This window comes from Silurus meridionalis, chromosome 23 (genome assembly GCF_014805685.1).
Source record: "Silurus meridionalis isolate SWU-2019-XX chromosome 23, ASM1480568v1, whole genome shotgun sequence".
Lineage (NCBI taxonomy): Eukaryota > Metazoa > Chordata > Actinopteri > Siluriformes > Siluridae > Silurus > Silurus meridionalis.
Window position 1 is genome coordinate 18,522,144 of NC_060906.1, and position 63,897 is coordinate 18,586,040.

A 63,897-nucleotide genomic window follows, 5' to 3' on the forward strand; every position below is an offset into this window, starting at 1 on the left:
GATAAATATTGTATATAAAAAAGTCTTATATTGCTGAGGGTTAAAGATACCCTTTAAAATAGCATGACTGACTCTAAAATGTTGTCTTTTTGTTACTCTAACTGATAGAGGTATGTTCCAATATTGAGCATATCCTCCATCATCTCACTGTGTCTGTACAGCAATTTCAAAAACCAAATCCCTTTTATGGAAAAAGCTAGAAAGAACACAGATGATTCAAATCAACCCAGTGCTGAAAAGCCTTTTAGCCTTTAGCCAATAAGTTTAATCAGGCTAACCGACAGAGGGTGGATTAAAGCTAATTAAAAGGTGATAAAAGAACAAGTAATGGATCTTAATCTGTTACTACAATGTGAACTTTCAGCCTTGCCTGAGGTAAAATACCATAAAAAAGAGGGTTAATGCAGTTAAAGTAACACGGCTACACTTTAGGAGCAACTTTTGTTTGAAAAATTTGCTCAAGGTCAAAACGGCAGCGCTTACGAAGCGTGAACTTGGAGCCTTTGTGCAAAAGCACATTTTCCATGAGGATCTGTCCGTATTAACATAATTACAAACTTGATTGCTTCTCTGGCCATGAGAATCCAACAATCTTCTTTTTTGTAATATAACCAATAAAATTTATTTAAAAAATGACAGAAATTTGAACTGAACTTAGTGAACTTTGAATTGACCAAAGGGTAAATCACACGAAGATTCATGAATTCTAGCCCTACCATTTGTGTGACTCAGCAGAAATCAAGATTTGGTTTTTTATTCCTCGCTGACTGAACCCGATATAGTCGTCTGCTGTTGTAACCCATCTGCTTAAGAGTTAAGCGTGTTGTGCATTCCGAGATTCCTTTTTTTGCTCACCACAATTGTTCAGAGTGGGTACTTATTAATTACTGTAGACCAGAGATGGGAAGTAATGAACTACAAATACTTTGTTACTGTACATAAGTAAATTTTTCTGGTATCAGTACTGTACTTCTATTTAATTTTTAGACAACTTTTTACTTCCACTCATTACATTTTTCACACAAATATCTACACTACTCCATTTTCAAAACAGGCTTGTTTCTTTACTTTTAATCTCTATGGTGACATGATATATTGACAATATTTTGAACTTCATATTTTCTTCAGTGTGCTGCTTTTTCAATCGTGTATCATTTCCTGGCTCTCACACACCATAGACGTAGGCTAGTTTATGAAGATAACATTGAGCAGGTAGAAGGCAACAAGAAGTTTGGGGTAAACGTGGATGAGACAGAGGGAGTCAGTGATGTAATTCACATTCCTGATCACCTGATCATCATCATCTTTTCTCTGCTTATGTTCTATATAGTGGTTGTTCAGCCTGAATACATTCATCAGATAACAAATTTAATTATTTTGTATTAATATATGTTGTGAGGTCCAGATACCAGTATGAGACTAAAGCAGATAGTAGTAAATGCTTTTTACTTACTTTGCATGTCAGAACCTATTTTTCTTTATATTAACTTGACTGAAAAACTGTAGTCAATACTTCAACTTTTACCAGAGTCTTTTAAATCATGGATATTTGTACTTCTACTTAAGTGGAGGATGTGTACTTTTGCCATCTCTGCTGTACACTTTCTGTCAGCTCAGACAAATCTGGAGACTCTACGTTGACCTCTTTCAGTTCTGCAGAACTGCCACTCACTGGATGTTCTTTTTTTTTTTTTTTTCACCATTCTGAATAAACTCTATATTCAAATACTCAAACCACCTTGAACCAACAAACATGGCACAACCTATGTGACTCAATGTTAAATGCACTTTCATAATGACTAAAGCTTCATATACTTGTGGTCTTGACCCGCAGTATTTGAGCAAACTTTTTCTAGATTTTGATTCACAACGCCTATTTAGATTAAAAGTGCAGGCTATTTGTTGGACCTAAAATAATGAAGACTACAGCAAGGCAGAGCTTTCTCTTACAAAGCCCCACAGATATGGAACAGCCTTATTATCTGTGTAAAGCTGCTTTTAGACGATGTACAAATAAAATTGAATTACATTTATTTTGGACTCCGTCTGTAACACTTATTAAAGTTTAAATTAAGTTTAAAGTGTACATTTTTTATCTGTCAATATTCTATTTGTTTTATTTTATTCTGCCTCCAAACTCTGGGGTGATGCCACATTGTCTAAAGGAAAATATTTAGATTTAGTTATCTTCCTGATTAAATTACAGTACAAATATAATATCTTGGTTAATTTAGAATATATATTTTTTATAATTTAAGATTAATGTCAAGGCTAATATAAAGCATTATGCACATGTAATGGATTGTAGAACTATGAAGTGTTGAATTAACACAGTTTGGTCTTTGGGTAATTAATACAAGGTCATGTTTCCACTATGTAAGTGATCAGCTTCTTCAGATCAGTTCTCATTAATCTATACATTGCGACAAATGCACTTTTTGGACCACTTCCAAACACCATTCCTCAAGTTTAACACAGGATTTTTGCTTCTTATACATTAATCTTGCAGTGTCCATGTCCTCCACCTGTAAGATCACAGAAGCAAATCAAGCCCAGAATAATACTGAATATAAACAAAAGAAAATGTTTGCACATGGGAGTACAAGGCGGGCGTCAGTGTGTGGCTCCGACTGCCAGGACAGCGATTTAAAAAATGTTTCCTCCAAGGAGAAATAGATCAGTCGCTGCCAAGGATAATAATAAATGGCTTTGCTGGGAGGGCATCATAGTGCATTACCATCCTATCATTTTGTCCCCAAAATATTTATTGGTCTTCAGGAAGGAAGAACACGGCATGACTTTTAATTTACCGTCAGTGCTGTATGTATTTTAAAAGTGCAGGCGCAAATTAGGAAAATGCTAATTTTTATTATAGAGCTTACACCTCAGTCTGCTTTGAACACTCAAATTTACTGTTTTATTGCCGCTACAAAATAAATACATTTTTAAAACTTAAGTTGTTTGGTTAATCAATAGAATTAATAGTTTTTTATTTGTACAAGAAACAAACCTTGTGGAGCAAAAAGTCTTCAGATCAGCATATCCAATGATAGAGGGATTCTTATTATCTCTATAGTTTCTTCTAGCAATAAAAAAATTACATTTAAAAGTTGATGTTTGCTCAAAGGGTCAATCAAGGGTTATTCAAGTTTCAAGGGAAGTACGGTAGTGCGTTTTCTTATATGTACGATTAAGTAATTGTAAAGAAGTGCTTTAAACATAAGTAAAAATAAGTGGATAAAAACTAATCTAAATGTATAAAATATTTTTGCATACCAAATTCTCAGGTGCAATTTATTTATTCATACTTATTTATATTTCTTTCTATAGTTAAGCATTTGTAATGTAATATAACTTTAAGAATACACTTACGGCTCATTCTTATTTGCCTAGAGATTTTCCTTTTTAGACTCTCTCTTAGAATATTACAGACAATTTGATCTAGGATGTTAGAAGCAACTGAGCAACTTTTTGTCAGCAGTCTGTCATGCTGAGAATAAAGATCTCATCAAGCACTTTCTGGTAATTAAGCCTGAGGACAAAAGACAGAAGACACGTGTGTGCATGTTGTTAAAGGCTTTGGGCTCATCAGAGAGCAGGACAGCTCAGCCGCAAGGCCATGAGATACGAGTCTTGCCTTTTACCTTCGTGGCTTGAGGTGAAGCTCTTTTGGAAAACTCAATCAGTCTAACCCAAACAAAGCCACTGAATATTAAGGACACATGGTAATGATGTCACATCCTTTGCAAATGCGAGGCTCTTGGGGTATTTCAATAATGGCCATCAATAAAGCCCATCATACTCTGACCACAATTTCTAACATTTTTGCACATTTAGGGTTAATGCTGAGCAAAGCAAATGTACAGTCATGAGAAAGTACAACCACTTGATTAGCAATGTGAAGTGATCCTACTACAGTTTAAACTGCACAAATGTGGCAGAAATTACATTAGAATAAAACCACTGGTTAGTAATGCACAGGAAATATGAACACACCACACAAGTGAGCTGGTTAATCATTTGAGACTGTATGATGTATTTCATAAAAGCTGCTTACAGCAGTACAGTGACAGCAGAAATTAGACAAAATTATCAGGAATGTGAACATTTCCATTAGATTTATTGTTAATTACATGAAAAAGAATGCATTCTTTTAGAAATTGCTGTAATTGCAGTGTCAATTACAAACCAATCTCACCTCACCTGCCATATTTGAACTATTAAGGTGATGACATGAAACAGCAAAGCCATCATTCTGTGCAGCCTACAGCACCAGTAAATACTGTAACTAAACAATATGAGTGCACCATGCTCTGTTTTGGGATGAAAATTGTCCCTTAATCCTTTATTCAAAATACATAGTAATAGTCTAGACTAGGGTTTTATGCAAAGCAGATCAATGAACATGTTTAAAGGGTGTTAAGTAATGAACGTCTTATACACTTTTTACAGTACCCAAACATAAGGTACAGTGTAGCAGAACATTTAGAGTATAATTTACATTTGCAGCATTTGGCAGACGCCCTAATCCAGAGCGACGTACAACTGAGCAGGGAGGGTTTTAGGGCTTTTGCTCAAGGGCCCAGCAGTGGCAGCTTGGTGGTGGTGGGATTTGAACCTGTGATCTTCTGATCCAAAGCCCAAAGCCTTAACCACTGAGCTACCACCTCCTAAATAATTAAATCATTCTGCTTATTTATCTGCTGATATTTCAAAAAATACAATACATTTCTTTTTAAACACATTTACAGTTTAAATAATAGTAATAATAATAATTATTAATAATAATAAATAGAAGATTAGAAGATTGTAAGCCTTTTAAAAGGACAATATGTAGTAAGTTTAAATATCTTTATTTCAAGACCCAATCTGAAAAGAGCAAACTTCCCACTGAAAGTCTCCACCTCAGGCACTAAATGCTTAGTCAGCAGAAGCAATGTCTAAAAGAGTAGAGATAGAATAGCCTGTTTTATCAGCTCTATTCACTTTTCAAAGCTATAAATCCAAAAGCCGTAATCACACAATCTAGTCCATGGGTGTTGTGGCAAGTTAGAGTTTCTTCCATCATTTATTCCTCTCAAAATGTTCTGCTTGCTGTTGGACTGACACTAAACTGTAGGTTGGTGTTAAGTAGATACACCAAGCGCCAATGGTGGTTTTAGCTTGAATTAATCCACATTGATTAGTTTGAGCTTTGAAAAGCTCATTTTTGTTTTAGGTATCGCCAGTCGATGAAAAAATATACTCAGAACAATCCACAAATTTGGAGACATTTCTGAGAGCTTCCTTTCATATATAAATATCAACCTAAATGCAGTTATTACACAATTAAATACACGTCATTGTGCACAATTTATCAAAATCTCAGAACCCAGAACCAAACAACTCCTTGGCTAATTGTAGCCATAAGATACATACAACATCTATATCCTTATAATATATGTCTTTTAAAATAGTCTTTTAAGCTGCACTGGAGATTCCCCCTTACTGACCTCAGTGCAGGACCTTTTCAGTACAATCACAGAAGCAGCTCAATTAAAGGTAACCAAACCAATAAGTGCTGTTTAACTACAATCACACTAGACTAGTGAGGCTGGAATTGTTTTGTTGCTACACACATTTTGATAAGCTACATACTATAAATTATAATGTTATTCAGCTAAAAGAAATATTGTTCCTATATGCATAAAAGCATAGGAGGAAACACATCATAACCTAAATTATATACAGTTTTTTGCCAATTTCATTAAATGCATTAGCTCATACTATCCTCATAATGAGACGAGTGATCGAGCTGCGTACACACCTTTATCTTTTGCACGTTTCCCACCATACTTATTTCCTCTTTTTATTCTGTATTGGGCTCCTGAGGATGACACGTTTTTTGTCATCGATAATTTTCATTTCGATTCAGCTCGCCTTACTGATCTACCGGCCTCTTCTTTTTGAGTGTATGATTAAAGGGAATTCTCCAGGTGGTGGGCGCACACTCTGATTCCTGAACAGGTTCATTGATCGTGATATCATCGTGACCGTGCAAATGAACAATGATCGATTTTTTCGAAAAATCAAAACAAGTTTAAAAGAGCGCGTGCTCTACCCTGATTGGTGGCTTATTGTGTGTTTTACTAGTTGATTTTTTATCCGCTCATAAATAAAGAAGTAACGACTGATTTTACGAAATGTAGAGTAAAAAGTGAGATATTTGACCTAGAAATGTAGAAGTTAAACTAAAAGTCTCCTCAAACGGAAATACTTGAGTAAAGTACAGATATGCGAAAAAAAACTACTTAAGTACAATAAAGAATTACATTTCATTTGTTACTGTCCATCACTGATTAACACACCAGTGTCTCTGCTAGAAATACTTAATGGACATGAGCGTAACCTTTGCCACCTGACTAATGTGGGATGAGTTGTCTTATCAAATAATTAGCAAAGAGTGCCACCTGCTGGTCAAATCTAACTTTGTTGTTTGCCGTCAAATATACTGTAGCTTCAGATAAACTCTGTGGCCCACTAATTATTAATTAATCATTAAGAAGATTGTTAAATTGTAAATTCTGTAAATTACATATACACACTTTTATTAAACCACTAATGCTAGATTATTAGAAATGTATCTTGTCTTTTCCTTTTTATTGAAGCATCACTTTCTGATCGTCCTGATTTTTACATTGTTTTATTTTGTTGTGCCACAATTTAGTCATTTATATAAATATTTGTTAGTTTTTTTTAGTGTGTGTGTGTGTTGTGAAAAAAAATGGGGTTATGAGATTTGCAATTTGTATGTATATATATAAATACAAATTGCAAATCTCATAACCCTATTTTTATTCACAACACACACAAAAAAAAAAAAAAATATTTGTATTAATGTAAATGTAAACAATTTAAGGGAAAACATGAGGTCATTTTGAATTTGATGACTGGAACAGGTTTTAAAAATGTTATGACAGGGCCATGTTTACCACTATGTAGCATCACGTCTTTTGTCTGCATACATCTGGGTATCTGGGTTGTCCCAAATGTGTCTGACACAGGATTCTAGCTGCTCACCCTTTCTGGGTGTCCTTTGATGTGCTTTTTGTTATATGATGTGGCAAAGTTTTCAAATGGTAAAAGGTCTAGACTGCAGGCAGGCCAGTTCAGCACCTGGAGTCTTCTACTACAAAGTCATGCTATACTAAGAGATACAGTATGCAGTTAGTATCTTCCCTGAAAAAGATATTTTCTGAACGGAAGCATTTCTGCCTGAAAACTTGTATATACCGTTCAGCATTGATGGAGCCTTTCCAGATGTGCAAGCTGCCCATTCCACAGGCACTAATGCACTTCCATACCATTAGAGATGCGGCTTTTTGAACCGAGCACTTATAACAAGCCAGATGGTCCTCTGCTCTTTAGTCTGTGAGAATTGTTGTCTATTGTTTCCAAAAAGAAATAAAAATTTTGGTCAATCCGACCACAGAACAGTTCTCCACTTTGCCTCAGTACATTTAAATGTTTTTTAGGTGACAGCGTTTCTGATATAGAAATGATAGAGATTTAACCTGCCTTTGTGGATGACCTGGCAAGTTGTGTTTACAGACAAAGATTTCTGGAGGTGTTAATAAGCCGATGCAGTGATTTCCATTACAGAATAATGAATGCAGTGCAGCCTGAGGGCTCGAAGATCACGGGCATCAAATATTAATTTGATTGACTTACTTCTTCCAGACTGTTGTTGACCTGTCCGAACTTTTTTCAGATAAGCTGCAGCCATCAAATTCAAAATTACTTTATTTTTTCCTTAAAATGCTACATTTCCTCATTTTAAACATTTGATGTTTTCTGTGTTCTATTGTGAATAATAAAATATGGGTTCATGAGATTTGCAAATCATTGAATTCTGTTTTTATGTACATTTTACACAGCGTCAAATGTTTTGGAAATTGAGTTGTAGCAGTTGTCCAAATACTACATCGTTTTACAAGAAATGCCATGCTTGAATATTGAATCCTCATTGGCTTTTAGATTTTATGATGCAATAACTTCTGCTTGTTACATATTCAATAATAACTCAATGCTTTCAATTTCTGTAAACAGCAGTAAAAAAAGCCAAAAATAATGAATTATCACAGGCATCATCAAGACTTCAGGCATCCACTTGGGGGAATACTGGTCAGGTGGTCACACAAAACATATAGCATTGCTTTTCATTACTAATTAGTTAATGAAGATAATATTGATACAGTATATAGTACATATAGAGTATATATTGCCTTATACAACAGCACAACTGAACTTTTGTTACTTGTCAGAGAGATACCATTATTTAATAGCAGCTCTGAGAGTAGTTCTGCCAGATAATGGATAATCACAATGTTCATGTTAATGCTCTCAGTCTAATCTGTTATCATTTCTATGGTAACAGCTGTGGATGCTAAACTGTTTTAAAAAATTGTGTTGATAGAGATTTTTATTTTAAATTGAAAGGCATCTCAGAGGTAAAACTGTAATATCAACAGAAGTGATAAAATGTTTTGTTATTATGCATATGGTCCTTAACAGTAAACTATAAATAACATTTGTGTTGTAACAGCACCTGCTTTGTGTTAGTCACATCACACCCTCTCACATTTGTTTTACTGATGAGCCAATTCTCAAATCAAGCACCAAAATCCGCCATGATTCTTCTTCTTCTTTACTGGCGGTTTGCATTCCACCTTATATCAGAGACTTCATCTCCCAGACCAAAATAATGGTGCACATATCTGGCAATTAAAACTGTCTGTGTGGAAACAAAGCAAAGTTCTGTTTTAGAGGCCTGATGATTTACATATATATATATACACACACACACAAAAAAAAAAAAATAATGAATTATCACAGGCATCATCAAGACTTCAGGCATCCACTTGGGGGAATACTGGTCAGGTGGTCACACAAAACATATAGCATTGCTTTTCATTACTAATTAGTTAATGAAGATAATATTGATACAGTATATAGTACATATAGAGTATATATTGCCTTATACAACAGCACAACTGAACTTTTGTTACTTGTCAGAGAGATACCATTATTTAATAGCAGCTCTGAGAGTAGTTCTGCCAGATAATGGATAATCACAATGTTCATGTTAATGCTCTCAGTCTAATCTGTTATCATTTCTATGGTAACAGCTGTGGATGCTAAACTGTTTTAAAAAATTGTGTTGATAGAGATTTTTATTTTAAATTGAAAGGCATCTCAGAGGTAAAACTGTAATATCAACAGAAGTGATAAAATGTTTTGTTATTATGCATATGGTCCTTAACAGTAAACTATAAATAACATTTGTGTTGTAACAGCACCTGCTTTGTGTTAGTCTACATCACACCCTCTCACATTTGTTTTACTGATGAGCCAATTCTCAAATCAAGCACCAAAATCCGCCATGATTCTTCTTCTTCTTTACTGGCGGTTTGCATTCCACCTTATATCAGAGACTTCATCTCCCAGACCAAAATAAACGCTATGGTGCACATATCTGGCAATTAAAACTGTCTGTGTGGAAACAAAGCAAAAGTTCTGTTTTAGAGGCCTGATGATTTACGCATATATATATATATATACACACACACACACACACACACACACACACAGTATCTCACAAAAGTGAGTACACCACTCACATTTTAGGAACCATTTACAATACATAGTATATATTGGATATATGTTAGAGTAGTCAGTGTGCAGCTTGTATAACAGTATAGATTTACTGTCCAAAAGATGGCCTAGGATAGAAGATCGGTAACACCCTGAAACCGAGTTACAGTACAGTGGCCAGGGTCACACAGAGGTTTTCCAATACGGGTTCCACTCGAAACAGGCGTTGCAAGGGTCGATCAAAGAGGCTAAGTCCTCATGCTGTGCATCAGATTGTAGAAGCAGAAGATCTGCTCCTCAGTGCTCAGACCGTACGCCGCATACTGCAACAAGTCGGTTTGCATGGCCGTCGTCCCATAAGGAAGCCTTTTCTAAAGCTGGCTCATAAAAAGGACACAAACAGTTTGCTAAAGACTACCTGTCCAAGAGCACAGCATGTATTGCACCACCCTGGTGAGGAAGAAAATTGTGTCTTGCCTACAGTCAAGCATGGTGGTAGAATCATAAACATCAGCTTCAGAAACATGAAAATTACCACAAACACACCGCAAAATGACAACTTCCTTGTTGAAAGTGAAGGTGATTGAGTGGCCAAGTATGTCTCCAGACCTGAACCCTTTTGAACACCTGTGGGGCATTTTCAAGCAGAAGGTGGAGAAGCACCATGTGTCTAACACCCACCAGCTCTCTGACATCAATATGAAGGAGGATCCCTGCAACAACCTATGCAGCTCTGGTGAATTCCATAATCAGGAGGATTGAGGCAGTGCTGGATAACAATGATGCAACAATTCTATAGTATTGTCCCTTAAGAAGATATACTAAAATAGTTGCTGAACTATAAGGAACACAGCCATTAGGGTTGCACAAGCCAGTGCACCGGTCCCGACCCCGGATAAATGGGGAGGGTTGCGTTAGGAAGGGCATCCAGCGTAAAACATGTGCCAAATCAAATATGCGGATCACAAAATATCGGTTTGGTCGAGGCAAGGGTTACCAATGACCGCCACAGGTATTGTTAGCCAACAGGGTTACAACTACTTCTCCTTCTACTGTTGGCCAAAGGGGAAGAAGGAGAGGATGAAGACATCTACAGAGGCAACAGGGGAAGGAGAAGTAGAGGAAACTGGAGGTTAGTGTTGGTATATTAAATGTTGGTACTATGACTAAAGGGAGAGAGGTAGCTGATATGATTGAGAGGAGAAAGGTAGATATGTTGAGTGTTCAGGAGACCCAGTGGAAAGGGAGTAAGGCCAGGAACACTGGAGGTGGGTTTAAACTGTTCTATCATGGTGTGGATGGAAAGATAAATGGTGTAGGGGTGATTCTAAAGGAAGAGTACAGTAAAAGTGTAGTGGAGGTGAAGAGAGTTTCTGATAGAGTGATGAATGTGTAGCTGGAAGATAAAAGGGTTATGATAAATGTCATAAGTGCCTATGCTGAGTTTGTTAGATGGAGTGGAAGATGGTGTACCTAGAAATAAACGATTAGTGATTGGGGCAGACTTTAATGGGCATGTAGGTGATGGGAACAGAGGTGATGAGGTGATGGGTAGGTATGGTCTTAAGGAGAGGAATGTGGAAGGGCAGATGGTGGTAGATTTTGCTAAAAGGATGGCAGTGGTGAACACTTATTTTAAGAAGAAGGAGGATCATAGTGTGATGTATAAGAGTGGAGGAAGGTGCACACAGGTGGACTATGTGCTATGCATGAGATGCAACCCGAAGGAGATTGGAGACTGTAAGGTGTTGGCAGGGGACAGTGTAGCTAGACAGCATCAGATCTGTGGGATGGTTTTGAAGGTGAAGAAAAAGAGGAGGAGAGTGAGTACTTAAAGAAGAATAAGATGGTAAGATAAGATGATTGTAGTGTGAGATTCAGGGAAGAGGTCAGACAGGGGCTCGGTGGTGGTGAAGAGGTGCTGGATGATTAGGCAAATACTGCAGAATTGATAAGGAAGACAGCTAGAAAGGTACTTGATGTGACATCTGGAAATAGAAAGGAAGACAAAGAGAAATGGTGGTGAAATAGGAGAAAGAGGTTGGCAAAAGACAATTGGGATCGACAGAGTGATGAGAAAAGTAGGCAAGAGTACAAGGAGATGTGGCAGCAGGTAAAGAGGGATGTAGCAAAAGCCAAGGAAAAGGCATATGAGGAGCTGTATAAGAAGTTGGACACTAAGGAAGAAGAAAAGGATTGGCCAGGCAGAGGGACCGAGCTGGAAAGGGTGTGCTGCAACTTAGAGCAATAAAGGATAGAGAGGGAAATGTGTTGACTAGTGAGGAGAGTGTGTTGAGAAGGTGGAGGGAGTATTTTGAGCAGCTGATGAGAGAGAGAGAGGATTGGATGGTGTGGAGATGGTGATGCAGGAAGTGGATAGGATTAGTAAGGAGGACGTGAGAGCAGCTAATAAGCAGATGAAGAGTGGAAAGTTGGTTGGACCAGATGACATACCAGTAGAAGCATGGAGATGTTAAGGAAAGATGGCAGTGGAGTTTTTAACCAGGTTGTTCAACAAGATTTTGGATGCCTGAGGAATGAAGGAGTGTGCTGGTACCGGTTTTTAAGAATAAGGGAGACATGCAGACCTGCAGTAACTACAGGGGGATAAAGTTGATCAGTCACACCATTAAGTTATGGGAAAGAGTAGTGGAAGCCAGACTAAAAGATGTGACCATCTGTGAGCTACAGTATGGTTTCATGCCGAGATAGAGCACCACAGATGTGTTATATGCTTTGAGAATGTTGATGGAGAAGTATAGAGAAGGTCAGAAGGAGTTGCATTGTGCGTTTGTGAAATTTGGAGAAAGTGTATTCTATGAGGAAGTCAGGTGTGTCAGAAGTATGTGAGGGTGGTGCAGGACATGTATGAGGACAGAGTGACAGCAGTGAAGTGTGCAGTAGGAACGACAGACTGGTTCAAGGTGGAGGTTGGACTGCATCAATAATCGGCTCTGAGCCCTTACCTGTTTGCAGTGGTGATGGATAGGTTGACGGACGAGGTCAGACAGGAGTCTCCATGGACTATGATGTTTGCGGATGATATTGTGATGTGTGGTGAGAGTGGAGAGCAGGTATATATATATATATATATATATATATATATATATATATATATATATACACACATACAGGGAGTGCAGAATTATTAGGCAAGTTGTATTTTTGAGGATTAATTTTATTTGAGGATTTAATTTGAACAACAACCATGTTCTCAATGAACACAAAAAACTCATTAATATCAAAGCTGAATATTTTTGGAAGTAGTTTTTAGTTTTAGCTATTTTAGGGGGATATCTGTGTGTGCAGGTGACTATTACTGTGCATAATTATTAGGCAACTTAACAAAAAACAAATTCATACCCATTTCAATTATTTATTTTTACCAGTGAAACCAATATAACATCTCAACATTCACAAATATACATTTCTGACATTCAAAAACCAAACAAAAACAAATCAGTGACCAATATAGCCACCTTTCTTTGCAAGGACACTCAAAAGCCTGCCATCCATGGATTCTGTCAGTGTTTTGATCTGTTCACCATCAACATTGCGTGCAGCAGCAACCACAGCCTCCCAGACACTGTTCAGAGAGGTGTACTGTTTTCCTCCTTGTAAATCGCACATTTGATGATGGACCACAGGTTCTCAATGGGGTTCAGATCAGGTGAACAAGGAGGCCATATCATTAGATTTTCTTCTTTTATACCCTTTCTTGCCAGCCACGCTGTGGAGTACTTGGACGTGTGTGATGGAGCATTGTCCTGCATGAAAATCATGTTTTCTTGAAGGATGCAGACTTCTTCCTGTACCACTGCTTGAAGAAGGTGTCTTCCAGAAACTGGCAGTAGGACTGGGAGTTCAGCTTGACTCCATCCTCAACCCGAAAAGGCCCCACAAGCTCATCTTTGATGATACCAGCCCAAACCAGTACTCCACCTCCACCTTGCTGGCGTCTGAGTCGGACTGGAGCTCTCTGCCCTTTACCAATCCAGCCACGGGCCCATCCATCTGGCCCATCAAGACTCACTCTCATTTCATCAGTCCATAAAACCTTAGAAAAATCAGTCTTGAGATATTTCTTGGCCCAGTCTTGACGTTTCAGCTTGTGTGTCTTGTTCAGTGGTGGTCGACTTTCTGCCTTTCTTACCTTGGCCATGTCTCTGAGTATTGCACACCTTGTGCTTTTGGGCACTCAGTGATGTTGCAGCTCTGAAATATGGCCAAACTGGTGGCAAGTGGCATCTTGGCAGCTGCACGCTTGACTTTTCTCAGTTCACGGGCAGTTATTTTGCGCCTTGGTTTTTCCACGCTTCTTGCGACCCTGTCGACTATTTTGAATGAAACGCTTGATTGTTCGATGATCACGCTTCAGAAGCTTGGCTATTTTAAGACTGCTGCATCCCTCTGCAATATATCTCACTATTTTTGACTTTTCTGAGCCTGTCAAGTCCTTCTTTTGACCCATTTTGCCAAAGGAAAGGAAGTTGCCTAATAATTATGCACACCTGATATAGGGTGTTGATGTCATTAGACCACACCTTCTCATTACAGAGATGCACATCACCTAATATGCTTAATTGGTAGTAGGCTTTCCAGCCTATACAGCTTGGAGTAAGACAACATGCATAACGAGGATGATGTGGTCAAAATACTCATTGCCTAATAATTCTGCACTCCTGTATATATATATATATATATATATATATATATATATATATATATATATATATATATATATATATATATATATATATATATATATATATATATATATATATATATATATATATATACACACACACACACACACACACACACACACACACACACACACACACACACAAATATATACACTATTTTTTTTTTTTATTGTTTTAAGATGTTTTTCTCCCTTTAAAACCATTATCCTAAAAATCTAAACGCAGACCAGAAAAAACCTAAATCAGGTTCACATGCAAGGGAAAAGCACAAGTGTACTGGTAAAAGAGCTGATTACAGCCCTGACCCTAAGGAGAAACCAGTCACTATATCTGACAGAAAGGAAAAAGACTTTCCAATACGCAATCACTGTTTCAGCTTTAAAAAGAAAAAAGAGTGGGCTCATAATGCATTGCACAAAGATCCAAGATGTGTTGTTGGTGGCTAAGTGGAAACATTTAAAAACATATTTCAACACTGACATGAGAATTAAAAAAGGATCTTCCCAGTTTTAACGGTTGATATATGACAAATGTACAGGACTCCTTTCTTTTTTTTTTTTTAATGTTATTGCTTTACAGTAAAATGCATAATGGATATGCCCATTATAACAAGACAATACATTCATCAAAGTTAAACAGATGTCTTTGTTAATGGTATATGTTTACATTACATTTTATATATATATATATATATATATATATATATATATATATATATATATATATATATATATATATATATATATATATATATATATATAATTACAATTTTTTTCCATAATAGACACACAAATTTCACATCATGTTGAGCTCACAGTGCATAGGGTCAAGTTCATTTATACTGAACCACAATTAACTCCCCCTTTATATTATATGAAGGTCGTATGAGTCATGAGATGTGTTGTGTGCTTCTTTGCAAACAATCGTTAATATGCACATAACACATTCAGATTTTTTTCAAGAGAAAATTAATTATGCACTAATTATGCATTTATGCTTTGTGAGTAGGTACACTGCATGTGTGTTTGTGTATAACAGTACAAGAGTACATCGAATAGACATGGGACCATAGAGACTCTTACAGATCCAACCACACCAAAAAAAAAAAAAAAAAGGTTTTAGTCTCAGTCTCCACAAACAAACAATTCTTTGCTCTTGACCATGTACTTTTTACAAAGAAAATATTTTCTTTCAAAACAAAGAACAAAAGTAAAGTCCAAGACAAGACAGCTGAGAATTCAGCATAGTCATTATCTGTAAAGTGTAGAAAATGGCACTAGAGATATTTTTTTCTTCCCTGCCCATGAAATGAAACTCACACAAGCTGCCATTCAAACAAACGATAAAATTGCCAGTGTGCAGAAGCGAGACAATCCGCGTCTCTGGAAAAGAAACAGTAGATGTATTACAACAGTGTGAGTGAGGTCACTTCCTCCCAGTCATGGATAGCAGCTACAGAACTCCAGAAACACAAAAGTCTCATCATGTCTTATGATGGAGAAGTGGAAGGATACAGATTCAAGTTATTCATGAATAGAGAAAGATGGGAGATTTAATGCACGTCCTGCTTGCATAGTGCCCCATTCCGAAACCTTTTTATCATTTCTACAGTAGATAATGACTAAATCCAGCCTCCTGATGAAAAGCGGGTTTGTTTTTCATGCTAAGCAGTGAAAGCGATGCTCATGGCGAGATTGCATATTGCAGCAGCAGCGACCCCTTTCACAAAAATGACACATGCTTTTTAAAAACGGTGCTTAATTATGTTGCATTTTAGCAATAAAGGGTTTGGGGGGCAGAGTCACCAGGCTTTATTCACTTCTGCTGGTTGGGGTTGGTTGAGGGTCACTGAAATTTACCATCATGCACTGCAGATGAGGACGGGACGTGCTTTCGGCATCTGTGCTTAAAGATGCTTCCTTAAAAAACATCCCATAATTAAATCCGTTCAATATTCTTTTTACACTTACACAGAAGGAAGCATGGTACACTGATGAGAGAAGACTTACTTGGACGCTTGTTTTAAAGTGCACATATCTACATGGAAAGTTGTTAAAAGAACACAATTGCCCACCGGTACAAGGGGTTTTAAAGTGGTGCAAGTCCATATCTGCTTTTTTCTGGAGACAAAACAAGGGTCAGGAACCAACCTACGATCCTCCACCTCCATTTCACAACTGAACACACCAATTCCGGAAACCTCTTCAGATTGTGACCAAAAAAAATAAAGAAATCTGTCAGATGAGTTTGTCCAGAAGGTTTCCACATTCCTGCAGTTCCCCAGATTAAATAAAAAGCATTTTCATCTACAACATATAGATCACTCTTAGTTTGTGTACTGTATCTTATTCTTCTGCTTTCCTGCAAACTCTCTTGCATTCATTTCACAAAAAAAAGTAACAAAACGGTTTGAAAGTAAATACGATTTTCACTTAGTGCAGCGAAATAGAAAAGCATGCACATCAAAAAGTCTAAGTTACAACCAATGAGTGGAGAAGTTCTTATAAATAAATTCATTGTATAGTGCATAATAAATAAAGAACTATAAAGAACATAAAAAAACAATGCAGAGAAAGAAAAAAGTGTGAGTTCATATAGGACAAAGCCAATACAGTCTGTATTTGACAGTTCAACTTTGCAATATGGATTCTTTTCCCCCCTTATGAAAGTATAGAAGAGCTGCCAACAAGAAGATCCCCTTTTTGGATCATGGAGAGATCTTTGTCATGCTCGAGGGCTTGCGTTTTTTGTCCGATTGACCTGCTATTGTGACACAAGCTCCTGAAACACTTAATACTTTGTGGACTGCTGCCATTGAAAGAAGGTCTGGAATTTACTGCGAGATAAACAACGACATCCTAGCCCACTTTGAGGTAATGGTGGTTTTGAAACTACAGTGGAAGACCAGCAGCTATTAAAGGAAAAAAGACAAGGACAGAGGGAGAAGGAGACAGTTTGGATCAGGGTTGGGAAAGGAATATCGAGAGGGAGAACAGAATGGAGGTGAACATCAGCAAGGTGTGGAGGACTGCATGGATTCTAATGGTCCTCCTGACACATGGGCAGGTTGACAAAGGTGAACACGTTGTACTCGATCATAACTGAGAAGCAGAGAAAGATGGCGTACAGGACCAGCACGTACACACCCAGCTTGAAGTCCAGCTTCCACTTGTTGATGTGGATGCCCAGGATCTATACAAACAAATCAGTAACAAAGTCAAATAAAGTAGTTGAGGTTACTTCCACATAAATATACATTTATATTTATTTATAGTAGAAAAACATGGGATTTGAGAAGTGTTTTGCTTGTTTTTTCTGTGGTCCATTTAGATCACAAAGAAGCAGGACTAGGGAAAAGAATACATTGTGGACAATGTTCAGATACAAAAGAAATAATGAATAGGCATAAAACACCTCTGCACATGCTGTCACAGGCAGAATAATTCATGATGCATTGTTCTGAGGAGTCCTTGTACCTGTTACCACCAAAAAGTAAACTATTTTCTTAGCAGAATCTCAGCATTCACTAGAGAGACACTAACGTATGGTCACAAACTTCATTTCCCATTAGCCCCTGCACTTCATGGCGTATCCGAGTTACATATCTGAGTAGCACTTTCCTCATGCTTTCACAGGCCATGCTCAAGTCCTTTATCAAATTAGTTTATTTTGTGTGTTTTGTTTCTTAAATATATTTTTGCACTTATATCCTTGTTTTGCATGATGGAACAAGAGACTGCTTGTGTGAGCAGGAGGAACAGATCCGTGAGAGCCAAAAGCAGTTTAACCGGCTTGATGGACCCCTTCAACTCCTAGAGAGGCCTGATGGAAAGCAGCACTTCAAAGAGGTGTATTAGGAGGAGATTCTGATCCTGGCTGAAATAACAACCACCCACCCCTCCCTCACTTTGGAAATCGCACTGCCTTGTCTGCCAAGTGGAAAACGTCACTCAGCCTTCAATCCCACTGAGGACGTCGCTTTATCTCACAGCAACGTTCTTGTTGTTGCTCAGCTGAGGATATTGCAGTGCATTACTGTCTCCTCATCAACCTCTATATTAATGTTTAATATAGAATTCAGGTTTGCACTGTGATCTGTATTGGCCTCGAGGTTTCAAATAAAACATCTATACAAGAGGAAGTACTAAAAGTGCTGTTCTTTAAACTGAAAATTCATTGCCCTTGACAACTGCAGCAGTGTCTTATGATAGCTAATAAAGTCTGTTTACTGTTTACATGTTCATTTGTGGACACTTTCAAGCTTCAATAAAGCAGCTTTTCAGCCAAGTCAGCAAAAGTGTGTGGGTTTATTTGTCATGTGGGGCTGTGTGTGTGAGTATGTCAGTGTGTGTGTGTAAAATCACACCCACAGTGAGAGCAACAGAGCCGAGCAACAGCACAACGGAGTACACCAACCCTCGACTGTTTATCATCACCTGAAAAGAGAGCAGAAAAGATGAGATTAAAACAAGGTTGTTTATTCATACAGAAAAAAACTAAAATACGGAAAATGTTCTGCAGCCAATAAAAATTAATTAAATTAGAGACCACAATGTAAATGATCAAAGCATAAGTTAATTTATTCATTAATCTTTGCAAGATTTAGGATTTAGAGTTTGGAGCCAATCCTGGGACACATTCACACCTAGGGGCAATTTATCACAGCTGATACACCTGCTGTCATGAGTTTTAGGGTGTTGGATAAACCATAAGATCAAAGAGAAAACACTTAGGTAGAACTTACACAGAAACTGCAAACAGACAAAAAGAAAAATTATAAAAAAGTGGTTAGTCATATCCCATTTCCTCTATTTCCAGGTCCTGCCACCAGGAATATCACAGAGCATAGGCATTGCTTGGGAGGGTTTATATTGATCACTAGGATGAATGTATATTGAGGGTTGTTAAATAAATGTGAAGAGACATCTTAACTTAGTGGAGCAGAAGAGTGCTAAGCATTAAGCATAAAGCCTTTACAAAAACACTATATTCCAATCTCAGCCCTGAAGCTGTGTGAAACATTGCATTTAATGAACCAAAACAAGTTTAAGTGCATGGGTTTACCACTGAGCCGTAGCTGATGGCCATCGTTTGCAGAGCCCACGGCAATCCGAGTCCCACCAGGATGTCAAACACGTTACTGCCGATGCTGTTCGACACAGCCATGTCACCCAGACCTGTAGCGTGCACACACACAGAGTCCAACAATTAGCCAACACAGTCTAATAATTGTGAATAAAACTTTTTTTACATGAATTAACAATTTACATGATAGTAGTAAACAAAAAAAAAGGATTCCCACAGAATAAACAATACATCTTCAAACTTTTTAAACCTGTAAGCAGTAACATTTCCACACAGAGAGCAATGAAAAGTTTTCTCTTCCTTTTTATGACAAGTTGCTGATTTGATACAGTTACCAGGAGCAGAGCAGAATCAGTCAACACAATCTAATAATGTCGAACTATATACAAAATAGAAACACAGCCAAAAAAAGTGAGTCTATTCTGCAAAAAGTCTTAAGTTAGCAGAACAAACAGCAATTAGCTTACATGAGCTACGCTGCAAGAATTCTGAAAGGAATCAAAAACATATTCACGGCTAACCCAAGGCTGCCAGCTAGCATAAGCTAACTAAACTTAATTCAAAAAAAGAAGATTTAATTTTTTATTAGTGTTGTTAATGGTTATAATGTCTTCTTTTAGTACTTTCTCATTAACCTGTGCTAGCTAAACAGGAGTCTAGTAACACAATTATTTTTAAAACATATTTACACACTGATGAATTTTCACTGATTATATTTGCAGGCTACTTAAAATTAAGCTAAACTGACAAAGTCCCACAATTTTGCATCATACAGTGATTTTTTTTCAATGTTAAGCTAACATAAGCTAATCTGACATGATTTCTCAGAGGGTTTTCTTTTTTTGAGGCTCGACTGATGCTTAATAAGGTTTGAATAGCCTGCCTGAGTTCATATAAAGGCTAATCTGTTTTATAATAGGCTTAGATTATGTAAAGTACCACCAAGCAAGTGGCTGTGAATGAACTGTTACTATAGAACTGATATTGTATTAGAACAGGCGCAGTCATATAAACCCATCACCTGCTGTGCAGCCCGAATTATGGTCATAGCTCCAGGAACTAGTGCACCATACTATAATGAAAACCTCCCAAACATGAGATCTGAATAGCAGAGACAAACCTTGGCGAGCAACAATCAGGCTGGCGATGCAATCAGGTACGCTAGTGCCGGCTGCCAGAAACGTGATGCCCATGATAACATCGGGAATGCCGAGTGTGTAGCCAATGATGGTTACCTAAAAGAGCAGGTAAGCTTGGGGGTCAACAAATCAAGAAATGATGATAAAAGGAGAGCAAAAAAAAAAAAACTTACCATCCACACCATAAAGTAGGAGAAGACTGCGATCCAGACAGTCGAGAGGATGAAAGAGAGCATGAAGTATTTCTCCCAGCGAGGTCTCGAGCAGTTTGGGATGGTGAAGAATAGCAGAAGCAGAATAGGCCATGAGATCAGCCATTTGGTCTTGTTCATGCAGCCCTCTACACAGCCACAAACAAACACATACACCTCAATAACAAACCCTATAGGAACAATAACAATAATAGTTGCTAAACTAACACCTTTTCACCTTTGTCCACTGTTCGAGAAGCTCTTTTAGGAAATTATAACAAGCAGAAGTTCTTTACAGCATGTCTGAAAGTTCCAACTTTTTTCCAACTTCATGCAAAAGTTGTTCTGCTGTCAAGAGGTAGTGATTTCAAATCCTGACAATACAATCATCATTTCAATTGAACACTAGTACACACTATATAAAATGAACTCCTCTCACTCACAAACATGTACCCAGATATAACCTCCTGTGGGTGATGGGCACCACTAGCATCTGACAACGTCTTTGACTGCTTCGCAAGTATCACATCAAGTAATAAGATTTTCCTATAGAACAATACAAGACACATCACGACTGCTTTATTAGCAGGACTTTTTCTTTTTTTTTCTTTTCAAGAAATTTCCAGAATTCAACTTTGGCATGATGACAGCAATTTATTTTATTTTTTTTGACAATTCAGGAGAAAACGAAGAAGGCTGGAGACATGACAAAAAAAAATATATGACTGCAAGAAATGCTTCCAGGAATGGGAGAAATACTGAGACAAGCACCAGGAACAAGTGGAGACAAGTAGAACGACTCTTATGGGAATAAAATAAGAAATGCTCCAGTTTTTGAACACAAGATTATTTTCTGTTTTTGTAAAACAATTCCAGGCTTTTCTATTGTAGTTTATTCTAAATATAGTTTTGTGGGTTTTTTCTAAACATTAATATGTCCTTTTTTATGTGAACAGAAACTGTAACTATAACAAGATCTATAACCAAAAAAATAAGACAAAAACTGTTTGGTGCTGATTGTGTTTTATTTGAATTGATGGACAATTAAATAGCAATCATTTTGAGGAAAAACAGCCTTTAACAGAAAGGCTGCACTCCAGAAACTAAATTAAGGGCTTAGGAATATTACTTTGATTTATAATTTATGTATTTTTTAATGAAATTGGCTCAAAAACAGTGGCTGTGGTGTTAAGTACATAACTATTCTCTAAATAGGTTCCAACATGAGCATAGTCTATGTATAAGTGAACTTAGATTTTAAATGTTTTAGCATTTTTTCCACATAAAATAGCTGAATGTGTGGTGCTGCCTATTATGTCCTCTTTTGGAAAGTAGGAAAGATTGACAGCTTTCTATAGATCCATTTAGGGAAGCATTATGATGTGTATATCAGTTGCTTAATAAGATATTATAAAGCAAAATGTGCACATGTATTTGGAGAGCTCAATTGTGACCTCAATATGACCTCCAAAAGCTTCTGCTTAAAACATTAATCTGAAAAGAAACTCAAAGGAATAACATTTATACATTACTTTAAATGCTGCAGTCACTTTAATGATGTTAGGATCTTAAATTGAAATGATCTGAATATGTTAATTAGGTCTGCCATATGCCTTAGAGAGAATCTTCCAGTAATCTGTCAGTTGAAGTGAATTATAAAGAGCTATAAAAGATATCAAGATGCATAAAATGTGCAGTATCGCAATGAATGGAAGCAATGGCACATACAATTGTTTGTAAGTAATGCTAAACTGATTTGCATTCTGATAAATGGACTAGAATTTCAATCATCTTAAAACCTTCTCTAAGAACACCATGAGATTACTGTAAATGGTACCACACAAAAAGTCATAAAAATGGGTGTAGAAGTTCTACCTTGAACAGCGATAAGACTGCAATTGCTAAGAACAATTTGTACTTCAGACTATTTTTACAATAGACTGTAGAATAAATTCAGAAATGGCTCTGAGGCTCATTATCAGTGGTCCTGGTTGTACAATTACACTTTTTGACTATATAGAGGTAAAAGTGGAAGCTCAGTGTTTAAGAAGTTAGACTCATGATTGGAAGGTTGAGAGTTCAAATCCTAGCACCACCAAGCAGTCACTGCTGGGCCCTTGAGCAAGGCCCTTAACCCCCAGCTCCTCAGTTGTAGTATTAAATCATTTTTTTTCGCTGTGGATTAGGACAAGACTTGCATGCAAACATGTAAGTGTAAATCTAGTAAACAACTACAGGGAGTGCAGAATTATTAGGCAAATGAGTATTTTGACCACATCATCCTCGTTATGCATGTTGTCTTACTCCAAGCTGTATAGGCTGGAAAGCCTACTACCAATTAAGCATATTAGGTGATGTGCATCTCTGTAATGAGAAGGGGTGTGGTCTAATGACATCAACACCCTATATCAGGTGTGCATAATTATTAGGCAACTTCCTTTCCTTTGGCAAAATGGGTCAAAAGAAGGACTTGACAGGCTCAGAAAAGTCAAAAATAGTGAGATATATTGCAGAGGGATGCAGCAGTCTTAAAATAGCCAAGCTTCTGAAGCGTGATCATCGAACAATCAAGCGTTTCATTCAAAATAGTCGACAGGGTCGCAAGAAGCGTGTGGAAAAACCAAGGCGCAAAATAACTGCCCGTGAACTGAGAAAAGTCAAGCGTGCAGCTGCCAAGATGCCACTTGCCACCAGTTTGGCCATATTTCAGAGCTGCAACATCACTGAGTGCCCAAAAGCACAAGGTGTGCAATACTCAGAGACATGGCCAAGGTAAGAAAGGCAGAAAGTCGACCACCACTGAACAAGACACACAAGCTGAAACGTCAAGACTGGGCCAAGAAATATCTCAAGACTGATTTTCTAAGGTTTTATGGACTGATGAAATGAGAGTGAGTCTTGATGGGCCAGATGGATGGGCCCGTGGCTGGATTGGTAAAGGGCAGAGAGCTCCAGTCCGACTCAGACGCCAGCAAGGTGGAGGTGGAGTACTGGTTTGGGCTGGTATCATCAAAGATGAGCTTGTGGGGCCTTTTCGGGTTGAGGATGGAGTCAAGCTGAACTCCCAGTCCTACTGCCAGTTTCTGGAAGACACCTTCTTCAAGCAGTGGTACAGGAAGAAGTCTGCATCCTTCAAGAAAAACATGATTTTCATGCAGGACAATGCTCCATCACACACGCCCAAGTACTCCACAGCGTGGCTGGCAAGAAAGGGTATAAAAGAAGAAAATCTAATGATATGGCCTCCTTGTTCACCTGATCTGAACCCCATTGAGAACCTGTGGTCCATCATCAAATGTGCGATTTACAAGGAGGAAAACAGTACACCTCTCTGAACAGTGTCTGGGAGGCTGTGGTTGCTGCTGCACGCAATGTTGATGGTGAACAGATCAAAACACTGACAGAATCCATGGATGGCAGGCTTTTGAGTGTCCTTGCAAAGAAAGGTGGCTATATTGGTCACTGATTTGTTTTGTTTGGTTTTGAATGTCAGAAATGTATATTTGTGAATGTTGAGATGTTATATTGGTTTCACTGGTAAAATAAATAATTGAAATGGGTATGAATTTGTTTTTGTTGTTGCCTAATAATTATGCACAGTAATAGTCACCTGCACACACAGATATCCCCTAAAATAGCTAAAACTAAAACTACTTCCAAAAATATTCAGCTTTGATATTAATGAGTTTTTGTGTTCATTGAGAACATGGTTGTTGTTCAAATTAATCCTCAAATAAAATTAATCCTCAAAATACAACTTGCCTAATAATTCTGCACTCCCTGTATAAACGGACAAAACACTTGTTCACTATCCAGTGTCACCAAGATGAGAATGAGTTCCTCTTGTCATGTCTGAGAATTTTTGCTTGCCCCCATACCCACTCATTAACTATAAATATATATATATATATATATATATATATATATATATATATATATATATATATATATATGTGTAACTGGATTCATAATTTGGCTCCATTTTGCAGGCACTTTTTGCACTTTATGCAAAGTGACCTATAATTAAATTCAAATCCTCAAATCAAGAGCTGCAATATTATGGGTCAAGGGGAGAAATTAATAGCCTTCGTGTTGAGAACTGACCATCAACTATGAGTTACCAGTGAAACCCACAGTCCCACCATTTCCTTTTCCCTACGAATCTCTTACTTGGAATAGTGAAGGGTGAGGTCAATTCTCCATCCTCCTCCTCACTCGGCTTATCCTCAAGCACATTCCCATTCTCGATGTCACTCTTTCCGTCCACCACTGCCACTTCAACACCGTTGGCTCCCTGAACCAGCTTTTGCCTCTACAAAAAAAAAAAAAAACCAACACAATGCAGCTTTATTATGCTGAATACTTACAAATAAAATTTGATTTACAGATCTGCATATGATGCTTGCATGGGCAAAGTCTACCTTTTATATCAGATTTTTATATATTACCTTTACATTTAAATCAGATTTGCATATATTAGTGATGTTTGAATTTTATTGCATAGTAAAATTAGGTAAATGTCAGATTTAGTTTTTTTATTATTCAACCAGATTTACATATTTAAAAGCATTAAAAAGTTGCATGTCTCCCAAAAAAACCCACATCTTTTTACCAAATTACTCTTGCAAAAACCTACAGAATTACCCTGTATGGGTTAACAAATTCAAGCTAATAGAATTGATCATAAAATAATCATTATTGCCTCATTATAATTTTTACCCACTGTTGTTAAATACAGGGTATGCAGCTGTGTGCAGCTGTTCAACAATCCAACCTCATTACTATTCCAAAAGTCAGTTTTGAAGAGTCTCTACACACATCATGTGATGCACACCTCTGTAATAATGAGACGGCTTGCCATGCGTAGGCGAGTTTTGGGTCCGAAGTGGTTGGTGACCATGACACGAAGTCCAGCCTCAGGGAAACGGTAATTCGGAGGACTGGCATTGATGATCTCATCCACCATGACCACTGAACCTCGAGTGTAGCGCTTACTAAGTTTGACTAGACAGGGTATAGCAGGCACAGGTTATGACATTCTGCAGTCACAGGAATAAACAAGAATTCAGCACTGGTAGAAAATAGAAAGAGACCTGTTAAAGTTTGAAATATAGATAAAAGAATTTAGTACAAAAAATGTTTGGGATCATAGCTTCAATTGTTTGCATTTTTTAACTGTGCATGGTGCTACAGAAATGCATAAGACAATGTGCAAAAAGACGAAAAGCTTTTAATAAGCAACTAGATTACAATAAAAATTTCTGGAAACAAAGGAATTGTGCCATACAGCACGCAACTAGAGTTACATTCATGATTTATATAAAGGAACAAAAGAAAGCATTTAAACTAAACAGACAGAATCAGAGATAGCAATTCCATAACTGGACATAAAACAATGGCCAAGCAGAAGCAGAAGTGGGTTTAGTACGGCTAAACAGACAGGCTAGTGGGCTGGAGTAAAGACAATAGTGTTAAAAAGCCAAATTCCACAAAAGAAAATCTGCCTCGGGATTCACACAGGGTAAGAAAAGAGTTGGAGGGAAGATGATGATGTAGAGAGGACATGAGGGATTACCTTTTCATCAGATTACGGAAAAAGCATACATGTACACGGACAAAGACAAAAACCATGTTCAAACTCGATACTGAGTCCCGAAAGCAAAGAGACATACACTTCTGGTTTACTGCAAAATGAAACACAAAAATAATGATTTATGATTAATTGTTTAATGTAAATCAATTTTTTTTACTCAACATAAAATATTTATGAATATAATGCCAATCACAAGCCTGAAAAAACCTGAAAAGAATCACTATGCACAAAACCAGCTCCATCAAGATATGGTTTATATGGTTTAGAGTGAAAGATCTTGAGTGTCCTGCCATAGAGCTCTGACTTCAACCCTAGTGAACACCTTTGGGATGAATTTGAACGTTAAAAGGGCCTGCACCCCAGGCCTCCTCACCCTACATCAGTACCTGGGCATTAGTAAAATCTCTATAAACACACTCCAAAATGTAGTGGAACATCTTCTCAGAAGAGTGGAGGTTATTATAACAGCAAATGCGGATTAAATGTGGAATGGGATGTTAAAAAAGAAGCACATCTTATGGTCAGGTGTCCACAAACTTTTGTCTGTGATGTAAAATGTATAATCATAATTAACTGTTTTTTTTTAATGAGTTCTGTCTCATCATGATGGCAAATTTTAATTTGAATCTTTTACCCAATTGAAATGAAATCTGATTGATTCCTATATCAGCATCCTTAAAAAAATCTATGGAATTAAACAATAGACACGCCTACATGCCAACATGCCACTCAAATTATGAGTGATAATCAGCCTGTCTGTTTAGCCTTACCTGAACCCAGCAAAGGAAATGAAAAGTCATGTGAGACACGAGAGCAAGTATCATTACCGTCCTCCAACTCGTTTCCGCTCACCGCGTTCCCATTAGCAACATTCTTGTTGCCTTTTCCACTGAAAAACATCTGCATTGTAGAGTTAAATCTAAAAGTGGAAAAAAAAAAAAAACAAGAAAAAAGTGTTGAAAAGAAAACATACACCCAGTCATGGATTTATCTATTTATTCAATAGTTGTAGAATATACATTCATCACTGCCAACACATTCGAGCTGTGGCTGCCCAGCAATTTCTCAATCGGTCAGCACTGCGCTTCATTCACGGCAATTTAAAAAAAACGTTGAAGAACGATGTGTCAGTTGCTACGCGTCTCTCTTTTTCCACAGAGTTTAAAAGTGAAAAACAAAAAATCCTAATCTAAATCCTAGTTTGTTATTGCATTAGAAATATTAAAATGATGAGCCACATGAACATTCAAATATTGTTTCAACCAAATAGTATCCAGTTCACTACCCAATACATGTTTTTCATAGGATGCTATTACGCTTACAGCCGACAATCATGCACTCGTCTCAAACGACCCTGCTTCACTCAATAACTCAATATCTCTTCTAATGCACATTTCTGTCTGTAAACCTTGAGCCACCCCTCACTCTGGAGTCTGATGCTTGGGCAATGGTAGAAGCTAATTTAATTTTAAGGCGGTCAGATGTTTGTTTTTAGCTCTGTGTCCTTTATGAGCAGTTTTATAAATAAGTCATAGAGTGTCAGAATCCATAACAGCAAGCCTGACTGATATATAGCACAACTGACAAAACTGCCCCTATGAGTGTGTGTGTCGATTTAGGAAGACCAGTGCATAATGCTATTAAATACACACATATATTATATTAAATTATTATATTGTGTACACACACACACACACACACACACACACACACACACACACCCACACACCTATTTATCTATCCATCCATCCATCCATCCATCCATCCACACATCTATCCATCCATCCATACACACATCCATCCATCCATCCATCCACACATCTATCCATCCATCCATACACACATCTATCCATCCATCCATACACACATTCATCTATATGTTTTATTACGCCTATTCATCTGACAGGAAAAAAAAAAAAATAGTTTGCATTTTCTATCCCAAACAAATGTCTAAAAGAAAACAAAAATGTCTAAAGATGCAAACCCACACTGGACCCAGTTGCCATTTGCTAGACAGGTGGATGGGAATTGCCAAAAATAAAGGAGAAACTGTATAAAGTACTCACTTCATGATCAGAATATAACCTGCATACATGAGCACCAACACCAAGCTCTCCCACCTGGAAAAGGGAAAACAGTGTGTTAAAGTCAGTTTATTATTCATGATGTTACACAAACAGGACTAACACACTCACCATACAATCTTCTCATCATAGATAAACTAAATAAAATAAAAAAAGGCAGAAAAGAGGATTATAGAATCAGAGAGCAATAAATACAAGGTCAGAATAATACGCCAATGTTATGCATTCAAATGATAGTATGTGCTGGATTAAATAAGTGATTTAATACTCTTAGCTTTTTAAGCTGTTTAAATAAATGAGTGCGTGTGTTTACTGAGATATTCTTGTACACACAAAGTCTTTATTTGTCTATTTATGTTTACAGCAGGACTTACTGCAATCAGTGCCACAACAGAAAGGATGTAGTAGAGAGAGTCCCGAAACACGGCCCACCATGTCAATAGCACCACCTGACATATGCACACATGCACACAAAAAAAAAAAAAAAAAACACCTGCACTTAGAGAAGAAGATTTATATGATCAAGAAAAAGTAAGCCTGCAAGCGTGTATGATATATTTATAAACACAAAGTATGTGTTTAGAATTATAGGACAAGCGTGGGTATTGCACATCAAACCACTGCCTTAATGTATTTAATAGGTTACATTAAATGAATGCAGTGTAAAGCAGGTGCCGCAGATCACAGGAAAAGAAATGCTTAGTCTCCTGAATGGACAAGGAAGAGGACTGCAGTTGGTCCAAAATCCTTCTCTTCAGACAGATTGTGATTCAACCTGAGCTGTCAAAACTTTTTCTATGATAAAACTCAATCCAAACTGGCTTGCCAAGGAACTAAAACACATGCCTGGGACATCTGAAGATCTAAATATAACAAAACCTGTTTTGACTTGATACCAGTATTGCTTTTTTTTTTTTTTTTGCAAAACTTGTAATACTTATAAAAAAGCTCTTCAGTGCCCCCTACTGGTGTGCTCCGGTTGTGTTCCACCGGTTTTGTTTCCTGAATATCCACAATTCATCCTGACTTTAAAAATACATTGTTTCTATTGGATTTCAGCTATAAGAATACCACAAAAAAATTGCCAAATAACAATCTGGTTAGTGCAACACTTAATATTTAAAAGCTTCCTAAGTCTGAAGTCTGACACTGCAGTTGTGAAAAAACACAGAAATCTGTCTGTTTTCCTTCTTTCTGTGCTGATTTACTGCAAAGACTGCAGCTCACACAGGAAGTTCAATGCACCTCCCAAAAAGTCTTCCTCTGCAGCAATGTGGACCATGAACAAACCATGAAGTTCCACCTCACACAACAGACACCACTCTGCCTCAAGCTACAGCCTTCACTTAATCCGAATGCTGCAATTTTACAGTAAACTTAATCGCATTGTGATGGCAATTATGGACAATTTCAGTTCGGTTTTTGCAACTGGTGATTATAGCATCAGTAGAAGTACGGCATAATGCGTATACTAACTATCAAATGTACCCTGTAATGCAGTAAACAAAGCATAATCCTACCTAGACACAGAGCTGTGCAGCTGAGGGAATATATGTATTAGATTAAAATAGAAAACACTTTTGTCAGTGCTGGTTTGCCTCTTCAAGCTAATTCAATAAAAAAAATTTGGTTTCATAGTTGTTGTTTTTTTAAGACATTGTAGATTTAGATTCCTAATAAGCATGCTGAAAGTAACTGTGGCAAGGAAAAGTTGCCTGAGACATTGGGATGAAATCTGAAGATTGAGAGGAACCAGGCTTAAAAGGGAAGCCTTCTGGGTGATATTGGATAGTACATCATAATGTACATTTTACACAATACAAGTGTAAAAGAGTAAACAGTACTAGGTATTGAAATGAAGTTCAGTATGAGCAGTGTCCTGTGATGAGTATCATGTTAAGAGTTTTTTATGATTAAAGCAGCAGTTCTTAGAGACAAAGCTACATTATTCATGTGAGATAATCCACTGAATCAAAGTCAAGAAACAATGAAAACAATTAGGCATAATCAATTAATGTAGAAATGAATAAAGACATTTAATAAATGTCTCTTCATTATTAGCATAAAATATGCCAATGCATTACACGCACACACACACACACACACACACACACACACACACACACACACACACACACGTGTACCTGTCCAGCAAAAATTCCACACACTCCAATAATGCAGAGGACGTTGAAAACAGCAGAGCCTACAATGGTCCCTACTCCGACATCACCATGAGTAATGAACACACCTGCAGAAGATGATCACATATTAGATCTAAAATCGATTTCTAAATTAAGGATTAAATCTGTAAAAATTATTTTCTTGAGAACCACTTTGTGGATAAATATCATTACATCACCACCACATATTGCACAAATACAAGAATTTGATCCTCTTTAGTATAACAATTCAATACATTTTTATTTGTAGTGCCTTTAATAATGGACATTGCTTTATCTCTGTAAAGTTGCTTTGAGACAGTTATAAAACAATGCATAGGTTTGTTCCTAATAATTTTAAGTTTGTCCCTAATGAACAAACCAGTGGTGACTGTGAAAAGGAAAAACTCCCTGTGATGGTATGAGGAAGAAACCTTGAGAGAAACCAGACTTCAAATGGAAGCCATCCTCATCTGGGTGACACCGAATGTCCATTAATAACAGTTGCATCACTGTTAAGGTGTGCAGTGATGGGCGATTAGATGCAAACTGTGGTCCTAAGCTGTTGTAGCAGATTCTTGACACTCACACAGTCCAAAACTAGGCCTGTATTTGTTCTTACCTATAACGGATGCGAAAAGTTCAGGAGCCGAGCTTCCTGCAGCCATGAAGGTGGCTCCTGCGACATCCTCACTAAGATCCAACTTCTGCACAACACACCCAAAATCCCACCCACAATGCCACAGTTTACAACACACACAGTACACAACAAATACAATTTACAACCTAAAAACAGAGCACAATCTACATAGACACCAAGAGATGATCCACAATCCACAAACATTGAACCCGTGCACACAAACATACACATTACCGACACTGAGCCTGTTAGTATTTCTTTAAAAACTAAAGTAAGATTCTATGTTTCGGGATAGAGGCTAAGCTAGGCTAAGCTCTTACCTCGCATATCTTCTCCAGAGAGGTCACAAAGTAGTCATCACACACTATCGCCAAAGCTAGGAACATATACAGAGCCTGAGAAAGCACACAGAAGAATTTACTAGGTCTACCATTTTATCTATGCTTTATTTCCACAAACATACAGAGATTAGCCATAAATCCACTGACAGGTGAAGCAAATAACGTGATTACCTTACTACAATATCGCCTGTCAAGGGATTATATTTACTGGGCAGCACGTTCTCATAGTTGTAAGCGGTCATGGCAGCAGGAAATATCGGGAACTTCTTGACCAAAATGTGATGGCTAGACGAATGCATCAGAGCATTTCTAAAATTATAGACTTTGTGGGGTGTCTATAGGGTCATGGGCTCCCAAGGGTCACTGGTGCGCATTCAGAGTGAAAGATAGCTGGTCCAATTCCACAGAAGAGAAATTGTAGCACAATTGTAGACCACACAGTGCCTCACAGCTTGCTGTGTATGGGGATTTGTAGCTGCAGACCACTCAGAATGTCAATGCTGACCTCTGTTCACCTCTGACTGGACCACGAGGTAATAAAAAAAAAAAAGAGGCCCATTCTGAAGAATTATGTTTATTTTTTTGCACCATGTGGGCCACCAGGTGTATGTGCCTCACTTACCTGTGGATAAAAATGTACCAGGATGCACCACAGAAAGAAGGCAAGAGTGGAGGCAGAGTGAAGCCCTGGGCTAAGTTCTTCTGGGAAACTTTAAATTGATATGGATGTTTTGAACTTTGACCCATACCACCTACCTCAACAGTGTTGCTTCATGCTAACATTATTGCCTAATGGAAGTCGTCACATACCACAGCACACCTCCAAAGTCTTCATATAAGGTAGGTGATTTTAATGATATTATTGATTATTATATAAATGTTTACAATACTCTTATGATTACACATTTAATACTTTATAATCGTACATACAGAGCAATGAAATGATTTATAAACCCCTCAGTAGAGTTAATGAATGCAAATGTTTAGGGCCCAGAGTTGGAGTTTAAAAGATGGCGGCTATAAATTAAACCTAGGTCAATAAAACTCCCCTTGTTACCACCATTGATTGAATCATACACAGCTCTCCTTGACTGAACTGAATCATCAATAAGATGACGCGAATAAATTATGGATTTGCCTTTTTGTATTACTGCAGCAGCTGAAGCAGGAAACGAGATCAGCCATTGGGGGGCGAGACGGCACCGAGCAGCAGCTCGGAGCCATGGATGAGAAAAGCACATACAGGAAAGCTATTATGCCATCCTATAGTGTAACATAACAAGAAGCAGATTTGAACTGCTGCTGATTGTTAGTATAGTTGCAGATTATCAGTGCAGCACATTTTTTTAAATGTTTTTCTCCTGAAAAATCATACACCAATATGATGAATTATGCAGATTAAACATTTTATTACAAATGCTCAATTAATTTCTCTGATTAAAAAATGTATATTTTTACAGCCTATTAAATATTACTTGAATCGGTGACTTTTTTTTTGCTGTCGTTATAAGTCATGTGCAAATGATGTACTTTATTAGAGCATGGATTTACAGACCCCGAGATGGCAATGGATTGAGATTAAAAATCTCAAGAAAAAGAGATTAACAGAAAAGATGACTGAGGAGAGATGAAAATATGAAGACTAGCACAGACATTATGGACAAAGGGGCCTCCATGTGGAAATAAAAGATGCTGAGGTGGAGATGGATATAATTACACGAGGTTAGGATGGAAGAAACAGATGGAGATCAACATTGAGAGATGTTAAGAGATGAATGGTGGAAAAGACACATAATGTAAGAGGTGGGAAGACACGGAGATAAAACAGAAAGCAACTAAGGTAGTGGTGGTGCAATAAATAGTGTATGACTGGGGTATATGAGAAGAGTTCTGAAGATATGAGTTGGCAGCTGAATATAATAGATAAGATGGAAGTGGGGAGATTGATTAAGATAAAGAGATGGAGAGATATTGGGATAATGGGAGAGATGAAGCTAAAGGTGGAGACAGGTGGAGATGAAATGAGCTGATGAAAAGACAGAAGTAAAGTGGAAGTTAGATAAAGAGAGAGAGAGATGGAGGTTGGATTAATTGGATGGATGTAAAGTCGTGGAGGCTGATGAAGTGAGATGGATATACACGAATGCTAAAAGAAAAACAAAGATAAAGGAAGACAGATCAGGTAGAGGCTGAGAGAGAAATGAAAAAGGAAATACAGTTATGGGAGTATGTAGAAAAATGAAAGATGAGACCGATAAATAGGGTGAGACAGAAGTAGAGGTGGATGTAGAGAGAGAATGGACAGCAACAGAAGTGAAGATGGACAGATGAAGCGAGGTAAAAGGAGAGAGATAGTGGTAGAGACTAAAAATAGAAATAAAGTGAGTGGTAGGGTAAGAAACAAAAGACAGTGATAAAGAGATAGATGTGGACGTGTATATAGATATTAAGATGAAGATGGAAGTAGAGGTAAATAGTAGATCGATAGAGATATAGGACAAAAGGAGACAGACCTAAATGAAAGAAGGAAATATAGATACAAGTGGGAGGTTTATACAGAGATGATAGAGGAAAGATGAAGGTAGAGATAGAGAGACAGATGGAGATGAAAGAGACAGGAAGAGAGGCAGACATGAAGACGAAAGTAATGACAGTGTTGAGATATAGAGACGTGAATGGTGACGGGATGGTGAAGACAGGAGCAGAGAGAGAGAGAGAGAGAGAGAGAGAGAGAGATAGAGAGAGAGAGAGAGAGAGAGAGAGAGAGAGAAATAGAGATCCATTAACAGCAAAGATGTAACAGAAAGGAAAGTAGTTTTTCCTCACCGCTAGGATATGCAGAAGCACTGCTCCACTTTTACGCTCAGCGTTGGTAAAAAGGTCGTCAGGAAATTCATGTACGGCTGCAACACACAGACACACAAAGAAGTATATCATTGATATATTATTTTGGCACATCACAATGATTGTTACCAAAACACCAACTTTGCCGGTTCTATTCCTTAGAACCAAAGATTGCAAATGCCTGGATCCTGAGTAGCCACCAAAAAAAAAAGATTCAACCTAGAAACCGAATCCTGTTGAAACCACAACCATCTATGTAGTCTAGTGAGCAAAACTAGCTGACCTCTCTGACAGAATAGACAGCTATCCTATCCTTTCTAACCAATCACAGTGACACAAGCCAAGTGTCTGTGGACTTGTATCTATGCATAAGACATCACGTTTTTTTGGAAGCCACATTTCCTATATGGTAGCTGCTATATAATGGAGGACAGCTGAGAATCAAGGGAGAAACTGAGGGTGTGGGTCGGTGGGAATAGGTGATCTATACAACAAGAATCAGATACATTGTGTGGCAGAAGAATGGTTTAGTATATTTTTAATAATACATTTCATTTAGGCACTTTTATTCTATATTATTGCTCTTTTATAAAGCAGTAAGCTACTCAAGGTCATGCATTACAGTAACAGTGAGCCATCCTGTAGATTATTGCTTTAATCTAAGCCTTCACTGTGAACTCATACTTCAAATACATTATGATTTACCTTTAATAAATCATTAGAGTTGTAAAGATTAAAGACTTTGTGCTTTCATTATACTTTTTTACAAATGAGTTTATTGCAGAATAAAAGGTTATTTCCAAATGATAAGGTTTCCTTGTTTTTACCGCTCTATCTGCAAGTCATCTTAGTGAAAGTGGAATTCCACTGAATTAGATATAAAACATACTGGCTTTTTAAATGCGTATTTTACACATCTGGGTTTTAACTGTGGCCCCACACGCATGCGCACACAGAGGAAAGACTGCCGTGCGGTTTACAGCAGTCTGCTCCTACTGTTCAGCATGACTGGGTATTGCAGCTCCTTCGAAAAGGTCAAACACAAAAGTCCCTTACACTCCTCTGTGATCAGAATACAAAATACAGCTGTACGAGTACATTACATGTATCTTCTACAGCTAGGTTCTTAAAGTTCTATGGACCTCATCTGGAAAAATTACACATTTGTGTCCTTTTCACCCATGAGTGGTAAAGGAACAAGACAATAACTCAATATAATGCAATGGCAAAGACTTCAGTCTGTCATGGTACCTTAATAACATCTTGTTATTAGAGATGACTTAACACAGTATAAATACTGCAGGTTCAGAGAGGACCACAGTTAGTGTTTGGTAGTTTATCAGAATGACAAAAAAATAGACCTTATCCCTTTTTTTTCTTTTTATGCAATGCAAGTGGATGCCAATGCCACCAACAACTCTATTCCTCCTTGTTACATTTGTATCCCTAAAATAACCTTGAAAAATATTTCAAACAGGAAGAAAATTATTGAACACAATTTCAGAAATTTGACCTTATCGTGAAATTGACCTTGTTTGAATCCATTTTAAAATCTTTCAAAAATATATGCTAGTTACAATGATAACTCCATATAAATCCAAAAAGATTTAACCACTTGCTCTTGGAATAGCAAATGTAAATTATTTTCTGACAGATACTGACACAGTGACAATATGGACAGACGGACAAAAAAAATAAAATAAACAGGTATGGGTGGAAGGAGAGACAAAAGGTCATTTTTGTTAAAAAAACAAAAAACAACAAGATATTTCCAGAAATGTTCAGAGCTGATGCGTCATTGGCTTGTTTTCAAAATGTGCTTATAAAAAGATTATTGCTAAACTGACCTCCACAGTTATGACACGTAAGATGGAAACAATAGGGGGGACGACGTCGGAGACGTCAGCTCCAAAAATAGCAGCATATAGATGAATGTCTCCAGCAGGTCAAGGTGACCCTCCACACCATTCCAGCCAACATCATACTTCATACTCGGACACACCAGCACTGTGGTTTACCGCTGCTATCCCAACACATCAGTGCGTCAGGAGACAGGTGGTAAAGCCAGATACACGCTACTAGACTCCTTCATTTCACTCATTTATCCTTTAGTAAATGTTCTGTTATCCTACTCAGGATGTTTGGAGTCCAGAGCTGTTCCCAGAAAGAGTAGTAGTGAGGGGGAATAGCAGCAGATGAGACACCAGACTTATTATAATGCAGTAGAATGGTTACTTATGTCTTAATTTACTGGCAACTTGACTGAAATTGCGTTACATTCTTAAAAATATTAAATGTATTGACTTGAGAATTGCATGTCAAAGAGAAGTGAAATTACCAGGAAGAGTCAAATATTAGAACTTGTGGAATGTTCAATATTCTTTACAATTTGACATAAACAACATAATTAGCCATATAAGTTTGAACAAATTAATTTATTTTTAGTGTTTAATGATTAAAAATCACAGAATTTCAATCAATGAAAAAACATTTTATCAAATGAAAGACTGCAATAGGTCCAAAAGGTCAATGCATTAATCCCTTTCTGAAAAATGTTCTGCAGTGGTTAAAACTATCACAAGGTTATGGTCATAGATCGAACAACGCAGCTGCTTCAAAAGGGATGTAGTGCATTTATTACAGTGAATATATCAGATGGAAGTCTATTTATTTTGCCTGAAAAAAAAAAAAACTTCAGCCGGAGGATATAATGTTTGATCACAAAAATATTGGAACTGTAGGTGTAGGGTTGTACAATGCTAAAATAACAACAAAAGGATGAGCAATGTTAATGAAAGAAATAAAAACCCCTGCAAGCCATCATTTTGTATTTGCATTTAACTGATTTGGCAGCCAACCGCTGTATGTACAGTATCTACAAAGCGACAGGGTCGTGGGGGGCCGAGGCCTTTTGATGCATGTAGGGAGCGAAAGTTGGTCCGTGTGGTCCGATCCAACAGACTATCTCCTGTAGCTCAAACAGCTGAAGTTAATGCTGTTAATGCTCGATGGCAGCAGTAAAAACTTGCAAAAGTATTGTCAAATAAAATAATCTAAAGTTACACTTGCTCTGTTAACAACTTGGGTTATTGCTTTGCTGACTGAAGTTCTTCTTACCGGTCTTATCAACTAACATGGCAAAAAGGCTACTAGTGGAACCTCAGCATGTTCTTTCAATTTTGTGTTTACGCTTTACTGGGTGGTTTCTATGTAAAACGTCAACAATTAAATTTTGTTTGATTTCTCACAGTACTACGTAAGCCAAACATATCAAATGACTTGAAAATTATTTTAAACAAGGACATCAAAAAAATGTATGTATGATACCACAATTTTGCATAGTACATGATTTACAAATGACAGGGAATCCAATGTCCCAAACTGGCGCTCACACAGCTTAAAACAGTCAAGACTTGAAATTAAATTAAACCAATCTAATCGTCCCCTCAAGTCCGAGATGATTTGGTGAATCACAGCCATTTAGAACGAGCCAGAGTAGTTTGAATTGTGAGATTTTGTGAACATTCTGGATAATTTAGACTCAAGTGTTTACACGTTCCGATTCGGCAAAATTGCCTTCCCCTATATAAGAATTACAATCCCAAATCACAATCCTCACAATCCTTCACATTTTACACTCCTTTTCCTATGATTTGATTACTGTGTTCATCTATGTAACAAACTGTTCATGTTACTTTCTTCTAACTTGGTCCAAAAGAATCTGTCTGTCACTATCCTTTCTTCTGCTTCCACATCTACTGGACTGAATACAAAGCATGTGAAACAACCACAGCCAGTACTGCAGAGAGGGAGATTCACTAAACAGGTGCCAAAATGCAAATCTGTGCTTAATATAGTTCCTCGTGCTATATTCTGTACACTAGAGAGACATTCATGCTTCTTCTGGGGATGGCGTCCACGATTCAGGTAATCAGTGTCGATAATTGGGCATGTGCCACTAAATGGGCATCGGTTTGTGAGGACACCATTGTGACCATTAAAAATATATCATGATAATTTGGTAAATAAATGCTAAACATATCTATAGACACCACCACAAAGGAAAAATTTTACTTCAGCTAACTGATGTAGCTGATAGAATGAATACGTAGGAAGCAAACCCCAAGCCCATTAAGCAAAAGCACTTTGCTTAAAAACAGAAACATGCCCTTTCTTAAGCTTCAATTTCAAAGAGCATTTGCGGTGCAAGTATTATGCAAACAGCTGGTCAATTAACAGCCCGCTAATTTTTGTTCTTGACGGCGTACACTGAAATTTACATGAGGTATATAGGGATTGCTTGTTTGTTTTGAGGGAAAATAATTTAATAGGTGAGGTGCGTGTGCTTCAATATCTCAAGTCCACAATGCTGAAAGTCCTGTACATGCAAGGAAAACACAGCTGCACACCTGGTTAATATTTATTTTGTGGGGGTTTTTTTCAATGAATTAAAAAATATAAGATTTGCAAAGATTATACATGTGCAAATAAGGGAACTTTCCACTCTTATTTTTTCACATGGTGAAGCATAGATCTGGTGACAACAGTCCATGTAAGATGCGTGATAAAGAGAAAATGCAGAGTGCTCCAATCAAGGGAGGAACCAATATAATGTTAAGACATTATGAACTAGCCACAAAGAACAGTAACCATCAAAGTGACAATTGAAGGACATGGATCAGGTGACACCATGGAAAACACAGTTGCTCTAGACCTGGACTATGTGATGATGAAATAGACTAGAAGGTAAAAAGTGTGAACACCCAGAATGGACAAGGATGCTCAGGACATGTAAAGGGGGACCTGGATCAGGTAACAACATAGGGGACCCAAATAAGGAGACAATATGGAGGACCCTAATCAGGTGACGATGCAGGAGACCAATACTGGGTGATGCAACTAGGGACCTCAATCAAATGATAACAGAGAAATCTTAATCAAATGACTGTGGGAATTCCTTATCTGGTCAGATAATTAAAACACAATTGGGCTTTCTGTGATAAGAAATTGACGTCTCAGATCATGTTATGCCTTTAACAACGAGTATGAACATTTCAATAAATTGAAGAGGAACACAGTTTTCTCTCCTTATGGGTAATTTCTTTCATCACATTTATAGTGACAAAACAGTTGTTCTCCCATGAGACTCTCCTTTCTTTCTCTCTTAAGGTTAATAAGACAGACATGGCCACAATGTCTGCCTAAAGGCCTTTTCCCTGATGGCAGAAAATTTACTCAACATTACACTTGCTGAAGCAATTCCTCATAGTGATGCTTAGATCTTTTCAAATATTATTAGTCTTAGATTAGGTAAAGGGTCCAAACATACAGGAGCTTGTGTTACTAATCAAGTGATAAAGTATTAAAATAAGTAATATAAATCTTCATAAATAAAATAAAAAATATATATTAAAATGCATAGGTTTACAACATATTAAGCAGAGATTAGTGGGTCCAGCTGCTAACATTTTGCATAGAAATGTCACCATCAGAGCCGAGGAAGGTGTGCGTGTGTGTGTGTGTGTGTGTGTGTGTGTGTGTGTGTGTGTGTGTGTGTGTGTGTGTGTGTGGGGCGGTTAGAGCATATGAGTATGTAATCGGCTGGGCAAAGAAGCAAAATGTGCCAGATTAGAGGCTTGCAGGAGCAGCATTCTGATAAACACACCAACACAGAAGAGAGTGAGCGAGAGAGAGAGAGAGAGAGAGAGAGAGAGGCAACATATTATATAATAGAAAATTTTGCTTTTCTGAACTAATTTTAAAAAGCTGATGAGACTATAACTATAAAAGTTGAGAGAAAAATTGTGATGCAAATGCAGGGCAGTAATGTTCATATTTGTATCCATATATTTGAATTTTGATTTGTACACAAGAAAAGCTTCTGTACTCGAAATTTCTACACATATTTATTAAACCAATATTTTCCACTTTCAGTGCGATATGAATATTTGTTCGCATGGCACTAATATTGCTGTCATGTCAATTAACAAAATGTAATACATTAAGCCTCCGTATATCACGGTGGTTAAGTTGCAAAGCCACCCGCGAATAAACGAAAAACCGCGATAAAGGGACAACACCCCAAAAATGTTATTTTATGTATACAGTACTGTACCGTATTAACATTTTACTTCATTTTATAATTAAGTATTATATTTCTATTAATACATTTCTTTATTTCAACATACAACTCCATAAAAACAATTCCCTATACGTTTTTTGGTCTATCGTGCTCTCCGCGAGAGACCGAGAAAATCAGCTAAACAAATTAGTTGTGGCAAAATCCATTTGGTAATAAACCGGGGGTGCGAGATTCGAACCGTGATAAAGCAGGGGATTACTGTAGTGACATAAGGGCCATGCTGCAACCCAGTGTACTGTACTCTTAAAAACACAGACTCTAATATTGAAAAAGTGCAATGAAAGACATTCAGCTCAAAATATCCTGATCAAGAACGTTTTACTTTTTCAGCCATAAACACCCCTAATGTCACATTATGGCGGCACATACAGTTCACAGTAAATAGATTTTTCTTTGTACCATTTTAAAGTAATATATATTAGGAAATTAAAGTACACTACATGGACAAAGGTTTGGGACACCTGACCAACAGATTCGTACATTCTTTTAAAGCATCCCATTCCACATTTAGTCCCCATTTGCTGTTAAAATAAACTCTGCTATTCTGGGAAGATGTTCCACTAGATTTTTGAGTGTGCTTATGGAGGTTTGTCCTTATTTATCCACAAGAGTGTTTGTAAAGTTCGGTACTGAGAGGGTGAGGAAGCCTGAGGTACAGTCAGCGTTCCAATTCTTATCAATTGTATTGAGGTCTATAGAAGGCCACTCAAAATCTTCCACTCCAACCCATGTAAAGCATACAGTCATGAAACTGACTTTGATGGAAAACTTTATGCAACTGCACCCAAAAACAAAATCATACATTTGTGTATTGGTGTACTTACAATACTTTTGTCCATATAGTGTATTTTATAAGAATGACCATCATTACAAAATTATTATATGAACAAATATAAGACCATTAAAGCTAGAGTTTATTTTAAAAAACCTACAATTTATACTAATAAAAAGAAAAATCTGGTAATGTTCTGACTGACCATTTTTAATGGCCAAACATGAACAGGACAGCACCGGTCATATCTTTCATTTCTCTCTTCCCGAATTATGCAAACATTAAAATAACACTTTTTAACATCCAGTTTTGATTGGTCTCTAGTGTACTCTAGTCACTCATTAAAAGCCCAAGTGACCCAGCTGTTACAAAAAAAATGTATTAGAATAAGTGCTTATGTATAAACCTGTGACCCGTGTCTTGCAGCTGGCACTGTTATCAGGACTGCTGATATGAAAATTCAATCAATATTATCAGACAAATTAGATTAAATAATTTAAAACTGCTGGGGCATAAACGAAGTTTACACATTCGCTGCTGAGTAGGGAATATTTATAACTGGACAATACCTGCTAATACTGACCATTAGTTAATTAAAGAGGAAGAAGAAAAAAAAAAAAATCAGTTGAATATTGTTCACAATTTAAATCTAGGATTTATTCTTAATCTAACATTTCAAATAAAGATTTAGAATATTTAATACTCTACACTATTTCTTTGGCCCAAAGCAAATTGGTGATATTGGTAAAAAAGTCAAATTTTTCTTATGTCTGATCTCTTCTACTGAAGCATGTTTACAGATGAGACACTAATGGATTTGATCTTAAATAGATTTTGTAGTCCAGGTCAGCCAAAGCACACATGGTCATTAAAGCAAAAAAAAAAAAAAAAAAAAAAAAAAAAAAAATGTAATCGAAAGAGCCCCATCTTATTAAAGGCATCAGTCTTCAGTCTATATTTGAAGACATCAAGAGACTCAGTCAGACAGAGAGAACCAATTTCACTGTTCAAACACTTTTCCAATGTTTACAATATTTAATTATCCAATGGAAAAGAAATCTTCATTTTAATTTTTAAGAAGAAAAAAATCTTTCATATTTTAAAAATTGCATTTTGGATGTATTTTACATTGAATATAACACTTATTATTATAATTTCTTATAATCTATAATTTCCAACATTAGCGTTTTTTATTTTTAAAGAGTTTAGGTAAAGAACCATTAAGTTTCATGTGTAAGGCTGTAGCTAATGATTATTAAGTAATCAAGTTTTCTACCGATTATTCCATTGATTATTCAAGCAATCGGATAAGAATTACTTCTTTTTTTATTATTATTAAAGAGCAATACTAAATTTACAAGAGAAAATAAGACGTCTCTTAAAATGAACAAGTAATTTCCTTTTTTAGAAAAATTAACATATTACTGAAATTGCATACAAGAATATGTGTGACAAAGAAAAACTCAAGAAATTAAACTATATGGTGTTTTCCTTAAGTTTTAGTTTGAAATGAACCCAACCTTGCCGAATTGTTCTCAAAATTAGGCAAACATTTGTTTTTTATTATTTGACGAAAACAGCTTCCATATGAAACATCTTCTCCCCCCTCGCTGTTTTATTCACGTTCCTGCTTTTTCATTCTGCAGCATGAATAACTGTGTATACCTGTCTAGATCGCTCCAGAGTGGGTGGTATGTCAGTAATAATGGTCCGTGGTGAAACACAGTGCTCCGTACTCAGTGAAGGTAAATAGACTAAACAAAGCAAGATTTTTTTGTATTTAAATTACTCAAGTTTTTCGAGGAACCGTTTCAGCCCTATTCTTCATGCATTTCCCCATGCAGTGAGCATCTAATGGGCATAAGCCTGCAAATGGAGTCTGTGGTAATGTGTAATATTAAAGCTTTGGTGAGATGATGCGAGTCTAATGGTGTGTATGAAAGATGGATTCTTCTGTAAGACATGAATAAATATCAAAATTGTTACCGATAATATTCACTTGATTTGTGGAAGTGTAATTGATTTTCTTTTAGAAGTATTAAAATACTGAATTTTTTAAGCAGTTATAACTGACTCAGCGAATCATCATGCTGGTCAAATATTTATTTTTGATGGAAAGCTCTTGAACATTTGATTAGTTGTTAGAAAGCTTTTGTACATGGAAAGCAAACACCATGTGAGAACCAAAAATCAGAAGTATGAGTTCATTCAGCCCAACAATTTAAACTCTGAAAATAAGCTTTAGGTTTAGAAGAGTTAAGCATGAACTGAAGGAATATTCAGAACTTGGACTTGTTTACTCATGTTTCCAGATCTTTTTTTTCTGTAATGTTAATCAGTTAGTCATAATTATCCATTATTTTCTATTCAGTAAACAATCTTCTGGAAGAATTTTAAATGAACTAAATTTAATTAGTTGCAAGTGCACAAACTTCAAACTTTTCTGTAGTCCAAATATTGAACTCAAGATAAATAGTTTGTTGCTGCAACCACATCATTTATTTATATAAGTAAGAACAACTGTAGACTTTGTAAGGATTCATAAATCCTGCTGTAAAAATAATTTTTACATTTGACTTTTCTTTGTTGTAAATTAGAAATAACTTTTACAGAGCTTGATGAGGGCTTTTAAAGTTTGCTGAGTATGAATGCACAATCCTGAATCAGCCTAACTAATATCATTTATTTATTTATTTTTTTAATCAACAGGTCCACAGGCATATTTGGCTAATTCAAATGAAGATTTAAGGTCCCAGAGTTCTAAAATAAATAAATCAATCAACTATGGTGCATTAACTATTAGACTATTTCAGTAAATACGTTCTCCTTATTTGCGCACATGTATATGTGTGTATATATACACACACACACACACACACACACACACACACACACACACACACACACACACAGATGTGAAAAAGTGTTTGCCCCCATTTCTGATTTCTTATTTTTTTGCATGTTTGTCACACTTTAATGTTTCAGATCATCAAACTACAGTGGAACCCGGTTATGTCGATGTACTAGGGGGTCGCCAAAAAGCATCGAGGTAACCGATGATCGAGATAAACGAAAATCAAAATGGCGGCAATATATTAACGTGCTTGAAATTTCTTTATGTACATGATGTGCGTTAATAAATGAGAATGTGCATGCGTGTTTTGGAGGGTTTTACACAACAGCGTTGCGCGATTTGTTTGATGAAGGCATGCTATAAAATGTACATACGTTTGTTAACAACAAAAGGCATAAGTGCACCTACTAACAGCAGAGATTTACCAGTATACAATACAAACCACCGTCCATTCTCCATACAAACCTTTATTATATTCTCCAACATTATAAACACACAGATCGCTCAAAAAAAAAAAAAAAAAACAGCGGCTGCACAGTGCCATCTCACATTTAGTCCACATGTAAAAAAAAAAGAAAAAAAAACAGTAACTTAGTTTCTGAAAACTTATGACCATCAGGCTGAAGTAATCCGCACAAACACACAAAGCAAAGTGTCCGAAAAAACTTACGTCCGCGATGCCGAGGGGGGGGAAATGAGCGCGAGAGAGAGAGAGTTTGTGAATGGAAAAATAGGGAAATTAAAAAATACCGCGACCGGCGGCACGGCGCGAAGCCGGAAAAAAACCGGAAGATCCAAAACCGAACCCGAAACCAAAAACGAGGGACAGAAAAGTCTCAAACGTGAGCGGCCGAAGGGGCGTGGCAGGTGCTTTCGGCCGCTTTCTCTGAAGCTCCCGGCTTCAACTCCTTACCGAGAGAGCCGTGCTTCTTACCCTGCTCGCGTAAGGAGTTGAAGCCGGGGCGCCGCGCTCCCGTTCATTGCATAACATTTAACAAAAAAAATGCATATGTGCACTTACTAACAGCAGAGATTCACCAGTATACAATACAAACACCTGTAGTATCTGTAAGGTTTGATTTTTCCGCCACTTTCGCGAGTTCTTCTGCGGCTGCACAGCGCCGATCGACATAACTGACGTTAAAATTTCTAATTTTTTCCCCCTTGTGCTCGAGATATCAGGGTTCAGCGACATAAAAAAAGTCGACATAACCGATAAAAAATGCGTAGAAAAAGCGAGAATTTGGCGGTTCCACTTCAAAAACGTCGACTTAATAGGGTTGTCGAGGTAACCGAGGGTGAGATAACCGGGTTCCACTGTAATTTAAATATTATTTAAATATAACAGTTTTCAAATGAAGGTTTTTATTATTGAGGTAAAACTAAATCCAAAACTACATGGCCCTGTGTGAAAAAGTGTTTGCCCCTAAACCTAATAACTGGTTGGACCACTCTTAGCAACAACAACTGCACTCAAGCGTTTGCAATAACTTGCGTCTGTTGCAGTCTAATGAGTCTGTTACAGAGCTGTGGAGGAATTTTGGTCCACTCATCTATGCAGAATTGTTGTAATTGAGTCACATTGGAGGGTCTTCGAGCATTAACCGCCTTTTTAAGGTCATGCCACAGCATCTCAATAGGATTCAGGGCAGGACTTTGACTAGGTCACTCCAAAGTCTTTCTTCTGCTATCAACTTTTGTCTCGTCAGGCCACAGGGTATTTTCCCCAAAAGTCTTGGGGATTATAAAGATGTTTTTTAGCAAAACTGAGACGAGCCTTTATGTTCTTTTTGCTCAGCAGCAGGTTTCATCTTGAAACTCTGCCATGCTATTTTTGCCCAGACTCTTTCTTATGGTGGAGCATGAACACTGACCTGAACTGAGGTAAGTGAGGCCTGCAGTTGTTTGGATGTTGTTGTGGGGTCTTTTGTGACCTCTTGGAAGAGTCGTTCTTGGGGTAATTTTGGTCGGGCGGCCACTCCTGGGAAGGTTCTTCACTGTTCCATGTTTTTGCCATTTGTGAATAATGGCTCTCGTTGGTGGTTCGCTGGAGTCCCAAAGCTTTAGAAATGGCTTTATCCTTTTCCAGACTAACAGATCTCAATTACTTTCTTTCTAATTTGTTTCCGAATTTCTTTGGCTCTCGTCATGATGTCTAGCTTTTGAGGGATCTTTTGGTTTACTTCACTTTGTCAGGCAGGTCCTATTTAAGAGATTTCTTGATTGTGAACAGGTGTGGTAGTAATCAGGCCTGGGTGTGGCTAGAGAAATTTACCTCGGGTATGATAAACCAGTTTTAACAGGAGGGAAAACACTTTCACACAGGGATTTTGTTTTCCCTCAGTAATAAACTTTCTTTCGGCTTCTCCCGTTAGGGGTCGCCACAGCGGATCCTCCGCACATTTGATTTAGCACATGTTTTTACGCTGGATGCCCTTCCTAACGCAACCCTCCCCATTTATCCGGGCTTGGGACCAGCACTGAAAGTGGCTGGGGTTGGTTCCCTGACCAGGCCCCAGCGGTAAAAGCGCCGCATCCTAACCACTAGACCACCAGGGAACCCCGTTTTCCCTCAATAATAAAAGCCTTTATTTAAAGACTGCATGTTGTGCTCATTTGTGTTATCTTTTACTAATATTTAAATTAGTTTGATGGTATGAAACAAAAAAAAGTACAAAAGTATGCAATAGGCAATCTGACTAACAGTAATATATAAAGAGAAACAGACAGACATTACTGAAATAAAGACACGGACCTACAGAGAGAAAATAAACTTTCCCAGTGAGCAGAAATACAGAAAGGCTCAGAAAGAAAGAAATAGTAACAGTCTGAAAAGTAGTGAGAAGGACAAACAGAAAGTTGGGCAAACAGACAAAAGACATACAGATAAATAGACAGACAAACACTCAGTCACACAGAGGAGAATAAAATAATCAGTCATGCAGGCCGACAAGAATATCAGAGCCAGAGATTGTTAGCCAAAAAGACAGACAGGCAGATAGACAGGATTGGAGGAACAGTCATTAAGTCAGGCCACAGGAACCTCCATTACACGGTCAGTCGAATGCATGATTGTAAACTTATTTCAAATAAACAAACCACTTTTAAATAAAGTTCACAAGTTTATTAAAGAAAAAAAGAAGCTCAGATCTTTTATGTAACAAGGTCAGAAAACTTGCAAGAACAGCAAACAAACAGCACGACGTCCGCACACAACCGGCATACTGCAGTGAAAACACAGTGCAAGCCAGCAAACAAAGCTTTACATAATTTTACACACACAAAGCAAGCTGCCACTGAAACACTAAACACGCTGTGTTCTATAGGTGTGGACTGTTAAACTATGCTGCAATAATGATCAGAACATTCTACATTGCCACAAACACTGAAAGATCCACAACCATTGTGTTGCTCACAGAAATATTCTAATATTTTATCAGTCCTCTCATCTAGCTAGCTATCTTTGTATCTATCTACTTATCTTTTTAACAATGGATATATACACTGTAAAGCAGCTTTACAGAAATTCAGATACAGTATGAAAGTAACATTTCAGTGTATCCCTACATACTATACTATCTGAAAGTAACAAATTGTTGTGTACTAGACACAGGTTCCCCAAAGACTGGGCAATGAAAGATCAGGGAAAGAAAAAAAAAAAAATCAAACCTTTTTCCAACCTCCAACTGTTAACTGAGTCATTTTGTGTCAGTGACTGCCTCAGATTCTGAACTAACAGGAGTGAAATGCAATGCGGTCTGAATATATAATGCGTCATGGAGCTTGAGCTGCTTTCCCGCTCAACACTGATGTAAAGAGTGATTATATGAGTTGCCATAGCCTCCCTGTCAGCTCAACTTTTCTCCGTATTCACCGCTTTTTCATCATTACCGGGTTTTCGCCTACAAAACCGACTCTAGAGACAGTTCAGCAGTTTCTGAAATACGGTATAAATATATTTAAAATATGATTTTATGAATTGCAGGATGGGAAAATATACTTTTTTCAAATAGTCAGAGCTCTTTAGTACTCAAAAAGCTTTTGAGTCATTTCCTTCTAACTTAAACAAAGGATTTTATAGAAAACAGCACTGTGTACATCTACAAAAATATGCAAATATTGATGTTTACTTTAAATGGTCGCAAATGACACACTAGCCTGTAGTCAGTTTTGGTGGCTGGATCACCTTCCACAGCACAAACAGAATGTTCATGAGAAGAGTTTAAGATGGAGGGAAAAGAGGAAAATTGTATTCCTTGGATATGGCCATATTCATTCCTTAATAAAAAGGTAGTCAAGTGAAAACTATAGAATCTACAGTCGCTTCAAAAATCTATAAGACAAAAGTTGAATATGAAACAATATGCACTAGAATTTCAGCGCTCATTTCTTGATACATTTATGTATTTATACAACTCAAAACATGGCACCTTGGGTGGCAGACTCAAAATTTATCTGAGCGATATTCAAGAAACAGTCTTTAAACAAAGTAAATAACGATAAAAAATCTCTTCAATCACCTCTTCCAGGTGTTCAAATGCTACTCATTTGGGTTCAGGTATAATGACTGACTTAGCCAGTCTAAAACATTCCAGTTTTTCCTATGATGAAGTCCTTTCCTGTGCGTTTTGAGTGATAGTATTGCTGCATAATTAAGATTCACTTAACTGAATTGAAGCCGTTCGACCAGTGAGTTATATTGAGAAGATCTTCCACTTCCAATTTAGCCTTTCTAAAACTTTGCAAGATTTTGGTTTCAAAAATTTCTGTAGCTCATCTATGTATTCCTATCAGGGTTTACAATGTTTACTGCTGGTTTGCATCATCTGGTATGGTCTCTATAGGTCTGCTCTCAAAGTCTTCTTCAGACAGTGCACTATGAAACCTTCACTCCTGCCCAGTGCAGGTTGTTGGTAATTGTGAAACTATAATGTTACTGTTGTATTTAGGGGGTTTCTTCACAGCTCTCACAATGTATGTCATTAACTGGTTTCTTTTCTTTGCAAAACATTCTGAATTGAACTTGCACTACCCAATGCTTGTGAAATGGCTCTGATTGAGTTTGAATCTTTTCTCATACTTTAAAATGGCTTACTCAGTGGTTTTTATGTTGGTTTATCCATTTTAGTAACAAATGTAATTTTCACAGTCAAAACTTAGTTTTCTGTTCAAGGTTTGAGACAGCACAGCTGGAAGATAGGAAACACCTGTCAGTGACACGTTTTAATATTTCTTGATCACATAAAGAAATTGGTGGATTCAAACAAATGCAAGATTTAATTATCAGCAAAAGAATGCTAAAATCCTGATATTCATTTTGTAATCTTAACCCCAGAATACCTTCACTGTATATCAAATAAATATATAAATCCAAGTCTTTCAGAGGGGATTTCTGAAACTTTGATGCAATGCATTTATAGAATTTTTCTGTCCAATAGAAAATAAGTACTAAAATAATGAGCAATAATGATAATTGTGCACAACATTTGCATAACAAATTGAATAGATAGAGGCTCTGGAGACATGTGTGAGTATATGATGGTCTATGAGGTAGTTTGTTTTTCTCTCAGTGTGATGCTGAAAAGAATGCAACTAAAATAATGAACAACAATTTCTTCTTCTTCCTCTTTCGGCTTCTCCCATTAGGGGTCGCCACAACCGATCATTCTTCTCCAAACCCCCCTATCAGGTTATAAATGGAGGTTGTTAAATGAAAGGCAATATTGTAATGTTGGGTATAGATTGTTGGAAAAAATTGTTAGGTATAGGTTAAGTGAGGCATGTATCCTCACCACTCTAGCCTTTGGTATTACAAGAGCCATGCACAGACATTTCAAGTGTCAGTCACATGTTTGTGCCTCACAACTATGCCATAATCAGTTCACTTTTAATTGAACAAAGTTAGTAATGCTGGATGTCTCTAATAAAAAAATCAAAACGCTATCGGGTAGAGCTGCCAAAATTGTAATTACTTGAAAGATTTCGTATTCAAAAACTCATTGTTAAAAAAGAAATGCTGCAACGCATCAGCCTGGAGGTGTTAGATGTAATAAAGAAAGACAGTGTGTGTGGGATGTAGATATGCAAGTCAGCACTGCAGCAGCCTATTACACAAAAATCCTCTTTCTCTCTCGAGCCAGCCATTAAAAGAGATACGATTTAAGCCATATTATCTGTACATCAAAGGTGGGCGCCATGAAGCAGAGAAAAAGCAGAGGAGGACAAATCGAAAGGAAAGACTGCAGGTAATCCCGAGAGATCGCATACAAGATTCTGATTTGGTAAATCTTGCCAACTGGCACTCTTCAGGAGAGATTGAAAAGTTAATGAAGTCCAAAGCTTATTTTTACACCACAAAGAGATGGAAATACCAGCACTGCAGAGACCTAAGAAAATGCTTCACTATTTCGAAATCTTGTGTTTATATTCGTAAGGACTGTGATAATGACAACGTGTTCAATCCTACCTGGCTCAGTACAGTTCTTTTCCATAGTCTCGTTGTTTTGGGCCAAGGCCATCAGTCTCCTGCCCCAGTGGGCATCAACGTTTATCCCTCCGTCTGCGATCATGCCATGACCTGAAGAAAAATGGAAATTTCAAACTTTTCGAGCTTCAACGCATAACACAAAGAAATACCTTTCAAATAAGCTACAATTTTAAAAAATATCACATTAAGCTGGAATATACAGACATGACTAGACCATTTGTTTTACTTAGTCAACAGTTCATGTAAATTTTCACTGCCATTGTCTTTATATTTATTTGCTGTACGTTTATTCACATATATTGCATGCTGTGCATATTTGCATATTATTTGCACAGTTGCTACTATTTGTACATCTGGTAGATGTTAAACTGCATTTCTCTCTCTCACTGTCTGTCTGTCTGTCTGTCTGTCTCACTGTCTGTCTGTCTGCCACACTGTCTGTCTGTCTGCCTCACTGTCTGTCTGTCTGCCTCACTGTCTGTCTGTCTGCCTCACTGTCCGTCTGTCTGTCAGTCTGTCTTTCTTTTTTATGTCCAGCTTCCATTAAAGTAAATCTGAGACGTATGACTGGCATTTGATGCGATCGGTCGCTTGTTGTAAATTTTTCATTCTGATAAAACCAGACTGCAGCCTTGACATAATTTTGTATCAAAAAGTTACATGCATTTCTTATAGATCAACCATTATAATAATAATTGTTCTCAGTAATTATTGAAAACTATTCTAAAATTTTAAGCAAATTGTTTATTAAATCTCAAGAGAAGCAGGTTGTTGTAGTTATGCTTAAACCTGGAGAAGGATCACATGACAGGAATCTCACATAAAAGCTCTGGTGTGGTGAGGTTTTAAACAAAAGGTACAAATTTAACAGTTTTTCACAATGTAATCACTAGAAAGTCGGGAAAATGTCGAACAGACTAAATTATTCTTGTGAAAGTAATCACAGATGTGTGGGGAAAAAAATAGGAACACACTTCATTATTGGTTGTTATTGATCATTATACAAATATTATATATACAGGGAAGCAATCAATTTCTGCCAATCCACCTACAGGCAGGTTTTTAATAGTGGAAAATTTAAATACATAGATGAAACCCAAACAGACAAGGAGAAAACTACAATAACCCAAGCTCAGGATTAAATCAGGAACCTTAGGATCAAGGAACCAGGAACAATGCTTCCTTCTGCCTAAATTAGGAACAAGAGCTTAAATCTTCACTCAAGTCTTTGAGCGTTTTTATAAAATAAATTAAAAAAAAAAAAAAAACCCTGTATATTTATTAGTTCTGATATCGCACCAACTGCTTCACTACAGCAGACAGCAGCATGAAGTGGTAGCTACATTTCTTTATAAATAACAGATCATTCATTTCAAATTACTGATTTATAGGAATATTTGTACTGCTGTAGCCAACATCCTGAAAAAAACTATTTGTGATTTAGTATGAAAGCATTATTTAGGTTGTCATAAAAGCAGCATGTCCAATTAACGTTAAACAGCCATATTAATGCTTGTTTAAATAATTAATTGTGGCAGTGTTCTGTTGTCCTGCCTCAACTCATCAGCCACATGAAGGTGAATTTTTTGCTTTATTTAATGCATCCTATGCATAATGCCTCACTTTTTTTGCTTTTGTCACCTGCTCAAAACTCACAAGTTTTGAGCAAGATGACATGTGTAGCCATGACTCCCCCAACCCATTCAATTCACTTCATAAATTCAGTCTGTTCAGTGATTGGCAATTATATCTTCAGTCCAAAATACTAAACAGTGCAATGCAATGACTCATTTGGGCAGATCAAATTGTTTTAAATCTGCTCACAGCTTCGCTTCTTTATGTTTCTACCTCGTTCTTGTTCAGGTATGTGCATGAGATCAAATAGAACTGTCTGCTGAATAAGAGAAACAGTGTTGTGCTTTTTTTTCCCCTGTAGGTGACCTAAGAAAAAAAATGCAGCTTCTTGTAGTTCTTATATCAATCCTCATTGAGAAACAAATAAAACACAGTGTTTTTTTTTCCTATGCAGCCTAATCAAGCCAGTCAAACAGTTACAGAAGCGATCATTTTGACCCCAGGCAAGGTCTTGTAAATGTATTTATCTTTTATACCTTTTAATGCAATGAATAAAAAAGCAAAAATATGGAACAGGTTTGCTACAATGGCTCAAGGTTGCACTTACCATGAACAGTTTTGCGCTAAATTGCCAATTAGTGAAATGATAACCCCAACAATTATAGAACTTCGATGAATGGACATTCAGCCTCACCCAGATGAGTATGGGTTTTCTTTTAAATCCGCTTCTTCTCAAGGTCTTTTCTTCATACCATCACTGGGAGTTTTTCATTGACACTGCACCACTGGCTCTCCCATTAGGGATCAACTTACAGAGACAAACGTACAACATTAAAATATATGTTCCTAATCTATTAATTTTTGCAAATGTCTATTATTAAAAGCTCTATACAAATAAAATTGAATTCAAGTGAACTTTATCTATTAGGCATGTCATTTCATTTATGCAAGTCAAACAGTGACAAATAACAATGCTAGTGAGTACCTTATGAAACACATTCACCAAAAATAGAGCTTTCATTTTCAAGGACCATATGGATCATATCCAGTGGGATGTTCAGTCACACCTAGCATCCTGCACACCTCAGAGACGTGTGCTGAATATGAATCAGACAAGAAGCAGATTAAATGATGATTGATACAGCAACCAGCTGCCTGGTCAACACAGGTGCAAGGACAAATGCCAATCACCACTGATGTCCATGCCATGACCTCTTATTGATGCCTGCAATGGCGTTAGAACGCAGGTAAACATGTACTAAATCTCACTCTACATAAAACCTATTGAACTGTGTTGGGCTCATTAAATGTTATAGCAACAAATTTGGGCAAATCAATCTGAAGTTAATTAAAACACCTCTATAAAGAGCTGAAAAGACAAACATTAAAAATGAATTTTTTTTGTTTAATCAATAACAGTAATAAAAAAAATATGGAAATGTCAAATCAGAATAGATACAGAATAGAATATACACAAAAGAAATCAGCTTGTGTCCTCCATCCTGCTTTAGAATTGCACTACAATATTATAACAAACATTTGAGGTTATGATAAATAACTTTAACTTATAGCATTTTTTTAGATAATATATAAAAGGTGTACATTCATTTTCCATAACCGCAGCTCTGACAGAGTTTCTGGCTAAAACATTAACAATAGATTAACATTAATGAACTAATAGTGCCGTTACGTTCTCATTTATTTATTAATATAATCCACCTACTTAAACCTTAAAAAAAGCTTTTTGTTAATTTCTGAACTTTCCATAATCAGAACATATTAAGGAATAGTTGTTTTAGTTAATTAAGTTGCAGTTTAGCTTAACAGACACGATTTTGAGAACCTTTGGTCTATGGTAATGTCACATTAAAAGCTATAGATTCTAAAAATATTTTACAGATCATATCGATTAACATTATGAGTTGCCTCTAAAGTTGGACTGGCGAACCAAATACAGTGTGGCTTTGTAGGATACAAGAAATATGCCATTCAGGGATTCCATCTAATTCCACCTGCTGTCAATGTGTTCATCACATCAGCTACTTTATATTTGGAGAGGTGAATTAGTATTACCTTCATATATATATAATATATATATATATATATATATATATATATATATATATATATATATATATATATATATATATATATATATATATATATATATATAAGCAGGAACATCCAGACAAGCTTAAACTTAAAATGGATATTGAGAGAGAGAGAGAGAGAGAGAGAGAGAGAGAGAGAGAAAAGAGAAATATATCTGATAGATAAGCTGCATTTTTCCTTCTTTGATCCCTCGCTTTCAGATCAGTGCAAGTGCAATCATGAGAGCTAAGGAGCACCGACGCACCCACAGCGCCTTTCATCACACCACCATTACACAAAAAGACATCCATTACTGATAATAAACGCTTTGCATTCACAGCCCACACTTCCTTCTGGGAAATTTAGCATTCGTATTATGAAATCATCCTCGATATAATGCCGTTTTTATGATAACTAACACAGCCCTGGCTGGTTCTTTGACATATATGAGACTAAGACGGGATTTAAATAAAGAATATCAGTATACTGAGCCAAGCTGAAGGCTGTGAAAGAAAAAATTATGTAAAATGTTGTCTTGCCTTATCTTGAAATATCTCCAGTTGACAGTTCATGTTAACCAGCTGGCTAATTACAGCTCGCAGTTAATAACAATTTAAGAGTGTTATGGTTTCTGAGAAAAATATTAAACAATTTAATGATTACTTATACCTATCCAAGTAGTAGAAAGAGTGTTGACCTATGTTAGTATGCTAATTTAACAATATTAGCAAAAGAACAAACATTGTCAAAAGGTTGTTTTGGATTACATTAGCTTGCTAAATGCAACCAGGGACTGACAAAAATCAAACATATGAAAAGGAATACCTACATTTTAATTATTGCCAATCAAACAGAAGTCTATTTTTAAAGTAAATGGCAAACAAACACTAGAAAAGTGACAATATTTGTTAGCTGGTTAGCCGTGATTCATTCAAACAACATTTTGCTGTTAGAATGGAACTCAATATCGTGTGACTGTTAGCATTTCTATGCTAATCCAACAATTGTCGAACAAATTTAGCTTTTTTCAATGCTTTTTCGCATTATAAGGTGTAACCCAGAACCAGAGCATGCAGTGAACAGTTAAAGCCACAAAAAACCCAATGCTCATGAGTTATGTAATTATTTTTTTTTAAAAAAGTGAAATTCAGTGGCTGATTAGATATACTGGGTTTTAATGATATCAATATTGAACCCGTCACGATGCATCGAATATGTTGTGAGAAAGTGGATTAAAGTAAAGAACAGATTTTTACGTGGTACACACAAGAGCAGTGGGCAGCACAGTGTTGCCTCCTGGCAGTTCCAGGGTACCCAAATGGATCCTCAAATAATGCTGCAGTCTGTACAGAGTTTTTCAAGTGTTCCTTTTATCCGAATTAGTTTCCTCAGGTTAATTTAATTTTGTTGATCTCCCAAAAATGCCAGTTGATAAATTGGCTATGCAAAATTGTTACAAAGTGTAAATGTGTATTTAAAAGTGTGTGTGTGTGTGTGTGCACATGGCAATGGACTGGCATCCCACTGAAAGTGTATTCCTGCCTCATGCCCTGTTTTCCTAGGACAGGCTCTGGATTCACCATGATGACTGAATAAAGAATTGAAGGCTGTGTGTGATGTCACTCAATAAATTCACATTAATGTTAACCGCATTTTGCTTTTACAGCCCCATATTTGTACTTTAAATATGCTAAATGGATATAACCAAATGACACAGCCTGCATTTCTGTATTAAAACAATAAATTTATAATAAATAATAAAAAAATAATAAAAAAGTGGGATGTTATAGAAAAACAATCAATACCCACACTGTGACTATGTCCAATTATTTTTTATTAAAGAATAAGAAGCCAAAACCTTTCATAGCATTAAGTGTGTGTGTCCATGAAACAAGTAGCTTAAAATTAGCAGTTTAACCTCTGTCTGTTTTAAAAGAGAGACAATGGAGACGCCTTCCAAAAAGTAATCAACAGTACTTTTACACTGTATCAAAGGTTAAACGTTTTAAAATATCTGTTTATGCAGAGCCTCTGTGTAAGTTGTTGCAACATATTAGAACCATTGTGCTAATAACAATATGGCTCTAAGTAAATGGATTGTAAGTGCAACTGTTTGAAAATGGTCAATTCAAAGTCAGAAATAGTAAGTGAAATTAAATTACATTTAGATTCGAGTCTTAGTGTAGACTAAAGAACAAGTGTAGGAGTTTACCAAAAAAAAATGTATAACTCTATTGACAACATATAGACTCTAAATAGCACAACAGGAGACAGGCATGAAAACGAAAATATATTTGATGGTAAATAACAACAAGAAACCAAAATGCCTCATGTCTGATAGGATTCTGGCCTACTGACAAATATCTTTTTTTTTTTTTTTTTTATCAAGTGCTTCTGTCTGCATCAAAGAAGTCTGTCTGCTAAAATGCTCCCAAACACTTTTCAGAACTGCTCTGGAGACTTACACTTTTCCATATATGATGCATTAAAGCACAAGAATGTTCTATTAGATGCATGTTGAACATTCAAGATAATGTTCCTACAATGGAGGTGTTCATGCGTCACTGCAGGTCAATCAATACTGGGGGATTTCACTGTACAGCTCTACTGTTCTCACACACTGCAGCAAGAGCACATACTCATAGTGAAGTCCACCAGTGTGAGGAATACATACTGCATTGACCCATATCTCCAGATTTCAATCCATAATTCAAGGAAACAAGTGCACAGTCCCTGGAAAGCAAGTGCCAGGTGCCATCAGCATCCTGAAGGTCTGACTAAAAGAGAGAATCATTCACTCGGACTATTGACACACTGTCGTGCTGTGGCAGGTGACAAATACCAGGTGGAAGGTTTAACCCCATGACAAATTCTGCCCTGATTCATTAGTTTCATTGTGACACCAGTGGCAAAGCATTGAGTGTCTGAAATCTGGAATAACACATAGGTATGCAAAAGAAGGTACACTACAGATATTCGAAACTATTGAGGCTGGGGAATAGGATTTGTTGCTTATATCTGATCAAATGTATTAGGTCACATTGTTTCTGTTTTTTGACAATGTTGCCTGTATTGTCAGTACTTTGCCTCTATTAAGCGGTAGCTTATTTACGATAGCAAACTTGACTCCCAAAACATGTAAGTATTGTAATTTTTATTTTAACCTATGAACTAACCTTAAATAATCTCACAAATGTAATACAAAAAAATATGAATGATTGTTGCATCGCATAACACAAACTACAGCTCATTGTATTACCCATCATACCTGAAACTCTTTGGAACAAGGAGACAGATTTTGTAGACTAATACATAAAAATCCTTTCAAACTTACCTTTTTTTTGCATAACACATGACTTTAAAATGTTTGGCCTCATACTTAGACCATGTATTATCAGTTTTAAAGAATAAACCACTGCCATAGACATCACTAAAAACACAAAATGTAACAATAACAATTATATTTGAAATAGCCTAGTGAAACTAGGTAGTGCAAATATTCAAATAATATACACCAACCATCCAGTGTATATCCAATGCATCCTACACTTTTATGCACTAATATAAATCAGCTGTTCAAGTGGCAGCAACACAGTGCAGATAATTATGCAGATACAGATCAAGAGGTTCAGTCAAACTTCCCATCAAATAACACAATGGGGGGAAAAAATGTGATCTCTGTAACTGACAAGTGAAACGTCCTGTTGTAGCTCATCTACCTCAAGGTTCGATGTGGGGTGCTTCCTGAGATGCTTTTCGGCTTACTGTGGTTGTAAACAGTGCTTATTTGAGTTACTATAGATTTCCTGTCAGCTCATATTATTCTGGTCATTCTCCTCTGACCTCTCTCATCACGTTGACACAAGACAACCACCTCTGCTCTCGGGATGATAAACCATTTAAATTCTGGAGGCTATCCATACCACAATACAAGTCACAGAGATTACACCATTTCTGATGTGAACTATATCTCCTGACCTGTACCTGAATGATTGGTGGATTAGGAGACAGCATGATCGTACCTAATGGAGCGTGTCATGAAAGTACATCATTACAATGTAGAATTTAATTCAATTTCAGACTGATATCTCTTCAGTCCTTAGGACATTAGGACTCATTAGGACAGATTCCTTTAAATTTCCTTGTAATGACATGCAGCATCTCTGCACTAGGACCTGCCTATGGGCTAATAAATAAACCAAATCATATCTTAGAACAGGAAAAACGATTTAAAAAAAAAAAAAAAACCTTTTTTTATGTATTACACAGACTAGGGCTGGGAAACACCTTTCCAAAATGAGCACCTGGTCGCACAGCTGCATTTTTAATCACAGTGAGGTCCTAAGACATTAAGACACTTTGACAGGCCAATCAGTGTCTGAATACGTGATTACAGGTTAAATGTTATGGTATAATAAAATATATGCATGCAACGTCCTTGGAATGCAGATACAATATTATGCGTGACATGAACTGATGCGAAACATCCCGGTTAGTCATGCAGATTGCACTGCAGGATTGAGAACTGTGTGTGTGTGTGTGTGTGTGGCAGTGGAATCACGTTCCTGCAGAATATCCAAGACACAGAGCAGCCGAGCGCGCGCGTGTGCGTGTGCGCGCGCGTTGCAGCAGGACCATCTCCATTGCCCGGAGGTGATTATGGACTCACCTGCCTGGGTGAGGAGCTCCGACATGGCCCAAACCCCCAGCAGCAGGCTGCACAGCAAACCCGCCTGCGCGCACAGCAGCTCGCGCCTCTTACGAACTTTGAAAATCTTGGTGATGGCGCATTTCTTCTTCATGATGTCTCTCTGCTCCGATTCGATCCTCATTTCATTTCAGATGCGGCGTGTTTCTTTCTTTCTTTCTCTCTCTTTCTCTCTCTCTCGCTCTCTATCTGCACATGCACAACCCCAGCGTTTCGGATCAATGCAGCTTTTCCATCCCAAATCCTCCAGATTACTGGCATTCATAAATCAGAACCATGCAAAGGCATGCACGCGCTGTTCGCGCACCGGTCACATCCGCGTTCGCGTCCACGCTCCTCGAGTTCGCCTTCCAAAGCGGCGTGCAGTCCCACCGACGTGCCCGCGCGTACCCCCCACTACACACACACGCGCCCCCGCCTCCCTTCGCGTTCGTCTTAATTGGAAACCCGAGCTGATTCTATCAAGTGGAATTGGTCGGCGTGGGAAAGGGCGTGGTAATGTGGATGCCCCGCCCACTCAAACGCACACGCAAGATGAAAAGGTGCCCACGTAAGGAGCATCCTGAAAGACTACAAACCACGCCCATTTGAAGGACCGCCCACCATAAGGAACGCCTACTAGTTAATCACTCCACACGCCTATTTCATAATATGTCTTTTAGAGATGATTAAATGAATATTCTTCTGTATTTGTTGCTCTTCGTGCTATAGTATGCCATAGGAAAGTTTATATAAACCTTATGTGGCAGCATGTAAAAAGTAATCTTTTTAAACTTTAAATTTCTCTCTTGTTCTGTGTCTTCATTGTGTCAAACATGTTTATATAAAAGGATTTGTATAGTAGAAGCATATGTATAGTATTTGGCAGGTTGAATACGCTATATGATTATATGATTATCACTATAATGTAAGAAAATTCACGTTGCGTTCGTGATTAAAAGATTTCTGATACTGCCTTGTGGCTGGGTGGCAATATCGATGTTTAAAATCTGAAGGATTAATTTAGCATATCTAAAAACAAGACAGTCTGGTCCAATCACACAGCAAAGCAGAGCAGAGCAGAGCAGAGCGGATTGCTGAAAAAGTTCATGGTGGCGATGTTAGAAAGGGGAATTGCAGCTGGTTGTGTATAGGCTTGTGTAGTTGTAGACTGCTTAGAGAGCCCATGCTGATCCCTGTACACTGGTGAAAGCACTTACGGTGGGGACATGAATATCAGAACCGGCGCAGTGAAGGAAGGTGGTCTGGTCTGATGAATCTTTTATATTATGTGGAGGCCAGGTGTGTGTGTGCATTGCCTACCTGGGAAAAAAGATGGCACCAAGATGCACTATGAAAAGAAGAAAACCTGGCAGAGGCAGAGTGATGCTGTGGGCAATGTTCTTGGCATTCATATGGATGCTAATTTGACATGTACTACTTACCTGCAGACACCCCTTCATGGTAACAGTATACCTTAATAGTAATTGCCTTCACTCTGACCCTAAACAATTGAGCATGAGGTCTAGGTGTTAACTTGGCCTCCAAATTCCCCAGATCTCTATCTGAATAGTCATCTGGGATATATCCTGGACTAACACTTTATAACTTCCAGAACTTAAAGAAGCTGTTGATAAGATGGTGGTGCCACATTCCACAGCACATTTTTCTGTGGTCTTGTGGAATCCATACTTTAGAGAGTCAGAGCAGTTTTGGTCTCACATGGGGGGATCTACACAATGTGGTGTCTGGTAGTTTTAATATTGCAAGTTTATTTGTGTATTTTCTGGAAATGTCCCCACTGTGAAACAAATAAAGGTTTATCTTATCTTATCTTATCTTATCTTATCTTATCTTATCTTATCTTATCTTATCTTATCTTATCTTATCTCTTTTGTGTAGGACTTGAATCACAAGGGGAAAAAATATAATTACATAAACAAACAAATAAATAAAAGTGTAATTATTCTACTGAATGATCTGCAGTGTATTATTTATATTGAAAAATGATTGTTCAGTATATGCAGTATTATTTTGCTCTAAACAGAAAGGCTGTGTGGGGAAATGGTGGGGATGATGGTGTTTCTAATCAAAAACAAGGTTAAATGCAGGACACGCATACACACACATACTCATATACTGAGGACATCAAAGAGTTGTCATGTCAGATACAGCAACAGTGTGGGGCAATTATTTTATCCATCACAACATGTTACCTATGCTTAAGAAATCAAACCACCATGATGATCATCAAGACCTGGTCAGCAGGTAACTGTATGTGTAGTTAATAGATTTGAATTTTTTAATTTCCATTTTTCCTATATTGGGAAACACTTCAATTATAAATTAAGGTTATAAATCATCTATGGTGCATTATTTATATTATTTTATTAGAAAATACAGTAATTTGAACTTCTAAATATAAGGTATATATTTGGAGGTGTGTGTGTCCTGTTTATGTGCCCACTGTGATTTTGATCTCACACTTTAGCACAGTGTACAGAGGCCATACCTAATAAAGCACTATATTAATGCACCACTTTGGCCATAATGAAGTCAAATCCCGTTGTTTAACTTTTAATTTCCCACTCTGTTCAATTAAATGTTAATAACATTTTTACTAATAGAAAATCGTGTCTCGAGTTCCATTTAACTACAGAGCACACACACACACACACACACACACATGCACACACCTGGGGATTAGGGACCTTGAGTGATTTTAGACCTGGAAGTTCTCACTGGTGGCAAATTTCCATAAAGCCAACCTGGGCCAACATTTAAATTTAATATTTTGACTTCACTATGTTGTGGCATAACAATTGAAACTGGTCAGCCTTTTTCCAACTTTCTCACTGCCTATTCCAGCATCAGATTCTTGTTTTTTTGCTGACAGGATTGGAAGCCAATATTGTGTTCTGCTTTTGTAGCCAAATCACTTCAAGCTTTTACAGGTGTTTTCGCCTCACCACAGTTGTAACGAGTGGTTATTTCTGTTACAGAACCCTTACTGTCAGACTGAACCAGTCCGGTTGTTTTTTCCCCACACAATACTGTGTAACCTCTGTAATTATGATTGATTTATAAAAATAGGGGACAAAAAACAATAGGTTACTGTTTGTTACCCTCTGAAATATCAAGTGGAGCGATCCACCTATGGGAATGGCATCTGTCCCTGACCTCTGCAGAAGCATCCAATTGCACCAAGTCTGGCTTAACAGACAGCTAGCTTTCCTCAGTGAACATATTTGTGTGTTCGAGATCCACCTATGGGAGATATGGACAGCTTTGCCCAATACACTCACAGCGAGGGCCTGCAAGCCAACCCAAAAAAGCATTGCTTGAAATGTCACACAGTGGAAGACCCCACGGGATGGCCTCCCTGTCATCTGAGCCATTGAGAAGGCCTACATCGTCCTCATCCCTGGTGCCAGAGTCCAGTACCTAACGAGCTGCGAGGAAGCATAAAGATGTTTTTAAGAAACAAATGTCAACTGAGCAAAGGTAGCACAAGGCTTGATGCAATTGGATACTTCTGCAGAGGTCCAGTACGAATGCCCTTCCCTTAGGTGGATCTCGAACACGAGATGATGAAAGAGAACTTTGCTTAAGGTCATGTGGGCTACTCTTATATCTCCATCACAGCACTACAGACCTCAGAATGTCTTGAATATACAGCTCAATTGACTCAGATAACTGAGTGTGTTAAGGAATTAAAAGACTGGATGACCCATAACTTTCTACTATTAAATTCTGATAAGACAGAGATTTTGCTCATCGGCCCAAAAACCAGTACACAGAAACTTTTCTACATCATTAATAAACAAGCTTCATTTAGTTTAGAATGCGGCAGCCAGAGTTGTGATCATATGAAATATGATCATATAACTCCAATCTTATCATCCCTACACTGGCTACCTGTTAAGTTTCAAATCTACTACAAACAACTGCTTCTTACTTATAAAACACTAAATGGTTTAGCTCCCATGTATCTTTCCAGTCTTTTAACACGCTACAATCCGCCACGCTCCCTGAGATCTCAAAACTCTGGACTTCTAGTAGTTCCTAGAATATCAAAGTCCACTAAAGGTGGTAGAGCATTTTCACATTTAGCTCCTAAACTCTGGAATAGTCTTCCTGACAGTGTTCGGGGCTCAGACACACTCACCCAGTTTAAGTGTAGATTAAAAACATATCTTTTTAGCAAAGCCTACACATAACACACATCACATCATAACCTTGTGCTCCAGAACATCTGATCACATGCACATTATCAACTTGTGCTGTTAATATCATGAACAGCAGCTACGCTAATTTCTCTCCACTACTTCTCTTTCTCTCCCCATCCCGAGGCATCCTGAGGTTTGGCCAGCTCCAGTCACATCCCACCTCATGAAGATTATAGACCTTTAGAGAAGTAGATGCCGAACTCGCAAACATCCCCAACCATCTAGAGACATACCAGTGCCAATTGGATCCCACTACATGTGTTGAGTTTTGACATTGGACCTCCTGGAGTGTTTAAAAGCTCTGGCATGGAGAAGCTGGTGTTGGATCTGTGATGATCACAAATGTTGAGCTATTTTATGAGTTGCTCAGTAGCTCCTAGTTTTATAACCACAATGACTGTATAAGACTGTAGAAAGAACATTACTTATAATCTTATACTCCAGTGCTCATGTTAGTTCTCACTCTCCAGTGTTCTGTATTGTTGAAACATTTATGATCAAACTCTTGATGTCACCCAAATGAGGATGGGTTCCCCTTTTGAGTCTGGTTCCTCTCAAGGTTTCTTCCTCATTACATCTAAGGGAGTTTTTCCTCGCACAGTCGCCACGGCTGCTCATCAGGGATAAATACACACCATTCACCTT

General features: G+C 37.3%; 1 protein-coding gene across 1 annotated transcript; it reads right to left on the reverse strand.

Moving 5' to 3' along the window:
- Window positions 1-16,665: 16,665 nt before the first annotated feature.
- slc24a4b (solute carrier family 24 member 4b) lies at window positions 16,666-59,533 on the reverse strand. The gene is made up of 17 exons (XM_046836887.1): window positions 59,006-59,533; window positions 50,650-50,760; window positions 34,398-34,474; window positions 31,551-31,625; window positions 31,213-31,297; window positions 30,576-30,679; window positions 28,806-28,880; window positions 28,543-28,568; window positions 28,414-28,467; window positions 27,175-27,266; window positions 25,589-25,758; window positions 24,925-25,066; window positions 20,737-20,903; window positions 20,545-20,659; window positions 19,404-19,516; window positions 18,710-18,775; window positions 16,666-17,531 (listed from the first exon to the last, which is right to left on the reverse strand). The coding sequence occupies exons 1-17, from the start codon at window positions 59,166-59,168 to the stop codon at window positions 17,379-17,381; spliced, it is 1,788 nt and encodes a 595-aa protein (XP_046692843.1). The 5' UTR covers window positions 59,169-59,533; the 3' UTR covers window positions 16,666-17,378.
- Between the last annotated feature and the right edge of the window lie 4,364 nt (window positions 59,534-63,897).

Excerpts from the sequence above, each read along its gene's own strand:
- slc24a4b (XM_046836887.1), bottom strand. The coding sequence starts at position 59,168 with ATGAGGATCGAATCGGAGCAGAGAGACATCATGAAGAAGAAATGCGCC. Across the intron at positions 50,761-59,005 it reads GGAGCTCCTCACCCAGGCAG|GTCATGGCATGATCGCAGAC; the intron begins GTGAGTCCATAA and ends ATTTTTCTTCAG. Across the intron at positions 27,267-28,413 it reads GGTTATATTCTGATCATGAA|ATTTAACTCTACAATGCAGA; the intron begins GTGAGTACTTTA and ends TTCCACTTTTAG.